Consider the following 72089-nt stretch of genomic DNA (forward strand, 5'->3'; position numbering starts at 1 on the left):
GAAGTTATATTTGACATATACAGTTTCCTTTCACATATTTTTGTTTTTATTAAAGCCGTATTCAATAAATATGAATTCTACTTTTTTTAAATTGAAATCGTATACAAGTTTTTATTTGTTCATTTTAGATTTTTCTTTTTTACACTGAAGTTGTGTTTGGAAAATAAGACATCTATTTTTTTCATGTATTGCATCAGTGAAAAAAACACGTTATGTTTACTGAACATGATTTCAATACAAAAAGATTAAACAAAAATCATGCTTCTCATACCCATTTTGATAAAAAAAAAAAAAAGTCTATATGCTAGACACGATTTCTATATACTATATTTTTTTTAACGAAGTATTATATTATAACCATAACTTCTATGTTACGAAAATTTCAAAATTGAAATCAGATTAATGGAACACTTCCTCTTTAAGATGAACTCGTCCTTCAAGAAGGACCTTCTTTTACAATTTATCCATTCTAATATATATTTTAAAGAAATTATGTCAAAATGGTAAATTTTCAAAAAATTACATTCAAACTAGGATTAAAGTCTTCTTAGAGGAAAAAGAAAGAAAATTTTATAATTTATCTTAAATTTTATTTTTAAACTTATATATAACTAATTATAATGTATAGATAAGTTTGGTTTTTTTATTCTTATTATTATCTTTCACAAACTCTTATGAAGGAGCTTGTATATCTAATATGAAAGGTAATGTGAGTGTATAGGATTCCAAAGAGATTAGATTTTAGACATTAGATCCAATAAGACTTGTTAGGAAAATACTAATACCTTCTAACGAGTCAAATATTCCAAAAGCTCTTAAGGAAACCACTTTTAGAAAAGAAATGCACTTCGATGGTGTGAAACGTAGAAGTTCTTACAATAAAAATGTCAGAATTATCTAACTATCAAATCCATTTTTCTTAAGAAATGTTTGCAACAACCCCATCTTAAATAACCTACAAGTACAAGCATCAACAAATCACATCCACATCTTAGTCATATTATTTTGTATTTTTAATCAATAAAGATAACCGAAACTTAAAATATATATATTTAAATGTGTTGAACTTATAATAAAAAAAGTTATATATATATATATATATATATATATATATATATATATATATATATATATATATATATATATATATATATAAGTCCATTAAAACAACATTAATCAGGTAAATTAATAAGTTTATAAGGTAACATCCGCTCTTGAAACACCTGTCTTTATTATAATATTGTTTTTAAATAATTTCTTAATTGGTTAAGAGATGAAAACGTATATAAATAATTTTTAATTTCAACTATTAAGCAATAAAGAACTTTGAGAGCAGTGAAATAAATTCCTAATTGAGATTGAGAGATTGAGGGATATGAGTATTCATTTTTTAATCTTTTTTTTCTTTCATTACAAAAAAGTTAATGTCAATATTTTAATGTCAAGTATCCTAAAATCATATTATATATTATTCGCTTTAAAATCTCATGTTGGCTTTGAAATTTCACTTTTATACTATTTTGGCTATAAAAGTTATTTCGGTAATTTTTATCTTCAAAGAAACGAACATGATATTGCATCACAATTGTTTGGAAATATCTATCTTAATGTGGAACTTTGTCCGTTCCAACCTAATAAAAGTTATGTATACTACTGTAATTGGTTGCGGTAAGTAAATTTTTATTTTTATTAAGTTTGAATATATTCAAACGTTGTTCTAACATTATTAATTTTTAATGTTGAAGGTATTTATATAGTGTATGCATTGAAGGAAACAAACAAGTCTATTTAGCTCTTGTCTGCAATAATTTATTTGTTGTGTTATATAATTTAATTTTACTATATAATAGACACAAATTTCAATATACAATTAATTTTTATATAGTAGTTGAGGTTTATTAGAGGTTGTAGGGAACACACATAGTTTCTAAAAAAAGTTGTAGTTCATTGCATCAACTATAAGTAATTAATCTTTTATACTATTGAAATATAATTATATAATTTATGATATTCTATGAATTTAACTTGTAGTGCTCGCGTCAATCGAAAAGCTTTGAGTGTGAATATTATGTGATGAGACACATGTAAAAAATTATATCCGCAAACGTTGCTGACTTATGGGATTTGGTACTGTGTATAATTTATAATTAGCATCTTAAGTATTTATCACTATAAGTTGACTCAAATTGTTCATTGTCTAAATTTTTGGTGACGCATTTCCAATGGGGTATGAGATTCTAAAGAAAGTTTGTGAGCAAGTAGACTTCATTCTTTTTAAGTATTTATAGAAGATGATGTTAGATATTTTGAGTTTTTATGTAAATATTATATGTATAGTTATTGTTTGATGATGTTATGATGTATAGTCATTATTAGATTATTATATGTTATCTGGATTGTTATGATATTTTAGGGAGGTTTATATGTTGTAAGCAGCACATAGAAACCTGCATTAAAAAAATGTGATGCTTTATACTGATTAATGCTTTAACTGGTACAAAATATGAATATTTTTATATTGATTAGTTCTTAAATAAATATAAATCTTTTTAAACCGATTAGTTCTTGAATAAGTATAAAAAATCAGAATCATACATATAAGACATCTTTCTTAGCAAACTTTTTATATTAATTTTAGAATCAATATAGAAAATGAATTTTCTATTTCAATTTAGAATTAATATAAAAAATTAAATACTTTTTATATTTTTTGTTATTCTTTAATCAATATAAAAAGCTTTTTTTTTAACTAGTATAAACATTTGTTTTTCTACATTAGTGATAAGTCACTAGTACAATTAATTCTAGGTAAGAAGAATACACTAAGACTATACAATGTGGTTAGATCTTTATAAAAGAGTCCAATGATGCACGATAATAAAAACTTATAACATAATGAAATATTCGTAATTAGAAGTGAACCATGAAAAAAAAGAGTTGGTTACCAATGTAAATTTCAATATATTATTATTATTATTGAGTACCATTATTATAAAGAATTTGGTCAGAGGTTAAATGTCAATAATTAAAAAAAGAACCTTTTAGAAATAAAAAGAATAAGGTGTTATTCTTATATTATCATAACTTTAACTTGCCACCACATTAATATGTATTTTTTAAAATAAAATATATACTTTTACTTTGGTTATTAATTTCTGTAACTTTATATATCCCTGAAAACGTGAAATTTATCTTATATCAAACGTACTCGAGTAGAAGATGTAGAGACTAGCATGATAAAAAAGATATTATCTGATGAATTTAATCTATGGAATAATTAGCACGATAGATAAATTGTTTATTTGGAATGACACGATTGATAACATGGCAACGATATAAAAAAATCACACGTCACAGAGGGTTCAATTAATTGTTTTGGTTATTTGTTGCGTTGGCAATGGAGAAATCATTGACGTGGCTAACCTGACCCAACAAAGCCACGGATTGAAGAACCCACAATTTGACCAACAGAGCTAGCTGTGAGAGTGCCTACTTTCAAACAGTATGAACTAACCCAAGAAAATGTGATTAACATATTCACACGGGTCTCTTCAGAAGCGGGTACCAAGCGTGTACGTGCCCCTTTATAAAACACTCTCACTTTCACCCATTTCTTCCAACGTTCCTCTCATCTTCCAACTTCCAAAACAACAAACATTTCACCGTCGCCTTCTTCTTCTTCTGCCTTTCTTTCTTCAATCAATGTAACCTTTTCTGTCTTCTTTCCCAATACGTCGCCGTCTATTGCACCCCATTTTTCCATCATCAACAAAATTTTCAGATTTTTCACACCTTCTCATGCCTCATAATTCTGGGTTTTAAAAACTAGAGCATCTTCTATGTTCTATTAATTGACATTTTCTAATTCTCAGCTTAAACTTCAGTTCATCTGGATAATGATATCTTCAAGTTTAAGATTCTACATATTTCTTCCGATCGAGGTTTTGATTGTCTCTTTGTTCTCATTTTCAGTGTACCGAGGTGAAGGATGACACAAATCTCATCGACCGTGTACTTGCCTGACTTTGTAAGCACAGTGTGTACTCATCTCAACCATCATAACCTTGGATTTGAAGGAAATTAACTAATCACATATATAATTCCTGAATTCTTAAGTCTTACCTTAGTATTTTTTTTCTCGCATCAACAGGGAATGGAGGACCCCACTCTGTTTCATCAATACCCGATGGATTCCTTTCCATTCCAGCTCGATGATTTTGACTTTGAGTCATTCTCCGCGTCCCCAAAGGGTTCTTCCTCTCACAAGCGCTTGAGCTCCGAAAGCACACAAAACTCTTCCCTCACTCAAAGTCCTGAAACTTCTGTTGCCCCACCAAGACCAACCAAGCAACCCAAGACTACAATGAGTACCTGGAGTGCTTACGGCACTGACATGATAGCTCCCAAGGCTGCTTCCTCTTCATCCTCCAAAATCATCTCCTTTGACAAATCCAGTGCATCTTCTGTTTCTTCCCAACAACCCTACAAACTCGATGATGCAAAACTACTGAAGAAGCCTAAAATTGAAACTGGGTATGGTGAGAACCTGGATTTTTCTGCTGTGGCTTCTCAAAGTTTCTATGACAACAACAGTTTTCTAGACTATGATAAGCAAGAGAAAAAGGCTGCAGTTACAATGGCAAGAAACCCAACCCAAGCTCAAGATCACGTCATAGCCGAAAGAAAACGAAGGGAAAAGCTCAGCCAAAGGTTCATTGCTCTTTCAGCCTTAGTTCCTGGACTCAAGAAGGTACCCATTTTGTAAAACTTCATGCGTGATTTTCTTTTTCATTTTTTATACAATCGCGGCAACAAGTTTTTGACTTAGGACTTCGTATAAATTACTAGGTTAATTCTGATGGATTAATCTTCATGCATGATCCCTACATGTCAAACACAAAGTTCTAAATTGAATTCCCGGACACAGTAAATGTTTTCTGAATTACTGTAATCATAGAAATTATGGCGGTAATAAGTATGGTTACTGAAACCTCCAAAGTATTGTGGCTGTGATTTGAAACCTTGAACAGGTGAAATACGTATCTTCTACTTTAACTGGGTGCAGTTAACTACTAAAACCAATTATTAGTTTTTTCCCTATAATTATGGGATAGGTAATTTTAGTGACAGATTTCAGTCACTAATCTTGATTTTAATTCTGCATGCAGAAACAATATTTGATTGCAATGTGCTATGTATAATTGGTATCATGTTTGTACGAGAATATTCTTTCTTATTAAACAATGAATTTATGCATGCAGACGGACAAGGCTACCGTCTTGGAAGATGCTATAAAGTACGTGAAACAATTACAAGAACGGGTAAAGATTCTGGAGGAACAAAGTGTAGATAAAACAGTTGAATCTGCAATCTTTGTGAAGAGATCTGTTGTCTTCTCCGGAGATGACAGCACCTACTCTGGTGAAAACTCTGATCAATCACTCCCCGAAATCGAAGCAAGAATTTCTGGTAAAGAGGTACTCGTCAGGCTCCACTGCGACAAACACAGTGGACGAACAGCTGCTATACTAAGGGAATTAGAGAAGCATAATCTCACAGTTCAGAGTAGCAGCTTTTTGCCCTTCGGAAATAACACTCTTGACGTAACTATTGTTGCTAAGGTAAATATACTAACTTCAAACTTTAAAGAATCATCTTCAATATTTCCGTTAAGTCATAGGCATTAGAAGAAATTATCTTTTAGTCTCAGGTCATCATGATCTCCGTCAATCATTACATGTTACAAAACTAATTCTTGCTAGTTTTCTAAAATTAAAAAAAAAATCAATTATGTATTATGTGAAGATTGATCAGAATCTCAGTCAGATGCATCATGTAAAATGTGATAATTTCTCGCAAACTAGGAGCACACTTGTTGATCAAACTCGTGTTTTTTTTTTTTTGCAGATGGGGAAGGACTACTGCTTGACTGCAAAAAATCTCATCAGAAGCTTAAGTCAGTGTTTGAGGCAGCTTTCTTAGGGAACAATTAACCAGTTCAAGCATCCACTCTGTAGCTCCATTAATTTGTTGCTGTGCATCCTTCACTATACAGGAAAAGAGCTTAATAAAAAGAGTTTTTATCACAGTGCTTTCTTTTTCCCTAGTCCATTATCTGGATTTGGGAGTAGCATATCAATGGCCTGTGACTGCTAGTGTCTCCTCCAGTGTAGAGTTCAAGATGATGCCATGTTTCCTTTTTTTTTCTCCACAGTTTTTGCGTAGTTGATTCATTAGCTACGTTCTTACAGTGGCATTTTCAAATCTCTACATCTGTTGTTTATGTTTTTCTATAGAGGGTTTTTTAGAGGATTTGACTATGACCTCTTTCGTTCCTCTTTCGTTCCTCTTTCGCTTTGTGAACAGGGTCCGGTTTCCTTGAAAAGCAATGTTGGCAGCATTTATTTTATGTTGTTCCATGTCGGATTGTGATGATCACTTCTGTATAAGATTATTATTGTTAATTACTAAACGTCTTACTCCCTTTATTTTGGATACTTGTGGATGCATATCTTCAACAACTAATTAAACGAGATTCTCGCCATTTGGACTTATTTTGTTCAGGTTGATAACTCATGTAATCAACTTAAGGTTTATCTTTTAAAAAATAATTGCTAACATATAGTTAACCATTTTTCTCAAGATACATGTGATTAAATAGTTACAAGAGGATCTTTTTACTATTCCTTATAAGACTCAAAGTTATGTTTTTTTTTTTTATAAGATGCAATGCTTACTATAGTTTGAATTACACTTTTCTTAGACTAAAATGCTCTTAACTAAAATTGAAAGATTGCAAAAACTAAAAAAAAATAATTAAAGATAAGGATAAATTTGGAAAAGCAATGATAACAGGATTATTGCTACCAACTAAAATTATCTACTTCTATATTCTGATAAATTAAATAATAGGATCTAATAAATATAAATGGTTAAAGTATTACAAATTGCTAAAAATAATTAAAAAAGTACATTACACGTTCAATAATAAAAAAAAAAACTTATCTTGTAAATCCTTAATCATAACATGAAAACAATATAATAGGAAACATTTTCCTAATACAGGCTCTGCAAAATCTTATAAAGGCTATAATTTACTAATAATACACCAAATGTTGTGGAAGAAGTTGATTAATTTTAATGATTGCCATTGGATCATGGGTCCACATGACATTGTCAGAACTATTAAAATTTAACATGGGAAACCACTTAAACCTACCCAAAATTTTTAGATCTGCTTGCTAATATCTAGGAATCATTTAAATAAACACACAGTCGCAAACTTCTGGGTTGTAGCGCAAAGTTTATATTATGTTCACTAATATTAAAAAGAAAAATTTTTAAGATGAACATATTAAAAATTATCTAGATCGACAATTAATTAAAATAGATAAATGTAAACATGTATTAGTCTTTGCGCGTTACAAGACGTTTAATTAATAGAAAATAATTATTCTTTTAAAATAAAATATTGCCAATTTAGTCTTAAATAAATTTGTATGTATGTGTATACAAATTCTTGAGAAAGTATTATTTATGGAAAAAATAATTATATTGCACGATATCATGTTCTATACATTATTATAGTTAAAACAAATATAACAATGTCTAATGCTCTCTGGACATAAAATAAAACTATCTTTATCATTAATAATACATTATAATTATACATCAACTTGTATGTTGCCAAGTCGATTTGATCAGAGCATGATCACTTCCATCCTTAATTAGTCTAATGGCGTGAGAATGCTTTATGATTTTATTTTAAAAAATTCAGTATAGATTGAGATTTGAAGTCTCATGACTCATTCAAGATGTGCAAAGAAAAACTCGTAGGAGACTTCAACCGAAAAAAAAAATGCAAAATTTGTTTCTTATTCATGGATATTGATTGTTAAATGAATTCTAATGTCATTTTTTTTTTGTATTTTTCTAATTTAATATTTTTTTAATTCTTCTATAAGATATATTTAAATAAAAATTGATGTTCCATACAGGTGGGTGCATAATTTTGGTACCCAAAGAAAGAAAGTAATAAGGAACAAAATTTAATTTGAACCATAATACATATACACTTTTATTTTACATAGATGTATTAAGAAAAATATTATTTGACACACCTAAATTTTTTACATTCATTTGATACTATTTTTCCTTACTTTTTCCTCTCTTCTTTCTTGAAAAAATACAAAATTTTACACTTTTATGACTATTTTATCCTTGTATATCCTATGTCAAATAAATGTAAAAGTGTGTCATAGTATCATTTCTCCTCGATTAAATATTTGTTTTTCTTTTCTTTTTATTTCTCTTTTCTTATCATGTCATATTTTGTAAATCTATTTTTTTTTCTCTCTTTAAATATATATTAGGTATTGATCGCTATTTTGAAGGTGTATTATATATTAATAATTTTCTTATAGTTTTTGAGTTCTTGTATTACATTAGGTAAAGGGGGAAAATGCTATAAAAGGATTAAGGTGAGAAACAGTAGAAGTTTTGAACCTTACACAGCAGCGGAGAGATCTCGGAGGTAGCTTTGACGAGAAGAAGATAGTTGCATTACTTTAAACTCCAAACTTAACTAAGACAATCTTCCAAAAAAAAATACTTAACTAAGACCGCATTATTAAGTTTTCATTATTAAAAATCTAATGTACTTATTATAGTGTTTATCACGATAGTGATAGTAGTTTTTTTTAATATCTTTAATTAAATAGTTAAATGACCACGAAATCATGATACACGTGGTTAGAATGACAAGTACAACACTAAAACAGTTGTCACACGTTAACATGTATTAACTGTTAAATTTCAGCTAATCTTTCCGTTTAAACTTAATTTGAGTGATTAGTATATACTATCTCACCTTCACCAGTAGCAACATTGAAAAAGATCTAAATTTAATTTTGGTATAATTTTAACGGTGATGTTTTATACTTTTATTTGTTTATAAATCGCATTAAATATAGTTTCAATTTTGAATTAATTATTAAAAATTCAATTATTTAAAAATTATGTTGAATATCGTTTAGAAAGAAAATTTGTATGGTAATGTATAGACTTTAAACATTAAACTGCATACAAAAGAATAACAAAATTTTCCGGTCGTGGTTTAAATGTGAACATTAAGGATTTGTATCTCTCTTATATTTTTCGAACAACTAATTCTATAATTTAATTGTACATTAAATTTACCTGTCTTTTTCTTTTTCTCATGACAGTCGACTCATGTCTTAGGACTTTCTTTAAACAATCTGACTTGATTTTATTATTTTCGTTAAAACATAAAAACTTGAATAATCCCAACATGATTTCACTTGTGCAATACTTCTTGGTTGCACGTGTTTTTTAAGGCAAGTGAACTAATGTATTAAATGGAAAGTCTCCCATAGTTTTAATATTGATTTGTTCCTTTCACGCATTATTTTTCCAAATTTTGCCACTTCAATTTTTTCTTTTTTATTTGGATCAAACTCAATATACTACAAAGAAAATGAATGGGAATACAACAAACCGACCAGCCCAAAACTGACCAAAACATGGACGGCATAAGAATTTACGGGCATAGGTTGTTGTGTTATTCATTTGTAGTTTTGTCTGTGGACACGATGAGACTCTTGACACATCAATCGGCTCATAAACTGTGGTCGGCGATCTTCTTATTCCAAACTTCCAGGAATAGAAAAAAAAACATCATCATATCCATATTGAAATAATCCATCTTCTCTTTTTCCACTACCTTTATACGGAAGACTCTACCACACACCAACTTTGAAAAACCCAAACACTTTCGTCAGAAAATTCCACCGCTACTCTGCGTTCCTTTCTGATGCAATGTAATTTCCAACTATAATTTTATAAATCTGATATATTTGAATAAATTCTATATATAGATATATGGAATGACAGGAATATTAGAACCAGAATTGATATTGCTTATTCTAAATTGTATAATTTGTCATATTACAATTTGGTATGATAGAAACATAACACGATAACAACCAACTCATACAAACCTAATCAACTGTGCCTCCCACTATTTTCCTTTGCTGTCTTCATTCAGCCAACGTATACGTGTGTTTAAAAATATGTTGGTGGGGTGGTGAAAGGAATTTCTTTGCATTTTTTAGTTGAAACTATTTTTAAATTTAGATTATGTCACCAACCAATCCCTAAGTTTTCTCAAATTTTATATATTTTTTCAGTGTTTTGTCCTTTTTTGAACCCATCTCAATTCTTTTGAAAAGTGAGAGAGGCACTCGAGCACATCTTGAAAAACGCATCATTATGTGTGTCTTTGAATTGGAATGATCAAATCAATTTTATATTAATATCACTTTAAAGAAAAGCAAATGCAATAATACATGCATTTGAATTTTCTAAAAAATTATTTTTATGCTAAATTTAACAAAAAAAATAGAATCTAAAGTTAATTATAGTAACTGGTTTATATTTAAATCAATCAATGATTGGATAAAAATTGATGAAAAATATATATGTAGAAATTAATTTATTAATTACTAATCACAATCTCTAAAACCTCCCTTATGGGAAAATTATTACAATAAAATATTTTAAGATTATAATATGGTATTTACTAATTTTATCATCTAACAAAAGAGATTATAAACAATTATATATAAGATATAATTTCTTTCTTAAAAAAGCAAAGGAAAAAAGAGATCATGAGTTTTCTTCTTAAACATGGATGTATATTTTGTGCAACATAATTGTATTTAAATAAAATGAAATCATTATGAATAAGAAAGTTTACTCCGCAAATATTGAATGAATTGAATATTTAAAGATTAAATTAGAAATGAATGATTAAACCAAACTGCATAAATTTTTAATAGAATAATACAAGATGATATGATAAAAATGTAGAATGACTTCACGTGGGTATATATTCCCATCTTCTTATACCTTTGGTCTTGTGATTTTGTCGTTTTTGTGGTGACGCCATCTTTCTCATCAATTACTCCAACTAAACGACAACAACGCTCAACAAACTTTCGTCCGTATATCTCTCAAATCAAAAGTGTCAATATTTTTATAAGACAACACCTGTTTCGTTGATGCCAAATTGCCATAATGAGACAAAGAAAAAAACCTTGACTTTAGATCCACTTTTTTATTTTTTTTCAGGAATAAAATCAATGTATCCTCTTTTTTTTGGGATGTATGATGTAAGGGAGATACAGATTTTTTTAAATAATAACATAATGAAAAAAATAAAGAAAATAATTTTCTGCTGAGTTTATTGACATGCATCACCCCGAGTATCAACTTTCTCCTGAATTCAACGAAATGGGTTTCAGCACCACATATTTGACATGTTGGTTCATGTCCAACAACTGTCAACTTTCTGCTACCAAAATTTCAAATTTAGATTCCATAATTGCATAATTAATCTGTATGTAGAAGGTATTTTCAAACTTTATGTGAAAGGTATTTACACCGTGACTAAAAAGTTAGCTTTTTGCAGTGCTAAAAGTTAGGAATAGACAAGTTAATATAATTGTGCCACGACTTTTACACACCCATATAAAAAACGTTAAATTTATTTAGGTAACTTTTAGACACCCGTATACCAAATTGTAAATCTTGCAAAATCATTTCTTAGAAGAAATTAAATGTCTAAAAACAAACATTAAGCACTTTAGATTTTGGACCCTTGTTTGTTATTGTTCTATTAGCCCAAGCCCAAGCCCGAGCTAGGGACGTAGTTGGGTAGGCTTAGACCAAGGGATTAGCCCATCTGTGTGAGTGAGCTCTCAACCCATACAATTCCATGATACTCGTTCCTGTGTACTGGATTAGCGGATTTCAGTTATTTGGGTTTTTTTTTTTTGGGAGAAATGAAAATAGAGAAGAATGTTTTATTGAGTTGAGAGATCTTTGATCTGAAAATATCGGTGTTGGAGGATGAGGAAGAATGTGGTGGTGGTGGTGAGCACAAGTATTGCGGTGGTGGTGGTAGGGGCATTGATCAGAAAGTGGAAGCAATGGAAAGAACAACAGTTGAGGAGAATGAAACAAATAATAAGAAGGTTTGCTAGGGAAAGTGCCACCCCATTAAAAATTCTTTGGCAAGTAGCTGATGATATGGTGACCAGCATGGAAGACTCTCTTGCTATTACCGATGATTCACCCTCTCTCAACATGGTCGTTTCCAATGCTACATCGCTCCCACTCGGGTACATATTTCTCTTTTTCATCATCGTATGTGATTTTAGTGAGGAGTATTTTCATCTTCTCTATGTAAAATTTTTTCTTAAAAAAAAAAATAACATTGATTGACACTTGGCAGAGATGAAGAAGGATTCTTTTATGGGGTTAGTTTGCATGGAAGGAATTTGTTGATGTTGTGTGCGCGACTCGGAGGAAAGAATAAGCCTATCTCTGCCTTACAAAGACAACATATTTCCATCCCTGATGCTGTCATGGCTGGCTCTTCTCTGGTAATTTTACCATAAATATTAATTGAAAAATGCTTTTTAGACACCATTATCTTAGTTTCATTTTATATGAATCTATGCATGCATTATAATGCCCCCAACACCTCAAACTTGTTTTACCAGGAGATAAATGATTACATAGCTAAAGAGATAGCTGAGTTCGTTTCGGCGCATCCTGAGATTGAGGACAGTGCACCCGCCAAAAACAAGAAACTCGGCTTCACATTGGCATATCCAGTTGATCAAGCTATGCCTTTCTCGGTGACAGCATCAGAACACAAAAACGCAAACAACCCAGTTGAGTTTAATTAGTACACATACATAAATGCTAATCCTTTTTCGTGTTGGAAGACTAAAACACTCACGTTGTGGAAGCAGGTTCGCCAAGGAATGGTGAACGACTTAAATCGAGCGTTGACGAACCATGGAATGAAAATGCACGTTGCCTCACTGGTTAGAACCCTATCAATTCATTTTGTAAATGTTACATTTTCTGGGGTATGTCTGTCTTTCCACGTCTGAAGCAATAGCAGATTCAAAACATTAATACTGAATAGGTTGATGAAACTATTGGAGGCTTGGCCGGTGGAAGATACTATAACAGGGAGAGCGTGGTTGCAGTTAACCTTGGCACCACCACAAATGCTGCTTATGTAGAACCAGCAGAGGACGTTGCCAGCGATCTCTCACAGTCTTCCAATTCAAGGGAACAGGTTAGTTAATTACTATTACAATATCCATGCTTGTACCAGAAATTATCAAATAGTCCTCAACAATAATTAAATATATGCTATGAAGAGATTAGTTGAATGTAAAGGTATATCTCAACTGTGAATTAAGCAACTTAAGTGATTAATTCGGTTGTAGTATTGCAGGTGATTAGCATGGAGTGGGGAAACTTCTATTCCGGTAATCTCCCTTCAACATTGTATGATGACATTTTAGATGCTGAAAGCTCAGATCCTGGTGGCCGGGTATAGATAGCTCCTGAAATCACTGTTGAACATTTACCATTGTTATAAATACATACCAATCATCTACAATTGGCAACTGAGTCTTCTGTTTTTTACCTCATCAGCCTTTCGAAAAGCTTATTTCAGGAGAGTTTTTGGGAGAAGTTGTAAGACAGATCTTGTTGAAGTTGGCCAAGGAAACAGCCTTGTTTGGATGCAGAGTGCCTCCGAAGTTAATGACTCCCTATTTAGTCAGGTTCCTCACCCATAAATACTCCATCTATCGGAAGCCTTTATCACTTTATTGCATAACTTTTTCTGTGTTTGGGTCAGAATTTATTTTTTTCAATGAAAACGAATTTGTAAAATTGTTCTCGATTAAATTTTAAAATTACTCTCTTAAGATCCTTCTAAACATTGTTTACAATTATAACTTTTAGAACATATAGGTGAGAGATCCTTTCTGATTCATTTAATGCGTTTAAAACACTGTTAAAAGATTCTTTTTTTATTATAGAATCTGACCACGTGCCAAATCTCATCTAGTTTAGACTTTACAGAACAGAAATGGGTGAATTTTAGAAAAGCTACCAAAGTTTTCCATATAATTTAAGAAACTAATATGATCCTACTTCACTTAGAAAATCAATGAGCTAGCATGAATGAATAAGTAGTAGAGACATTGTAATTCAAATAATGAGACTTATTTGACACCTTGTGCAGGTCCTCTGATATGGCTGCCATGCATCAAGATACGTCGGAGGATCGTGAAATAGTGGGTGAGAAACTGGGAGAAATTTTCGAGGTAAGAATGTACACTTCACCTTTCCAATGATAAGATCCATGCCAGCGAAAAAGGTACAAAATGAATTAACATGTAGAAAATGCATATTCGACAAAGCACAGATCCATAATTGTTGTCCAATGGCACGGGAAGTGGTGGCTGAGGTGTGTGACATAGTAGCAGAGAGGGGTGCACGATTAGCGGGAGCAGGAATTGTGGGAATAATTAAGAAGCTTGGAAGAATTAAGAATAGAAAGAGTGTGGTGACGGTGGAAGGTGAGCTTTATGAGCACTATCGCATTTTCAGAAACTACCTTCATAGCGGTGTGTGGGAAATGCTTGGCAAAGATTTCTCAGACAATGTCATCATTGAACATTCACATGGTGGTTCTGGAACTGGAGCTTTGTTCCTTGCTGCTGCTCAAACTCGAGCACACAGTTCAGATTCTTGACCCTTTACACTCAACACTTTTCTTTTCTTTTGAGCTTGCTGTTCTGAGAAGAAAAATACATAATGATGATGATGATGATGCTTGAGCTAAAAAGAAGAGTTTCTATTTGCCTTTGAATGAGTTAATATTTTTCATTGAGTGATTTTGGACTCATTATAAATGGACATGTGGTATGCACGGGTGGATGCACTAGCTAAATTGGGCTGCTGGTGATTGTAGACAACAGTTATTTATTGAGTTTGGACATGGACTACCTTGAAATTGTCCTTTTTGTTTTTGCTTATAAAGGTTTTTTGAGATTGGATCTCAACGATCATACTATTACCGTATCGGTTTGTCCTCATTCAACGTCGGAAATTCGCATAAAAGAAAAGCAATCTACATTAAAATATAAAAATGGTTGCTGATTTTTCTATATATATCTATCTATCTCAGAATTGTTAACCACCTGTGAACAATAATATACAAAAGAAAACAACAGGACTTGGCCCATTATATTCAAGAAACAATTTTGCCATGTTTTTTAATGATATGTGGACACCAATATAAACATCTTTTTCACCCCATTTTTACTTTCTATTCTTCTTCTCTTCTATAGTATTTATATTTCTTTCTCTTCTTTCTCATTATCTCAGAGAGTACTTGGTCTCTTTATCCTAGCATTTTATCTTAATACGTTCCATCATGATTGATTTATCCCAAATGATTATGAAAGTGAATCCAAGACGAACGTTCGATGTGTTTGTTATGGATTATGGAGGAATCCGTAGATGGTGCAAAAGGCTCTAAGGAGAATGGATATCGATGACATAACTTGATTCTATGCCTATAGAAAAACTATTTATTTTCTATAATTTATGAAAAAATCCACAAAACACTAAACCTAGACTCGATGTATACTTGAATCGACTTAGCTTGACATAGATCCTAGTCCACTTAGTCCGAACTAAGCTTTATTCGATTCAACCTCAATTGGTCTTGAGATTACTCGATCCAACTTCATCTTGGGCTAACTCGAGTAATGTAGACATAATATGACTTAACTCAACCTAGACTCAAGTCAATTAGGCTTAATCTTTCTTAGTTCCACTTATGCATTGTTAACTTGGTTTGACTTGACCTAACTTGACTTAATGTGTGTAACTTAGTTCGATATAATTTAGGTTTAATCGAATCTAATTTCACCCAAAGCTTACCAATTTGACATAACTTTAGCTTAACTTAACCTTTAATTTGACCCAAACAGACCAAAATTGACATAAGTTTAACCTAGTACAACTAGAATTACATTCTAACTTGAGCTCAAGCACTACCCAATTTGACTTGGGTTTGGCTTGGGTAAGCCCAACCTAGATCTAACCTATCTAAAGTTGACATTTGCCTGGCCCAGTCTTACTTGTCTAGAGTCTCATCCAACCTAATATTGCAAGCTTTAACCTAATCCAACTTGATAGTAGATGAGTTGGATTCAACTCAATTGATCTTTCATTACTTGAACTTGATTTGGTCTAACATTTCATAGCTTGAACTAACCTATATTATTTTGATTTTAAATTTTTAAAATTTTAATAATTATTTAATTTATCTTCAATTAAAAAGATTGTTATGATATTGACAAGTGTATCAAATCACAAGTAATAAAGTGGAACATCCATATATTGTTTTTTTCAAGAGACTCACATTTGTTCAGTGAAACTATGATTATTTAGTGATTAAGGCTTAATGACTTTGAAATATTACAAAAGGTTTAATTTTTAATAAGATAATTCTAATTCTAGAAAGCAATTAAATTTATGAAGTAAATTATACGATAGAGATCTCACCGAGATTGGGTTTCATGTACCAATTCAATGTGAAAACATTAAATAATATACTTTCAATTTTTACTCTAACATTCACAACTAACAAGTCCTAATTCTTTAGAGACAATTCTAAACTTTATTAATAAAAACCTAATCTCTTATATGTTTTTACCATAAGTTTGCATTACACTCATATATTTACAATGACTAGTTGATTAAACTTTATGTCTAAAAGCAAAATCTGTTAGTTGTTCTATCCCAATCAAGATTCTAAATTATTTTCCAATAATTAGATACCATAAAATGAAAAATCAATAATCATGAAATTAAAAACAAGAATAGAACACTGAGTGATGGAAAAAAAATATCGAATAGTTGAAATCACAAAGAGTGAAAATACACTACATATAACTTCAATTAATAAATAAGAGAGTTTGTTGCTCCTAAATATTATGAGCACTAGAAAATGGATAGATGATGAAAATAATGGTGATGATGAGTGACTTCAACCTCTATAATGCACCTCTATCGTATCTCTTTTAGATTTAGTTCCATTTTCCTCCGAAAGATTGTTTTCTAAATTTGTGACACACTCTATTTAATGTTTTTCGAAAGTACATGTTGTTGGACAAGATAGAATTGTTGAACGACTTGAGTCTTCTCACTGGACGAACTAAAACTTATTAGATTTAAAAATTATACTTGAATAATAATCCTTAATATATTCTTAAATCTTATGTAATTTTTACTGATCTACCTAATATTTCACAAATAAATCTAAATACTTGCATTTTCATAAATTATCTAATAAATCTTTAATTATTTTAGAAAATAATAATAATATAAATAAAAGATCAAAATAAACATAATAAAAAAAAACGTGATAACAATGATCAAGATTCAACTTAATATTCAAAAACATGAATTTAAATCTGAGATTGATAACTTTTTTGCAAGTATACCAAATCGTTCCAAGTAATACAGTGAATAAGTAAAAGTATGGTCTCCCAAGGGTTTGTGCAACACATGACAATTCTTCCTTTTATAACTCAATTAGACATCAAAATGCACAAAACAATACAAGAAACTCTTTTTGGTATTTTATCAAACAGTTGGGGTGCAGGGAATTTATTTTTAAAAGAAACTTCATTGGAATTGGGTTTCATGAATCATATGAAGATAAAACTTTGCACAATACATCATTATTTCATTCAAACATTCACATCAAGGCATACTAGTCTTAATCCCTTAGCAACTAGTTCTAAATTTATATATCAAAATGGTAATCCCTTAGTCAATTTAACATACAATTTGCATTAAGTCTGATGCTAAGAATGACCAAGTTATTGAGTCTATCTCTAGATCCCAAATCACTTAGGTGCTCTATCTATGTTCATGTTCAAAGTTACTTTCCAGTAATAAGAAACATTCAAATAACATTATATTTTCATACAATGATAGTAAATTCAAGAAAGAGCATATGAACGAACAATCATATATTGAACAAGAAAATTACATCAGAGTGAGTTCATTACATCCAATTCCAACGAAAGAAAAATTTAACTACTTCTAGATATCTAGAACGTACACATTTGAAGCAATCTCTTGCAACAATGGTGTCTTGATGCATTGAAGTAGTCTCCAGAAGTTCGTGAGATGTTTTCATTTCTTTCCTTTATCTGGAACTTCTGTCAGGAGTTCTTTCTGTCTATTTCCCACTTTAAAAGCCAATTGAAAAAATAACTAATTCGCTAAGCGCACAACTCTTTATGCGCTAAGCGAATATTCAAGTGCAGCATATCTTTAATTGTCATTTATTCGCTCGAGTTGTGCTGGTGCGCTGAGCGAATAAAACTCTATTTTGTTGAACGATGCTGGCTTAGCTTGAAACATCTCACAGCACTTTATGTATAAATTCCTATACACATTTATTACACATTTTCCTATTTTTAATTACAACTTTTCAAAGAGGAAAACACATTATTTCATAAATAAATAAAAATTTTGAGTTCATTAATAAGTTTGAAAACATGTATTTTCATACTTATCAGATATAACCCGTTAAAATATATCTAAAAAATATAAAAATTTACATAATTATGAATTTGAATTTTGTTATCGATTCTAAATAGCAAGCCGCCTATGTATATAAATATTAAATATTTGAGATCAATCCATTAAAATATATCTAAAATAATATAAAAATTTATATAATTATGAATTTGAATTCTGTTATCTATTCTAAACAGCAAGCTGCCTATGTATCGAAATATCAAATATTTGCATAAAAACTCGGTGGGAGTAGGATATGGCAATAGGAAATTGCAGTGGTGGGGAGTGGTGTAGATTTCGAAAATCTGCCATTATTCCAACTCTTCAATTCTTTATCTTCTCATTTCTTTTCTATACCTGTTTCAATGGATGTTAAGATCAATTTATAAGTTTTATGTCATTGGGTTCAATTCGTGTGAGGTTTCGGAATGTTAAAACAAAACACATTCTTAACTTCGTAGATACAAAGGGTAAAATATTGAATTAAGTTTATTGTTTTCGACCCGTTTTCCTTTACTCAATCCATATTTTTAAAATTGACCATATACTAAAATATGTTTTAAATTAAAAGTTACATAAATATATGTTAAAAAGTAGAAAATAAGTAGTTGAGAAATCATATCATGCTATTAATGATTAATTAATACCAATGTATAAGTTTTACTTCACATTTGGCTCACCCACTGCGTAAAGTGGAAGAAGCCAAGAATAAGATAGATGAGGAAGTTATGATGAAACAAGTAAAGAAGTGGGCGTGGTGGAGATAAGAAAGTTGAATGAGACTTTTTCTTAAATTATAATGTGAGATTCGATAAGACTCCATCATCTAATTTAATAAAGTAAACAAGTAAATGAAAATTGGATAAGACTCGGTTAAATCTTGTTTAATCAAGACTGATTTTAGAAAACGAATAAAGAAAAAGAAAACATAATGAGGTTTTCTTTGTCAAAATTAAGGGTAGGTGAGATTGATAGGGGTAGACATAGGTTTGTACTAAATAAAACACTTGCTAACCTTATAAATATTCTTTCCTAGCAACTTGTAGCGTTTTTTATACATAGTTTATGTGCTACCTTTTAAAATATCAACATCTAGTTTTCTATATTTGTTAATCTTTGCAATATTTATTAAATTTGTATCTTACCCTTCTAAATAACGTAAATTTTATCATACTTTTGAATATGACAACGACTTCATAAATAAACTTAATGAAAATATGGCATTTACTTAACATAAGCTATTTTTATTTTTTAACATTTTGTGTTTAAAATCTTTTAAGACAATGTATAAGTTAATAATACAATATACAAACTGAAAAAAGTAGAATATTAAAACTAAATAATATAACTAAAATACTTTATACATGAAAATTTTAGAATTTTTAAACTAATTAAAAATTAAATTTTAAATACCTAAAATATATTTTATAAAGTAAAGAAAATTGATTTAAAAATATGGTAATTAATTCTACCAATTATTTTAATGAAAAATTAATCAAATAATTATAATTTTATTTAAACTCAAAGTAGGCATTTTACTCCTAAATAATTTTACAAAAAAATAGTCATCTCATTTTTAACCACTTACAAATGATAAAATAAAATATTACAAGATTGATAAAAAAACAGATTATCTCAAAATATATATATTATTGAAATAATTATGTAAAAAGTATAAATAATTATAACAATAAATATAAATATAAAATAACTAAGGATAATTAGAGCTTTTGATTTGCAACCTATTTCCACCAAAAGTGTATCAATATCTACCTCTCATTTTTTTTCACATAATAAAGTAAGGTTTAATCATTTAGATAATCTCAATTTTTGGTGATCTTTCTTAAATAGGTCATTTAATTTTTTTTCTTCACTGGGTTTCTATTTTTAAAATATTTAAACAATTAGATCTTTGTAGTTAATTTCATATTAACACTGTTAAAGAGAATGTTAAGTGTCAACTCGTAATTTATTTAGATTTTTCAAAAAAAAATTAATTATTTTGATTTTTAATTTTAATTTTTCAAAAATAAAAAATTTGTCACATGCAAACTGTGTCACATAATACTAACAATTGCTATTAGTTACTGTGAAGCCACGTGCCACTTTTACTCTCAGTATTTTACAAAATTTATATCTTTTTAACAAGATATGATGGTTAAAAAACCAGGGAGAGTTTATTATTAAAGAAAAATTGTTTTCTTACTCATATTATTGTCGATCTAGTCTTTTATTATAAATTCTAGCATTTAAATAATGATGTCCTCACTCTCGTCACTGTTTTCATTAATAAAACAAAAATTTCACAAATTTTCAAAATATTGTATTTTTTTTTCATGAGTATTCTTATACTTAATTGTCTATCACTTTCAATCTACCTTCTACATTTACATGCCTAAAATAAGTAATAGCTCCTATCAAAACTTAAAATATTCATTATAAGTTCAAAATTTAATTTACATCGCAAAAGATATTAACTTAGTTTTATTTAAAAAGTTAGAAAACATTATAATCATATAAAAGAATGTTTTTATGAAATATATAAACAAAATAAACACTAATTTTAACTCGATCCCATACATATACAAATAAAAAGAGATTTTAACATTAATATGAAAAAAATGATCTTTTATATATATATATATATATATATATATATATATATATATATATATATGTGCGCGCGCGCGCGCTTGCTTATGTTTTTATTTAATAGATAGCAACAGAGTATGTATGATATTAACGGTATTTTTTATTTTCAAAGTAAAAGTAAAAATTGATAATTTTTTCTTATTTTCTTGAAGTAAAAGTTGATATTTATTTCCATTTATATTATTACTATATATAAGATTTATGTTTCATATAAGTAGTGCGTATAATTCTGCGAGTTTATGTATTGTTATAATAATTAAAAGGTATAAAAATAATGATAAACATTTTATTTTATTTTTAATACAAGATTATTTTTAATGTCTTTTTATATATCTATTTCTAACCAAACAACTTTTATTTTCATTAATTTTTCAATTTTTTAAATAAAATCATGTTACACACGACTATAATTTTTGAAATCTCAGTTATACTAATATTTTAAAATCTATCAATTATTTATTATCAGATAAAAATTTATTAAAAAAATGAAATAAAATAATATAAAACTTATTTTTTTTTCTTTTTTAACTTATTCGTTATTTTTTTTGCATTAATGGCCTAATAATACATTTCCCTTCGTCAACGTCCCTTCAATAATATTTTGACGGAGGCCACTTTGAGGGTCTCTGGAAATTTAGGTTGTGAATAGCATAATTAGTTAGAACAAATAGAAAGTCTAAGTTGAGCCAAGAACGAAGCTGGAATGGATAGATTGGACACATATTAGAAGCCAAAATGTGTTAGTAATCTGCAAATTTAATAGGTTTACGCAGGTTGGTGCGTAGCTGCAGACGTAGGTTTACGTAGGTTGGTGCGTAGTAATTTGCAGATTCTTGATGCAAATTTAACCTTAGGTATTGTTCTTTTGAGCGGATTTGAGAAAATGTGAGAAGATTTGAAAGATAAATTTTTTTGTCGTTTATTTGAGTAAATTTAGAAGTAAATAAGAGTGAATTTGGAAATAAAATTTGTGAGAATCAGTATAGAATTGTATTGACGTGACAAATTAAAAAAATTTATTTTCAAATTTACTCTCATTTACCTCCAAATTCACTCAAATAAACGACAAAAAAATTAGGTTTAATACCTATTTTGGTCCCGCTTTTCGTAGGGTCTGTTCAAAGTGGTCCTCCTTTTTTTCAAAAGTTCACTAATATCCTACTTCTCGCAAAAACGATGCACATTAGTCCTTTTTGGTTACGGCGTTAAAAAGACTAACGTCACAACTGTCCAACTGGCACAAAACTGATGAGTTGTACAGTTTTTGTTGAGGTGGCACTGTGAATTGCTGATTCATCCTGAAAGCAAAGGATTCATGGTTGTTTTTCCCATCACGTGTCTCAGTAGTCGTCTCTTCCTTCTGTCTCCACAACCGACACTTCCTGCACACAGAGAGGAGTCACTGCAAATCTACTTTACCATTCACAACATTGCATTACGTTGTTAGATTAGGGATTGGGGATTGGTGACTAGGAAGTAGGGGTTGGTATCGGAAATGAGTATGTACGGTAGGGATCCGTGGGGAGGGCCGCTGGAGATCCACGCCACGGACTCCGCCACCGGCGACGAGCGCAGCCGCAATCTTCAGGAGTTGGACCGTGCGACATTAGACGAGACTCAACAGAGCTAGCTCCTGGGCGCCGGAGAACAAAAAAAGAAGAAGAAGAAATACGTAGATCTGGGATGCATCATCGTCAGCCGCAAAATCCTTATCTGGACACTTGGCACTCTCGCCGTCTCCGCTGTCCTCGCCGGTTTAATCACTCTCATAGTCAAAACCGTCCCACGCCACCACCACAATCCCGCTCCTCCCGATAACTACATTCTTGCTCTCCATAAAGCCCTCCTCTTCTTCAACGCCCAAATAAAAATTCCATCGCCGCTCAGGTTGGTTTCGGCGACACCTCTGATGGGAGCACCACTCCTAACGACCACTACTGCTGGATGAGGCCCGAGGACATCGATTACACCTGCCCCGTCAAGGAGTGCAGTAGCTGCTCCGATCTCGTCGCGGAGATGGCAGCGGCCTTGGTTGCCGCCTCGATTGTGTTCAAGGACAACAGGACGTATTCGTAGAAGCTGGTTCACGGCGCCACCACGTTGTATGACTTTTCGAGGAAGCAGAGAGGGAGGTACAGTCAAGGTAACGAGGCTTCTGTGTTCTACAATTCGACTAGCTATTGGGATGAGTTTGTTTGGGGAGGGGCTTGGATGTACTTTGCCACTCGTCGTACCTAAAGCTGCCACCTCAACTAAAATTGTACAACTCATCAGTTTTGTGCCAGCTGGGCAGTTGTGCCGTTAGTTTTTTTAACGCCGTAAGCAAAAAGGACTAACGTGCATCATTTTTGCGAAAAGTAGGATGTTAGTGAACTTTTGAAAAAAAGAAGGACCACTTTGAACAAACCCTACGAAAAGCGGGACCAAAATAGGTATTAAACCAAAAAATTATCTTCAAATCCTCTCAAATCTCCTCAAATCCACTCCCTCAAATTCACTCAAAAGAACAAGGCGACCTAACTTACTTAGGGGCAGATTGTACTCTATATACGAATGGAGAAAGATGGAATTAAGAATGATTTCATTTCACTTGGACTGATTTGAAAATAAAAATACTGATAGATTTACGAGATTGTCATCTACTTTCATGTATGCATATTAGGAAAGATTCGGAGAAATTTAAACTCTTTTATTATATTTTCCTGTACTTTTTAAATAATTTATTCGTGATGTTTTTTCTTTTGTTTAATAAAATAATAATAATAATAAATAAGGAATAAAATATCTTCTCTAAATAATAATACTAATAATAATAATAATAATAAATAAATAAATAATAATAATAACTAATAATAATAATAAAATAATACTAAAAATGATAATAACAATAATAATAAATAATAATAATAATTATTATTATTATTATTATTATTATTATTTCAATTTATTAAATTATCATTTTTTTACATTTTAATAGTTAATATTAATTTTTTATTCTTTATAAACATTTTTACAATTAAATATAATATTAATCATTATCATTTTATATTACTTTAATAACTAGAGGTATTTTGGTAATCTTCAATTTCTACCAATTAAACAAATTTGTTTTATATGTCACATCAATCAAATCCTACACTAATTCTCATAAACTTTACTTTCAAATTTACTCTAGTTTACCTTCAAATTCACTAAAACAAATAACAATTAATTCACCTTCATATCTCCTCAAATTCATCTACTCACTCTCCTCCAATTCCTCTCCCCAAGTGAATACACCCTTAGTATAGTTCAAACTCTTCCACATCCACTTTCACCATTCTTTTCGTAAGGTTTAATTATTTTTATTCGTTTTGGTTGCATACTTCTTTATTTTATTAAATTTTATTTTGTGTTAAATTGATATAATTTATTTTTTTTCTATTAGATTTGTATAAATAATGTTAATGAGGTTTTGATAAATGTTACATCAGTTTATAGAATTTTTAGATTTTTTATTATTTTATTATTAGTTTTTTTACATATTAATATCAATATCATGTCACGTAGTGTAATTGTTAGGTGTGAATGTTAACTTCACATGACGCTATCACTTTCAAATTTCATTGTCTTATATTTATTTTAGTTATTTATTTATTCAATTAAGTTTCGAATTGATTTAAAATCATACAATGTTATCTATATCTAAATTATAATCAACTTATTAATTAAGTTTAATTATAATTTATATATCAATATTAAAATAACTTTTAAAATTTATACATTAAATCAATTTTTCTAATAAAAAACTAAAAACACTACGATCGAATTAATACATAATATTTAAAAAGAGGACATTACTATTGTTTATATAAATTTAACAAAAATAATTAAATTAAATCGATTTAATATATATAAAGGTTTATGTACTTGAATATTACTAATAATTTTGGAGAATTAAAATAATATTTTTAAAATAAATTTATGTAAAGCTACTGATATGTTATAAGATATCCTTAGTGGATTTTTCTTATTTCTGTACATATATTATATCATTCTTATTTATAATGACTTTTATCTCTATAGTGGAAAAAAATGTCATAGTTATGAATCCATAACAAAATTGAGAAGATTCTTCTTAAGATTCAATCTTAGGTTTTTCTATCATTTCACAAAATTAGTTTTGTAAGTTGTATTTCACTTTTATTTTAATATTATAATTATAAATGACAATAGAATTGGGTAAGATGAGTCCCGATGGAATGGGAATGAATTTTATTATCTCATTTTTATTTTTGAATTTAAAATGTATTCACATATTCATCTCCAAATCTGTACCATCCCAATTATATATATAAAGCATATATATAATAAAAACGTCATCATTTATTAATATAGGAAACCAGTCAAGAGTAATTTAAGGATTACAATCATCCTTAGAATAGCATGTAATATAGGAAACCAGTCAAGAGTAATTTAAGGATTACAATCATCCTTAGAATAGCATGGAATTAAAAATTTAGAGTATTAGGGTTTCTCCCTAAAAATTTCATAGAATTTAAAGCTTTAAACGTACAAAAGTTCATCAAAGCTAACTAATAAAAGCTAGCGAATCTAAGTTGCAGCATTGTCTTCCCCATCAAGTATTGTTTTCAACGTATCCTCCTTGCCATCTGCTCCCGTATAACGAATTATACGATCATCGCACATACCCAAACACAAACAAGTAGGGTAAGCTAACATGCAACCAATCATTTATAAAACATGCATGCAAACCTCATATAATAATTATGTCAGACATACTCATACCATCATACAACAATCACATCATACATACTCATCTATTACTTTGATACACATGATAAAATGACATCACAAGACTTGTTACTTTATACCCCGACTCGTCCGGACTAGAATGATTACCGAGCTATGGCGGGTCTTGCACTCGTGGTGGCTTTGTGAAACTTGGGCACTACCGCCCAGCACTACCATCTTATGAAACTTGGGCACTACCGCCCGGCCACAGTCACGAGGTTAATCCGTTATCACTCACCTTGGATCATATGGAAGCACCCAAGACTAGGAACTCCTGCTACTCCTCACCACATGGTTCAATCCTCTCTACATGAGAAGAAAGACCATTGGAGTTTCAGGATGACCCCCAAAACTGAGCTACCATGCAATCATTCTATACACTCCCAAATCACCACCATGTATCCTCTCCTTGAGGATCATGGAATTACGTATATGAATCATACTGTCACTTTGAAACTTAACCCAAGACATGAAAAACCATATACCATCATATTATCACAATGAATCTAACATATCTCATGCATACACATACTTTCCACATAAATCACATCATTATAATTCACAATCATGTTCAGATGCATAAATTCAAATCTAATAAAATCCAATTATCTTAGAAATCATACAAACTGAATATATTCCAACAAGATATATTACACAATAATTTAACAGTACATAATATGTTCAATAGGATTTAAGTTAAAAACTTGTCGAGTATACTTCCAGGAAAGAGAGGTGCGTCACAATGGACAACTTAAGTACCAAGTCTTTCCTTAGCCAAAGTGTTCCTCAACTAGTTTTTAACAAATTTCTTATTTACAGATTCAAAACAACAGCATATAATATTTACACCGAATTTCAACATAGATAGATATACAGTAAGCATTAACAGTATTCACACAGAATTTCAAGATATGAATAGTAATAAAACAATACTAAATCATAATATAAAAGCATAGAAAGGTTAGCTCCCCTACCTCTATTCCAGACTTAATCTCCTGCTCCGAATTTGTTTCCCCGAAAACTCTTCAGAACTTCTACTCTTCTTGCAACTAAAAATTTCTCCCTAACTCTTTCTTCTCTATTTCTCAAGCTCTCACTTGATTCCTATTTTCTTGGTGTAGAATACCCTTTCGTCCCATAGCTATTTATAAGTAAAAAAAATTTACTATTCATTAATTTTTTTAATATTATTTATTATTTTAATATTATTTAAAAATAATATTTTAATAATCCATTTGGTTAAATCTGATCCTAATTTCATCCATGCTAAGGAATCCTAATTTCTTCCATGCTAAGGAGTCCTAATTTCTTTCATGCTAAGAATTTATTTTTACTATTCACTATTCACTTTTTACTATTTACTATTCACTTTTTACTATTCAATTAAAAAATAATAATAAATAAGTTACCAAAAATTTGAACCTCTCATTCTAAAATTACTATAATTTTATATCCAAAATTTACATTTTTCTATCCATTAAAATTATTATTACTAATAAAATACTAAAATTTACTACTATAAATATTTTCTTTTTCATGGGTCTTACAAAATCAATAGATATAAATTTTTTGTTTCATCTACATTTCCATTAGAGAACACGTATACGCATAACACCCTGTATTAGTATAATAAAACCACTAATTAGAGTATTACAATTAAGATATTAAGGATAGATATTAACTTGATATATATACATTATATTTACAATCCTCTAAAATTTTCAAAATATGATTAAGACTTTTTTTAAATAAAAACACTTACATTAAGAGGAGCGCATCATAAAAAATACAAGTATATATAGAAAGAGTAAAACTCCATACATATCATTAAAATTCTAAACTAATGAATACCACTCACACATGCACCATGTATAGTATATGATTAAAACAAATGGACATACTATATAAACCAAACCAAAAATAGGATAAATTAGTTTAATTATAATCATTCATATTAATTAAAATCTATTATATTATGATAAATTCAATTTTCATCAATTTAACAATCAAATACTTTCAACAATAACTAGATATCAATAAAAACATGTCCATTTTGATACAAAGAAAATAATTATAACTATCAAGACCGACGAAACCTACATTTATTTATGAAAATTTATTAAGATTACATTCATTATCTTAACTAGAGCTGTCAAAACGGATAATCCGACTTAACCTGTCCCGATCCATCACAGGTTGGTCACTTAGTGAGTCAACCCAACCCGATTCACTTATGAGTGTTGCTCCCTCCACCACCACCAATTGCTCCCTGCACCACCCCAGAGGCAGTGTTCCTTTTAGGTTTCGTTTTTATTTTACTACGTTTTGCGGCTCATGCAAGGATTATAGGCTTGGATATTCAAAGGATTATTGGAAGTATGGGAAGGGTTTAGGGTTTAGAATTATAGGAAGGATTATGACTACGTACCTGGAGAGGAACCACGACAAGGACACTACACCATAAACGCACTGCACCATGTATTGCACCGAGAACAAGAGGAAGATTGCTTGATAATTCTTTTCACGATCACCAAGCTTTGCAGAAAAATATTTTACTCATACAAGGAACTACGTAGGTTATCAGTGAAATATGTTATAAATGAATAAAATTAAAAAACAATAATTTTAAAAATAAAATTTTATTGAGGGGCAAAATAGTAAAGGAAAGGTGGAGGAAGGGGCAAAAAAGTAAAGGGGAGGTGGAGAAAGAGATGTGTGGGGGTGGAGGGAGCAACTCCCTTCAAAATTTAGTTAACCTTTCACTTCTTTTCTTTAAAGATATCCAATGAAATAACAGAAATGTACTATGAAAAAAAAAACTTTTTATCTCAGAAATTGGTTATTCAACAGTTTTATTATTCAAGACTCTTTCTTAAACCTAATATATAATGCAATCATTGAGCCTGAAAAAAAATTATACTGATTTATGACTTTCTTTTTAAATGGATTTATAATGATAAAACTTTTCTTTTATGGACGTGATTTATCTATATTTTGGTTTTACAAGTAATCTGGAATTTAACTTAATCCATCCTTAACTCTCATCTCTTCTCAAAACTTAATACTACTCTCTTTCTTCTTCTTTTTTGTGTTTGATATAAATGTTTCGTCCTTGATAAAGTTTTTGGGGGCAATTACTAATAAACATACCCTGTGATAAAATTGGTTTTAGAAATTAAATTATTAGTCTTAATTTAATTTCTGACTGGAAACAAATTTAATTGACATTATATAAAAACAAATTTAGTAATTAATTATATTAAATTAATTCAGCAATTCAATATATAAAAACTACATCAATAACAATGTTATGTTGGAATCTTATTACTAAAAAAAAGGTTCTAAAAATAATTAAATAATTAAATTATTAGTAAAAAAACACAAAATTTTGAAGTTATAATATTATGAACACATAACAATAAAATATAAAAATATATGCTAAAAATGTTTAAAAATAGTGAATAATTAATGAAATTATTAAGAAGAAAAAATTGAAACTACAAAATTTTCAACAAGTGAAATTAAATATAATTTTGTACCCAAATGTTTTGTAAATAGTTTGTACCTATTTTAATGTAGGTTAAAATTTTTAAATTAGTAAAAGTATCTACATTATATTATTAAAGATAAAATAAGAAAAATAAATATATACATCAAATAGGTGTATCCTCCTCTTTACATATAAGTTTAGATATACAAAATATTATCATCATCAGAAACTAAAATAAGAATAAAATGTGTATTACAAAATAAAATTTAAAAGGAGATAAATCCATAAAATTAATTATTTTAATTTATAGAATATTATATATTCTCATTAAAAAAAATTCTTCATATATACCATGCATTTTGAATAAGTTTCATTCCTAAGAACCTGCTTTCATCCTACAAAATCTTAATACGATAATCACTAAAATATTTTATAGAAAAAAATTAACCGCATTTGAAATATGATGAATTGTCCAGAAACCTAACAGCACTTATAATCCAAAACTTAAAAAAATGTATATATACTATTCAATTATTTATTTATTTATTTAATATGTAACTTCCAACCCGATCTTAAAATATTAACACTAGATTATCCTCCTTACAAATCTTACTCATCTCTGACCAATATTAACCTTCTAACTCATCTTAAATTTATACCACATATTCTACGACAGTATCACAAGAAAAAAGAGTAACATATCCTACATTTTCACCTTAACTTTTTAAATACTAAAGAAATTTCATTCCATTCCAAGTATTACGCAAAAAATTAACATATGTAGGAAGGATGTATTACAACTTTGATACTCTCCAAATTATTTTAAAATACCAAAGCATCACCCCCTCAAATACATATATCCAAAACCACGTATTTAAAGTAAGTTGATGATATATACTTGATCCAATTATAAAAACAAAGTAATACATTATATCATTAGAATTGAATCTTAAAAGTAGTTTATTGGATGATCTCTTCCATGTTTTACCATACTTCATGATTCATTTCCTTCTTTGTCATACCAAGTAGTGAATCCTTTCCAATTATATATAACTTTTCCAGATGCTATAGACAGAATCGGTTCCTCCTTGATCCTCACACCTATCAAAATATATGTTTCCTTAATACATTATCCTTGTCAACCTCACCAGTTTCATTTTATATAAGTAAACAACGACCAAGTTAAATAAACAGACACAAAAATTGCAAAAAAGTGTTTCAGTACCATTCCTATCTTTATTTCATCCTAGAACTCTTTCTTTTGTTCTTACTTAAAATTCTTCAGTTTTAATTACTGTATCGTTGTCATCATGTTCATATTCTTCTGTGACCAGGAAAGAGACAAATACAAGGATAGCATATTATACGCCTAGCTTCTCTCTAAAGTCCAATTCAAAACAGTATTCTGCAGAAGCTCCAGAGTTTGATGGAGAAATACTCCCTGAAAACCAATAGTACCAATATACAAGATACATTTGTAAACAAACCATAGAATGAATATAAATCAGATAAATATTAATCAACATATCTGAATCTACTGAGAAAAACCCCGGATTTCTGCCCATGAACAGCAGTTAATGTTTTGACAGTGATAGAAAGAAGCAGCAGGCCTATTGCACAAGACATGTGTGCTCTGGACTATGTAAAAGCATCCGTTCAAACCAAAAACTCGTTGCCCATCACTGATTGATCATGACATCATTCCAGTCTTGGTGAGATGTGTTGCAACTCCATTCATTGAAGTCCATAGGCAATACCAATACGTTCATGAAATATAGTTTAAATACCACTAGTAAAATACCGTTCACATTATTGAAGGTATGAGTATTGTTTAGTTAATTCTTAAAGGAATTTTAGTGACATGTGTTGAGGATACAGTGTGTTAAAAGTCTAATAATCACTAGATCTCTCTCTCTCTCTCTCTCTCTCTCTCTCTCTCTCTCTCTCTCTCTCTCTCTCTCTCTCTCTCTCTCTCTCTCTCTCTCTCTCTCTATATATATATATATATATATATATATATTAGTTAAATTTAAAATCTATTATTTAGCATAATATTAATTAAAATCAATTTATAGTTTATAAATAAATACAAACTTTATTTTATAAATTAATTTTATAAAATTAAGTTAAAGTTAAAATTTATTACTTAATACATACAATAACAAAATTAATTTATATACTGATTTTTTCCTATAAAAAAATTTATATTATTAAACATGATTCAATTGATCTATTATCTTGTAATTAAATTAATTTCCATATAAAATTATATTTGAATTGATTTTATATAATATGATTAATAATGAAGTAGTTTCTATGTAATAGTCATTAAATTGGCTTATAATCATTTTATAATTCACGATGGTCACAAAAAAGTGGTCTATAACTTAATAAAATTTAGATACTAAAAATTAATAATTTAAATTACATGTCAACGATTAAAAAATTAAGTTTGTATTTATAAAGTAATTAGAAAAAAAATCACGAGTCTTTATCTATTTAGTTTTTTTATCGGCTTCTTTATCTATTTAGTAACTAGAAACAAAATAAAAATAATTTCTAATCATTTTGGTGTCTATGGTGAAAAAATTATATTTTGGGTTGAATAATTTTAATTTATTTAATTAAGCTTGTATTTAGTTTACTCATTTCTGAGTTGGATTTCTATTGTTGATAATATATTTCTAATTAGCTTAATACTGGAAAATTTATGTAGGCAGATAAATGTTTGCTTATTATATTGGATGTTTTAATTGGATAGAATATGCTGAAAGAAAAATAATACAAATATTAGAAAACTATATTTTTGAATTAATCAATCTGCATAGCCATTGTTAAGGTTTGACAATATAAAGAGTAGAAATAAAAATTAAATATTATATATGTTTTTCATCTTTAGGGTTGTGTTCACTTGTGAAGAATATACTGTTCAGCATGATTTGTACAGACGGATTGAGAAGCAAAGTCATGTTCGTTTGCAAGGAGGGTGTTGCTCCCTCCACCACCCCAAGTTTATTTCAAAAATACCTTACACCTCCCCACTATCCTCAACAATCTTTCTCTTTCTCTCTCTGCATTAATGAAGCATTATCTTTCTTTTTCTCTCCCTACATTAATGGAACATTCATATGACTTAGATTTAACTTGTGATATATTACAAAATATAAAATTGAGAGGAAACTTCAATATTAGTGTTTCTACCACTTCCATTTTATAAACTTAAAGGTTAGATGCAAATACAAAATAATAAACATAATAATATTAATAGTAAATAATATATTATTATATTATTATATACTAACTTTATAATGACGAAAAAACTAAATAAATATCAAATCTTTAACAAATAACTTTTCTTTTATATTTTAAGTATTTGATAATATTTTTATATTATTTATCTAATAAATTAAATACTTTATTCAAGTTATTTGAGTCAAACATGTCGGTAAGTTAAAACATAATATAATGTTAAAAATTATAGATATTAAATGTAAAAAAAACACACACATATATAAACATTTTTCTAAAAATTTAGAACAAAATTTTACCATTTATTAAGTGATTTGAAGAAAAAAAAATATATTGAACAGTGAAAATAAGATTGAATCAAGCTTATTTAAGGGAAAGTGTAAATAAAATTTTGCAATATATCACAAGTTTAAATCTGAACCATGTGAATGCTCCATTAATGTGGAGAGAGAAAGAGAAAGAGAAAGATTATTGAATATAGTGGGGAGGTGTAGGGTAATTTTGGAATAAAAAAAATAGTGAGGAGGTGTAGAGTATTTTTAGAATAAAAGAAAATAGTGAGAAGGTGCAGGAACACTTGGGGTGATGGAGGGAGCAACACCCTTGCAAGGATTTGGAAGAAGGGAAAAATGTGGATTTGCAGGATATATCACTTTTTGAATCATCGCAGATGTGCAAGGATTTATGGTGATTTATGAGTAATTTACATGTTTGTCCTCCTTTCATTTGATAACGGAGTAATTCAGTATAAGTAATCAAATTTTGAAGAGAAAGACCAAAATCCACATCTTGTATTCGAATCGCACATATTCAAATCCAGACCAGTATATTCAAGTTCTGCAACATTATTTAAATAATAATAATAATAATAATAATAATAATATTAATATTAATAATGATAATAATAATATTAATAATAATTCATAATAATAATAATTATTATTATTATTTCAATTTACTAAATTAATATTTTTTTACATTTTAATAATTAATTTTAATTTTTCTCTTCTTATAAATATTTTTACAATTAAATATAACATTAACAAATAACATTTTATATTACTTTAATAACTAGGGGTATTTTGGTAATATTTAATTTCTACCAATTAAACTAATTTTTTAAATCTGTCACATCAATTAAATCATACATTAATTCTCAGAAATTTTACTTCCAAATCCACTCCCAATTACTCACAAATCCACTCAAAAAAAAAATAACAAAAAAATTATCCTCAAATTCATTTAAATCATCTCTCAAATCATCTCCTCCAAATCACTACAAAAGAACAAAGCCTAGATCATGTTCAGAATTTTCATTCTAAACTAAATATATACTTATTTTACCTTTAAACTTACGAAGGACATTTAAAATATTTTTTCTAATAAATAATACATAAAGATTATATTATAATTTAGAATAATGATACTTTGACAACATTTTAACACCATCTACGTGTCATTCAGTGATTGGTCCAAAATTAGTCCACAATCAATAATAATAATTATAAACACAAATATGGATCAATAACAAAATTATACATAGATGATGTTAAAATGTAGTCAAAAAAATATTGTCAAATATCATTATCTATAATTTATTATAAAACTTTATTTGTCATATGAAAAATGTTTTATGAGTTTGTAAGGAATCATGCTTTACATTTTTCTCGTTTAATGTGAAAGGATAAAATAAATATATAATTTAGTTTAAAAATAAAATGCAATTTTTTATAATAGTTTGATAAAAAAACATATTTAATTAAATAAAAATATAAGAGCAAATGGTAGACTATGAAGTACTTCGCGTTAGAGATGTTATCATAACATTATTGAAATAGCTTTTGTACTATGAATATTTTCAAATTTATGTTTCAATGGTGATGTGGAAACATGTCTTTCCTACCAATTAATACAATAATGTTAACAATCAATAGCCACATTTAAATTTAAAAGAATAAGTAATTGGTTTAACATAAGTTATTATGACATAACTTTTAGATAATAAGGACAAAAAAAATATAATTTTAGTATAAAAACTTTAGTTGTTTATTTGACTTAAACTTTTTTAACGGTCAAGATCATCGAATATATTAGTATTTAGGAATTGCTGCATAGGTTTATTGATGGAGGAAAATTAACGTTAATATGAATTTTGTTTTATAAATTTAAAATTGCCAGTACTTACTTTAAGGTTAATTATATACTAATATTAATTTTTCCTTTAATTCATACATGAGAATTATAAGAAAACATGCTCAATTATATTAATTATTAACGAAATTCAAACAAAAATTAATAAAATTAATGTTATTATACAAAGACTAATTTTTTTATTGTATTAAAAATTAAATATATCAATATTTATTATACTAAACCATTTATTTATTCAATTTAGTATTGTGACAACGATATATAAAAAAACAAATCTGATTTTTTTAGAGAATAGTTGTTCCTAGCACAGTAACATATCAAAAGTTTTGATTATTTTGAATCCAAATTTGATTCAAGCTAAAAACGATAAATGAAAATATAAAAATTTACATAATATAATATGGTTAAGAGAACACAGAGATTGAATTTTATGTATCAATATTAAACAAATATTCTATATTTCTTTTTTCAATATCTTTCTTCATAAATAAAGGAAAAATATTAAGTTTATATATATATATATATATATATATATATATATATATATATATATATATTTATTTAGAATTGTAAATTTAACCTGGTCTAAAAGATTTAGCATTAAACTCATATTATTCAAGATTAACAAAACCCACAAAATCAAAATAAAAAAGTCCATAAAAAAATTCCTAATCAGAAAAATTTTATAGAACCGAGTGAACCAATAAACTACACTTTTAAAGTTAAAAATTTAATAGAACTAAGTGAATCCATAATCTATTTTTTAAGGTAAAAACCTTATTTAAAAGTGAAAATGAAAAGAAAAAAATACTTCAAAAAAATCTTTATGCACGTTAAAAACATGTACTCAATTCAAATTCAAACTTATGTCAAGTTAGGTTAAGTTGCTACTATCTCAAGTTGGTCGACTTGGGCTCAAGTCAAGTTGAGACAAAATTAAGTCCATGTTTGGCTAAGTTAAGCCTAACCCAAGTTGTGTTGAGATAGACCAAGCACAACTTAAGAGAAGTTAGATCATGTGAGTCTAAGTTGGATTGAGTTTAGTTTTCGACAAGTCAGAGTAGGTTGAGATTACTCATGTTAAGCCAAGTTAGGTTGAACACATGCTAGCTTAATCATGTCACAATTTGGTTAAATTGAGTTAAGTAAGGACTGGGTATCTTTGATAGGGTCTACATTGTACTTAGTTGAATGGAGTTCAGTCAAGGTCCACATTAGGTTAGTTCGAGTTTACTCAGACCAATTGAATTGAACACACCTTGGGCAAGTTAAATTGACCATGCATTTAGCTAATTCAAATTGGTCACACCTTGGGTTGAGTCAAATATGATGTACTTCAAATTGAATTAAGCAAAGTCAAGTTAAGTCCATATCTAGTCAAACTATTTTGAACTAAACACATGTTGGATCGAGTTGTGTGAGTCAATTTCAAGTCAAGTAAAGTCAAATCTATGTCGAATCAAATAGAATTATGTCTACAATAAGTTAAATAAAGTCAAACTCATGTCAAATGAAATTAAATAACACCTACATTAAATATAGATGAGTGAAACGTACCTCAAGTCATTTATTTATTCAATCTCATATCAATTGTATTTTACTATTTTAATTGAGAACTACGTTTTATATAAAATAAATTCCTTTATTATAACAACCTCGTGGCAAAGTTTTAAAAACATATTTTAATAGTTAAATTTTGGTTTAATAGTTATTTTTGTTCCCAGTTATGTTGATAAATCTCAATTTAGTCTCTCGTTTTAAAAGTGTTTGAAATAGGTCCTTACTTTCAAAATTTTGATTCAAATTAATCCCTTTCGTTAAATATAACCAAACGACATTAATAGATTGATGATCTAGCACAATGCTGTGGTGACGTGTTACGAAGTTAGAGTTGAGCTGGATATTAAAGATTGGGTATTTGAAATTGGGGAAAAATTGATTTTAGGGCATTTTCATTTCTGCGAGATTAGGGCATAGTTCTTCACCTACATTGCATAGAGTTGTTCACCTCCACTGTGAACACATTACAATTGTTCTTCTTGTTTATCTTCTTTTCGTTTGTGTTGTTGTTGTTTTGGGTTTCGATTTGAGTGTTTTCTGTTGGTAGTAGTGTGGTGGTTCGTGGTTGGCGAAGAGGTGTTCCCTCTTTCGGAGTTGCTTGAGGAAGTGTTTAACGACCCGAGACGAAACCAGCAAACACACCACCACTGATTGTGCCTCTACCATCACGAGAGCGAGGACCACCATGATGTAACGCCGTTGTGACGCAACGTGACTCTTATTGTCTCGAGAAACCCAACAGGTGCGAAGCACCAGATCTCCAGACGCATCTGAGCCGCTGTCATTCATGAGCGAAGTTGTTTCTATGTTGGCAACGAAAGACGTTGCCAATCGAATGGAGAAGAAGAAAATCATCGAACTAGAAATCAGAATGCAAAGGCCATAAGCGTGGTGAAGAACACCGAAGGAGATGAAGTGAGTTTCGCAAAATAGAGGTGCGGCGTACCAGAAGGCCAAAAATCATTCCCAATTTTATGGTTCATAAGCTTAGGGTTTCAAATTGGGAATTTTCCCTTTCTGATTTTAATTAGGGTTCTTAATTTAAGGTTTTCTGAATAATTAAAATTGCATAAACATAAATGGATTCTTAATAAAAAAAAAGTTCAGATTTTCTTAATTAAAATCACTGAAAGAACATTTATGAAACATTTATGAAATTGATTACATAAGCAATTCATAAAAGGTAATCAGCGGTATCAGAAAAAAGGTAACATTTATTAGGATTAAAAATAACCTACAATTCATAACCTAATATCCCACAAATCAAAATGTCCTAACTAAAAAACGACATGTCCCCATTGCATTGTGCCATCATTGCTTCATTAACGTCGTTTGGTTATATTTAACAGAGGAGACTAATTTGAATCAAAATTTTGAAAGTAAGGACTTATTTCAAACACTTTTAAAACGAGAGACTAAATTGAAATTTGTCAACAAAACTGGGAACAAAATTAGCTATTAAACCTTAAATTTATTAATTTTTTATTTATATATTTATAATCATGATTCAATATATTTTCTCTGTCTACTTTTTAGAAATGACATCTTAATAAGTTTTAAGATTATTTGAAGGATGATGACCTAATATATAATAATTCAATTATTATTATTTTTATGTGTTTATTATCCCATATTATCCAAGAAAAGAGAAATGACATTAATATTGATATAATAAAAAATATAACACTGAGTTTTTTTAAAAATCATATAAAGATCACATTAACTAAAAATTAAATAAAAAAAAAGAATGAATCATTATTATAAATATAATAATAATAAATGTTACTAACCTTTGGCATATCTCTTAAGGAATCTTCTCATGTTCAATTTTTTTAATCTTTTTTTAATATGTGATTATTAATGGTGGACTTTTTTCATTCAATTTGATGAGAATTTCCTCCATCAATTACGTATACAATACATTAGTTAATAAAATAATAAAAACAATTTACATATTTGTAAAATTATATCATATTATGTATTATGTAAAATAAGAAGTTGTCGATGATGATAATAATAATAGCAATACTAATTAAACAATAAGTATTTATCGACGAGTCTTTTAAATATCAATCCCTACTAGTATTGATAGCATTGGAGGATTTGGATAGTTTTAGAGAAATATCATATTAAAGTTTGACTGTTGTTTATTATACCAAAAAGATGTTATATTTAATCTTCATTTCATTAAAAATATTTTTTATTTTAAAGTTAAAATTGAAAATTGAAAACTATTCTTCTCAAATTGATCGCTCACCACCTTCTATCTAGCATATTTGGATTCGCGCTTCTAGGCGAAAAGTTGCATGTATTTATTAAAGCTAAAAAGAAAGAAAAGTATGCATCAAACAGAAAAACAGCATGATTTTGAGACTGGCTAAGTAGATCGATAATGTGTTTGTTAATACTCCTATAAGTTTGATTTTAAGCTAATAAAATACCAACTAAATGTAAACTTTGAACGCATTAATTTCACAGTATGAAAACTAACTCAGGTATCACTTATTTAATTTTGGCTAATTTTAGTTTTAAAACTGGCTAGACAAAATGAAGTGATAGCATGATGGGTAGTAAGTTAGGTAAAATGTACGAGATCGAAAAGAACAAAAGCATACATTTATTTGTTCAACGTATCTTCTTTGTCGTCAATTTTCAGCGGTAGTTGTTGATACCTCTCATTCAAAGTTTTGTCGTTAATATCTATATATACAAAATTGTTTGTAGAAAGAGTGAGAGAGGCTTTGTTTGTTTTGTTGAGTGGGGACTTGGGGAGGGTGAGTGCAGTAGTCTTACACTAAAGTTGAATAATGGGCATCAACCACTTCCTTTCGATCTTCCAATTTAGAGAGTGGTATAGTAGCATAGCAGGGTGCAGAATCTGTTTCAGGATTCATCACACAACTCCAAGATGTTACTTGTACGTTAGCAAAAAAAAAAAGGAAGGCAAAGGGACCAGACCGGTTAAGATTTTCGAGAGAATTAGAGGGACAGAGCCATGAATAGTTTGGGGTTCCAATGGTGAAAAGAAGACAAAAGGAACAGCATCCGAGACAATTTTAAAATTATAACAATTCAATACAACGTGTTTTATGGGATGCAAGAGCTTCGGGCTTCCAAATTTTGTTCAACTCAACACCAAGTCTTTCTTGTTCCAAGTGAAAAAAATAAAGCAATTACAGCTAGCGAATCTTGCCTGCCCCGCACTAGAATTACACAATAAACTAAGAACTTTCAACATAGATCATTATTACTTGTGAAACAGTACAGGTACATTAAAATTTAATATACAATATCCCAGTTTTAGCCACTATTTCTTCTAATAAAATAAACAAGGCTAGTTAAGATCAGTATGGAGATCTAATCCCTCTTTCAGTACTTTGCTAATCTATATGTAGATAAGGAAACATAAAATGGTTTTAAAATTATTCCGAAAATTCCTTCCATAGCTAGCTAACCCCAAAAACATTTGTCTGGGCCATGCGATCACGTGCAGAGTGATTAGGATTTAACATCAAGAAGATTAATATGACTTTGCATCATGATTAATCTGATCTAGTCAAGTAAGACACGTAGAAACGAGGCTCTATTCTTTAATGATTAATGAAAAGGTTATAAAGACAAGCTTGACCTCTCGAAATAAAGTGTAACACCTATGCATGTATTTCTTGGATGCTAGAATCATGCACTGCATTATTCTCATCGCTCTGTCTAATTCCAATGAAAAAAAAAATCAAATCAAAAGCACCGAAATGACTGTGATTGAGATTGATTAGGAGGTGCAAATTTGTTGCGAATTTATTATCTTTCTTGAATTGGAGAAATTGGCAGTGCCCGTGTTGAAAATTGAGACCAATTGAAATGGCTTTTGTTGTGCATGATCTGCTTCTTAATTGCCGCGACATCAGTGGCTTTAGGAATCTGAATCAAAAGGCTGCCTGTGTATGCATTATAAAGGATCATGGAGAAAAAGTGAATGAAAAACGTTTTTTCTCACAGGTCCACAACAAAGTTATGGTAAAGGACTGGACCGCAAAAGTTATATTGCTCCATGCCTTTATATATTTACTCCTTTTTCAATTTCAAAATAAATTATAGTTTACATCTAAGATAAATTTCTTTTCAGCTCCCCGATTCTAAAAGCAAATGCTTTTAATTTAAGAAAGTTTGTTTTAGTTTCTGTGTCAATCGTTGATAGAGATTTCACTAACATGGTTGGTAGTATAATTTACGAAACCATTTATTCTAATTTTACATTTATTTACATTATTAAAAACATCTTACTTTTAGTGTTTTCGGTTTTTTTTATTATTCAGTCTAATTAATTTTGGACAATTTGGGTTAAAGTAGAGGAATTAAAATAATTACTGGTTTAAAAGTTCTTTTTTTTTTCTAGATCTAGTTATTCATGTGGTTTTCATAGTTGCAAAAATGTTGTCTTGTAATTCTTAGATTTAAAACTTTTCGTTTTGTTCCATGTAAATTTAAGGAATGTAATGAGTAGTTTTACTACAGGATGCATATTAATGTCACATCAAACTATGTCCTCCACCGCTAATCACAATGAGTTTTCTCAACAAGGGGTTTTTAGGGTAGGAAAAATCGGTGCACTATAAAGAGTATAAAGTTACAAACATAATACCTAAGACCGTCAATAACTTTTCTTTTTTTTTAATAATTTTTTAACAATAAATTATATATCATTATTTTATTAGTATGTATATTTAAAATAAATTAATATAAGTTACCACGTTGTCAAAATATTATAAAAAAATATTATTAAAAAAACCTTTTCCAAGACCTAACACATAAAGTGCAACACATTAATATTCATACTGCATCAGTACACATCAACGTCGTGTTTGTGTTCCTTAACGCCGGTAAGTTATTTTTAACAAAGATACTAGACAAAATTTGAAGTATTAGGATAACGAAATACTTTTACAGGTGTGGATTGAAGAATAACCTTAATTTTAAATTGAACCACAAAAATATACTCAGTAGCCGTTAAAAACATATTTAAGTTTTTTAATTTGTAAAAGTTATTTATTAAAAATATAGTTTTAATTAATAATGAAGTTTAATAAGTTATGTTTACCGTTTTGTTATACTTAATTTCATCAATTCTATTACTCGAGTTATGTATTTTACCGTTAAAACTTTCAATTTTCGTAAATTTTACATATTTTTTAAATTTATAAGAGAGAGGCACCATGTGATAAAGGAAAGTCCTTTAAGAAACAAAACAAAGTCAAAAGGACATCCACAAAATGATATTGTTTTAGTTATTTAAAGAAATTGTGACACGTCGAATAAAAGATTCGAAATCAAGAACTTCAATAGTAAAAACTGTGAAAAGAGTATTGAAGATAAAAATTATGAAATAATGTTAGTTAAGTAAAAAAAAATATTATATTAAATTTAGTAGCTATCACGGTTAAGATAAAAAAAAATTGCAATATATATAGTACTGGTAGAATATTATAGAGGAAGTTTTGATTTTAAAATTGTATTCATTAAACACTTGTTAATCTTAGGAGAGAATCCTTGTACAAAAACTTGTGGAATGAATGTTGCTTTAGTAAAAATAAAACTAAGAAGCGAAAAAGCTTGAAAACAAAATGAGGAAAATGAAATGTTGGCTGAAATTGACCTTATAGCACATTAAGCACTTGATACCTGGAGAATAGGCTTGCAAAGAATGGCAAGAAGTAGCGAAATGGTTAAGTGATTAATGACATATTGGTGTTGTTAGCATAAACACATGGGAAGGTATGAAAACGTATGTGGTTACTTGTCACTTTCTTGAGGGCTGAAACAATGCATTGTTTGGTTATTCGATTGCTGCTGCTACAATTATTATTTATTATTGGATGTATAGGTTTGGTCATTCTCTTGGAGAAAAGGCATGTTGTTTCCTGTTGGATGGTAATGGCAGGGGACCATTGTGTTAGATAGGATAATAATGCTTTCTCTTGCTGCCACCGTTTCATAGCTTCACTCTTCACTCTCCATTATAGATACAGATAGTGGATCACAAACGTTAGGCAAACATCATCAAAAAGTAAAACAAAACAAATGTTGTGGAGATTAATACAGAATACATCAATTCTTAACTAATATCCTTAAGATCCTCACTGATAAGAAACGAGATATAATTATGTTAGGTTTAATGTCTCCATAGGTCCCTATTTTGGTCATGAATTTCAAATAGGTCCTCTTCATTTTCGGCGTATCAATTGAGTCCTTGTTTTTGTAAAATTAAATCAATTACAGGTCTGCCGTTAATTTGGACAAACGGCCGTTATGGTATTGGTTACGTGGCATTTAAAACGATTTTTTATTAAATAATTGGTATGCAGAAATGTATATTCAGTTTTGGGTAAGGACAAAGTAGGAAATTCAGTTATCTCACTCTACACTCAATGCTGCCTCCCTCCATCGAGACCCAGGTCTCTTTCTCTCTGACAAGGAAAACCTAGGGCTGGGAGGCACGCCGCCGCCACCTCGGCTGGAACCGGCCACCGCCACCTCCGCCAAGACCACGCCTTGGCCTCGCCGGCGACAACCCGAGCCACCGGAACCACCGTTGGCCGCAACGCCTTTGCCCTCCCTCTTGCTTCTCCGCTTCTTCGAAGAAGGTGACCTAGGGAGGTTTGCCTCCCCTGCGCGCACGCACCATCGCCACCACCGAGTCGGAAGATGGCTGCATGCTTCCTAGATTGGGCGAGAATGAATGAAGAGTGAAGTATGGGTTTTGTTTTGATTTCTGTTTCTGAGTTTGGTTGATTGCAGGTTGAAGATGGTGTTGTGTTTGAATTGGGGGAATGGGGTTCGGAAGGAGACGTGGAGTGCGTGGATGAGGGAGTGGAAATCAGGGGGAGGTAGTGCGTGTCATGGCGGAGGATGTTGGTTTAAGATTGGGAACTCAGACAAATGAAGGTTGCAAGGGTGGAGGATGGTTGAAGAGGATGAAGACACTGTTGTTCTTCTTTCTGTTGTTTTTCAAATTTCCTACTTTGTCCTTACCCAAAACTGAATATACATCTGTGCATACCAATTATTTAATACAAAAATCGTTTTAAATGTCACGTCTGATTAGTAACTGCACTTAACCATGCCACGTAACCAATACCGTAACGGCCGTTTGTCCAAATTAACGGCAGGCCTATAATTGATTCAATTTTACAAAAATAAGGACTCAATTGATACGCCGAAAATGAAGAAGACCTATTTAAAATTCATGACCAAAATAGGAACTTACGGAGACATTAAACCATTATGTTATTATCATTGTTTGTATAGATTAATTAACAGGAAGTGGTGTGGTTGAGAGTAAATTTGGGTGGAAGAAAAGGGTAAAAATGAGATGGAAAGTAATAATTGTAGTAGCGCAGGCAGAAGAAGACAAGGAAGAAAACATAGGGTTTTGTTTTGCTACCTTCTCCTTCGTCTTCTCTCTTGCTGTGTCAGTCAGCGATGTTTGACCACCTTTATACAATCCAACAAAATTATTACTGTTTAATAATTACCTACTACTGTTCCACAGTTTTATTTCCTTTTTGAAATTTTGTGTTGTTGCATTAACATTGCATGTCTAATTGTAAGGTGTGTGTTTGGTAAACTCATTTCGGGTAATGATGTCTGGTTTTATTATCTTGATGCTCACACTCTGTCTCTGCCGGTGGGTCCTCTACTCCAATTCATGCATCACATCAATACCCCAAATTTCTTGCAAACCAATACACCCTATCGTTTTCTCAACTTTTTCCCTCATTATATCTTTTTTGAAAAATATTCTCGAATTAGAGAGTACCAATTTTACTCTTCCAAAACAAATCTATCTACTGTAGCTGCCATAAGAGTTTGATATTTGGAGCCCGTTATTTTTAACTGGTATTTTGATACTCCATTCTAGAAACTTCATCCTAATTTAGGTCCGCGATACCGAATTCCCAAAACACTTTTTTAGTTTTTCTTGGAAAGAAGACAAAATTTTAAAATATATGAAATAAGAAATTAAAACCAAAACTAAAGTAAATCATTTTAAATAATTAATTAAAAATATTTAGATTCAATTTTAATTAGTACGGGAGAGAAAAAAACAAATTTAAGGATGAATAATGTTTTGTTTTGTAATATGATTTGAAATTAATTTTTCACTATATATATATATATATTGAGTTTTTGAATTAAAAAATAAATATAGTGATTTAAATACTAACAAGTTTGAAACAAAAGTTTATTAATTTAACAATTTTTGTTGTTATGTATGATACTTAATTTCTTTTTCGGATGTTGTAATAAAAATTAGGAGTTTATTTTTATAAAATGTTTGATAATATATTAAAAAGGTAAGATTGTTTGAAGTAATTATTAAATAAAACATTTGGAGTTACAAATTTGATGATAAAAAAATAAAATAATAATAATAATAATATCTCTAAAGTTAAAATTAAAATTTTAAAATATTAAATTCACAAATAATTCATAATTTGAATGGGCTAGTTTTCTCAATATAAAATGTGTTTTATATATTTATTAAGCAAAATTGTGTATTAATATTTTAAAAAATAATATAAAGAAAACATAAATACTTATGAGGATTTTAAAAGGAAAATTTAAATATTGAGCGATAATTAATTGAGATTTAATTTATTTGATAAGTGAGGCGGAATAAGAAAAGAGATTGACAAAACCTAATCTATTATACTATAAAACAATTTAATAAATTTATCTTATTATTCATTTTAATTTATTAATGTTTTAAAAAATTAATTTATTAGTCATTTGATATTTTTACTTTTTTATTCATATTTGTTTTGATGTCACATGACTTAAATTTATTTTACTTTTTTATATATTTATTTTATTTTTTAATATATTTTTTATTTGTATTTATTTTTCTATTAGCATAAAATTTATTTTATCTATTTATTTTATTTTTAAATTAATTTGTCTATACTTTTTTTTGTTTTTTATTTTATCCTTTTATACCTTTTAATTAATTGGCCATATAATAAATTATTAAAGAATAATTTATATTTAAAGTATAATTTTTTTATACTATTTTTTTCATTGTATCCTTTTATTATTTAATTATTTGGTTATTAATAAAATCAAATTTAGAAACATATATTTTCATTCTAAAAATTATAATTAATAATTAACCGGTCATTAATAAAATTAAATTTAGAAACATGTATTTTATTTTTATTTCTTAAAAAATATTACTTTATAAAATAGTGTATATATATATTTAAAGTATATATATATAATATGTATATTTATATATTTAAAGTATAACATAGTTTGCTAACTTAAAAGTATTCCAAATTTTAGTTGACAAAAATACCCTATTAATAAAAAAATACATATTTTAAATAGAGGGACATTTTAATAATTTTTATTTTTAATTTAAAATAAAAAAATAAAAATTATTCAAATATTCTTAACCTTAAAATTTAGAATCCATAATATATGAGAGTATTTTTATCAAGTAAAATGTGATATATTTTAAAAGGTTACGTAAGTTAGCAAACCCATATATATATATATATATATATATATATATATATATATATATATAGGGTTTGCTAACTTATGTAACCTAAAGTATCAAATTTTAGTTGACAAAAAAATTTCTATTTATAAAAAAAGACATACTTTAAACACATGGGTATTTTAATAATTTTCATTTTTAATTTAAAAAAAATTGAAATTATTCAAATACCTTTAACCTTAAAACTTAGAATCCATAATATATGAGGATATTTTTGTCAACTAAAATTTGGTACATTTTAAGAGGATACATAAATTAGAAAAGTATATATATATATATATATATATATATATATATATATATATATATATATATATATATATATATATATATATAAAGTTATTTTGCCATTTTATTCATTTAATTTGCATTTAAATTGATTTATCGTAAAAATAAAAATATATTTTAACTATAACATCTCAAAAATATAGTATTCAACTATATAGGAGCTATCACATGTTTAATAAAATAGAACAGTTAACAAAACAAAAATTAAAAGTTTAATTCTTAGTTATATAAAACATAACTATAAAATATAACTTTATGCGTGCCAAAAGTAACAAAACTATATACATATAGCTAATCTATAGAAAACTAGGCATATGACGTCCCTCCATCCAATGTTTGCTCTATAGTCACATCATCACCTTTTGCTCACACCCACCACATAATTATAGCCAAGTCAAAAACAAAGAAACATACCAACAAAACACAAACAAAAGGGTAAACTAATGATACAAAATTATTCACAATATACTTAAACATTCCATAGATGCATCATATAACATATAGCACAAACAAAACATCTTAACATGATAAGACCTAGACTAGACTATCTAGATTTAGTATGAATGTCGAACTATGGTAGTTTATGCACTTGTAGTATAATACAACTAAGTCAATCCAAGCTACCACACAAGGTTAGTCATTTATATTGTCTTTGACCAAGATAAAACTCCTAAACAAGAACTTCTTACTACTCTCACCACATGTCTCATCCCTCTCTACTTGAGAATGAATGATAATTAGAGTATTAGGATAAACTATAATACTTAATTTCATACATTCATACACTCAACACTTGATAACCAACATTAAGAAATTCCTCCTTGAAACTTTTTTCCACAACATTTCATTCACATAAGTAAACTCATATAAACATAATAAACAATCACATGAAAATTGTTTCAAAGTATAAAAAAACATTGCAACAAAACTCATGAACCAACATAAAACTTCCTACAACAAAGACCAGAAAAGGACATTCAACGCTAGGAAGGGGTGCTCAGGCACCAAAGTCCACTGGAAAGAGGCGCCTAGGGGGCACTCAATGCCATTCTTCTCGGTAGAAGGGTGCTTAGGGGGTGCTTAGCGCCAAACCTTACGCAAAAAAGGTGCCTAGAGGACGCTCAGATGGCGCCCAACACAACACTAGAAACTCATATGCTTCAAAATTGACCTTGGACACTATCTATCCAAGTTTAAATCATTCATAGGACCTTTTAGACATTGTGAAACATCTCAAAACGTATTTGTAGCTCATCATAGCTACCCTAACTCATTTTTACCACTCTAAAATGCCCAAACTTCACTTTTACCTCCTCCAATACCAAATTATGCCAACTAACAACATGAACAAGTCATCATACACTAGATGATACAACCCAAAACTTTAGTTTCCTCACAGCCTTTCTCCTTCAAGTTTTCACTCTTCAAAACTCCTTAAATGAACAAAAAATAATGCAAAAACAACATTAATACTTGACCATTGTCTTCAATGCCAAAATTCTCCAATCTCAAGGTCTCAACTAGTCTAAAATGACCTTGAACAACATCAGAAACTCAGTTTTACTTGTACAACATTTACTTTAAATTTTCACCTATCAACATTCCCTTTTATGTTTAGAAATGACTTATAAACTAGCCCAACCACTTCTCCTCAATACTATAATAGATTTGACATCATTTCACATCTCAGCAACAACATTCAAAACCAAATTCAATTCTAAATCAAATCAACAATGCATACATACATCATTCAATCAATAATAAACATTTTAAAACACTTCAAAATTAATAACAACCATTTTAACAAAGTATAACAACATGCATTAATTTCACAAACTATTAAGCATCCTTTCATACTCAAACACTAAATTATCAAATTATAACATTAGCTTCCATTACCTCACAAGGGACTATCAAGCTTTAGGACCACACACTCGTTGCTTCACTCGCAAGACACTCTAGAAATGCCTACGAAACACCAAATTGGAAACGGAATAAGTCCTTAGAACCTCAAATTATCAAAGAGTCAAGAAAGGAACACAATTGATACATGCAAAAGAGTTTCCCTAAGCATGATCACAAACGGAGAATTAAAGAAAAAATAATAAAAACTTACTTGCTCTAGAACAAAATCTGATCGGTAGAGAATGAAGATAACTCAGTTGTCATCTCCTAGGAACTTTCTGATCATCAAATAGAAGATCGAGGAATAAGATAACTTACAGAGAAGTGACAGGAAGCTAGGAGTAAATGAGTCAAGTTAAGAGAGATGATTTGTGTTTTAAGTAATGACTCAAGTTAAGAAATTCTATTTATATTATTGAATTATTTTAAAATAAAATATTCGGTCTCATTATTTTAAAACACCTTATTGGGGATGACAACGGGTCGGGTCGAGCACGAATAATGGCTATCTGTTACCCAACCCACAAAAAAAAAGCAATCTGATACTCGCGTAAATATTCTTTTAAAAAATATTTGCGAATATTTTAAAACTTGTGGATACCCTCAAATATTTTAAAATATATATTTTATAAATTTTTAAAATAAAATTACAAAAAAATTATAAACTATAATATAAATTAAATTAAATATAAATTAAAATTTAATTTTAATAAAATTTAACCTAATAAAATATAAACTAATTTTAATTTTAATTAAATTTAACTTAATAAAATATTAAAAAAATGCTTATTTTTATTTTTTTAGAGTAGTGGATATTCGTGGGTACGGATAGTATAATACCTGCCCTTGACCCGTTTATAAACAAGTATTAAAATACTTGCTACCCGCAACTCGCGGGTAATAAATATTTGCGGATACCAACTATTCATTGCGAATTTTATCCCCGAATACCCAGGTGAATTATTTTACCATCTCTAGTTCTTACATTAATTATATCATTTAATATCTAATAAATTATTATTTTAGTTCTTAAATAAAATTATTAATTTCTCAAATTTAACATTTTTATATCAATATATAAAATTTAAATTATGTATAAAATGTAAATTATATTATTAATCGATTTAATCTATGATATACATTCCTAAAAAATATTTTAAAATTTTTAAAATTTTTAAAATAAATAAATAAAAACTTCTTCAATGTGTCCATAAATACATTTTAGTCATCATTAGATACTTTTATTATATTTATTATTAAAGAATAAATTATATTTAAAATAATTAACTCCTTTGTTCTATATTTTTTTATTATTAATTTTATTTATTTATAATTCCTAATTATCTGATAATTTAAATATTATTAAATAATAATTTATAATAAAATATTAATTATTTTCTATTTTTTTTTTCATTTTTCATTTTATCTTTTATGATTTTTAATTACTTTTATGATTTCTAATTACTTGATTGACCATTTAATAAAGGTAAATTTAAAAAAAAAATTAATTTTATTTTTTAAAACAACATTGTTTAAAAAATAATATTTATTTATTTATAAATAAGAAAACAACATACTAGCAAATTTACCATATTACTCATCTTATTTTGTTGACAAGTATTTCAAACGTTAGTTTTTTAGTCATTTGACATTTTTAATTTCTTTTTTATTTATGTTTATTTTGCTGAAACATGTCCAGGGAAGCTATTTTACTTTTTTTTATCTATTCATTTTATTTTTAAATTTTTTTTTTATTTATATTTATTTTGTTATTATATCTGCATAAAATGTATAAAGATAAAAAGTATAAGGAAAGAGAGAATTATAGAAATAGTAGTTTAATATTGATTTGGATAAAAAGATCCTATGTCTAGTTGTTAATATTTCTAAATAAGATTAACTAATCACTTATAAATTACCACAACTTATAATCACAAAATAAAATTTAGGCTAGAAAACACCTCTCTTTAATACACAAGATGAACAACAACTCTTTTGAAACAAAAAGAATGAACAATACCTCATTTGACACACAAATGATGAACATTTTTTATTACAAAATTAGCGTAACTCAATCACTTAAGACATGAGACTTTTCCCACATTGGGTTTTTCAAAGTCCTATTTTTGCTAACATAGAGAGTTTTTTTAGCAGTCCATCTTTAAACTTCTAAGTGAAAAATTATTTCGTAATTATAAATATATATATATATATATATATACTCTTATTTTGGAAATTATATCAAAAAACTGAAGAGTTTATTCACAACTACCAATGATAATCAATTATCATAAGTGGTAATCGATTATTCCATAAACTATTTCAAAAATTATTTTTTCACTGTCAGAATCGATTATTCTATAAGCTTTTAGGAAAATCTAAATTTAACTGGGATAATTGGTTATCATTAGTAATAATTAATTAGGTTTAAACCCTTTAGTTGTCCCTATTTATGTGGGTTTTTTTTCAGTTTGATCCCCTTCTTATTAGAATCCCAATTGAGTCCTTATGAGTGCTAATTTGAATCAATTGAGCCACTGCCGTTAAATTTAGTTTACGGGGTTAAGTTTTTGCACAGGTGGAAGATTGATGTGTCAAATTTTTAAAACGTGGCATATTGAGAGTTGAATACGTGGAATTTAGCAACTTTTTAAATTTTAATAATATGAATTTCTGAAATGGGATTTAGAGTTCATAGAAGAGGAAGAAGAAGCTACAGGTGGCAAAGAAGATAAAAGTAAATCTGTCATTAAATGGACATGGATGACCAAAAGAACCTCATGGATCTGGGAAATTTAAAGCTGAAAAGGAACACGCGGTTGGAGAATCTTCTTGCCAGAGGAAGAAAGGAGATTGATATCTGAGAAGAATCTAATAGACTTAGACTTTGCTGATATTCCCAGTAAAAACCCAACCCAGAAAAACCCAAACAGCATCCAGAGCACCACCGTGAATCTCCTCGCGCGATCTCCTTCTTTCACCTGTAATTCCCAAAATCCAGAAAACGCAAAAAAAAAAAAAAAATCGCCACTCTCCCTAAAATCGCGAGTCTTCTCCTCCATCACCGCCGCACAACCCAGAATCGCATCAGCCTACATCGCACCACCTTCACTTGCAAATCCAGAAAAGCCAGAAGCGTCGTAACCACCAAGAACTTCTTCTCCATAGATCGTGACGCAAACCCTGCAAGAAACCACTTCTCAGAATCGCGCCACCGCTTCCTTGTTCTTCCTCCTCCAGAGATTTCGAAACCTACAACGAAAGCAAAGAACCAGAAATAGATTCCTTAGTGCGACCCAGTAGCAATGTCGCGCCATCAGCAAGAACAATTTTCCCCAATTTGCTGAAATGCAATTGGGGTGGATTTGATCAACAACCACTTCTCAAATCTACAACCACTTAATCTCCATCCCTTCGTCTGATCTACAACCACTTCTCAAATTTTTAATCTCATTCAATTTGATTGAACCCTAAATCCCATTTCAGAAATCCTAATATTATATTATTACATTTTACCAAAATTCCACGCAGGCCTAAACCATGCCACGTTTCAACTCTCACCATGCCACGTCTTAAAAATTTGACACATCAATCTTCCACTTGTGCAAAAACTTAACCCCGTTAACTAAATTTAACAACAGTGACTTAATTGATTCAAATTAGCACTTATAAGGACTCAAATGGGGATTCTAATAAGAAGAGGATCAATTTGGGAAAAACCCACATAAATAGGGAGAACTAAAAGGTTTAAACCTAATTAATTATTATAGAGGTTTTTATAAAAAAACAAAACTTTCCTTTGAGTGCTATGTTGTTTGAGTTCTACCTATTAACTCTTAATCTACTAATTTAAATAAAATACACAAATTACAAGACTTCATCAACTATATTCTTAAGACTTCAATGTTGAATCTAAACATTTTTTAAGTCTTGAACAATTCTCCATGAGTAATCATCATCAAAACTCTTTATTGAAGCAAGATGTCCATCTTCTTCTTTTATCAACATTTAAAGATCTTGAAAACAACATCTTATAAATAATAGTAATTTAAAAACAGTGAGACTTAATTATTATAATATGGAAAAAAGTTTAATAGAAATAGTTTGTTTTATTAACTAATTTGATTATTTTAAAACACCTCATCTTTTTCCAAACCAATTTTATATAATTTTGTGATTTTTCTTTAAGAGTTCTTTCTCTCTACTCTACTCTACTCGTTTAATTGAAGAACTAAAATCATAAGATTGATCATTGTAACAAACTCTTCAATTTAAATTAATAAGTTTTTTTTTTGTAAGTTGAGTTTTAACTCTTTTTTTTTTATATTTTTCTATTATTTGTTATATGCTAATCTTCTTCTACTTTGCATCTTTTTGAATTCTTTTATAGTCCCTACAATGTTAGCTTAATTTTGTTACCTTAATATGACTCTGTCAAAGTCTAAAGTGGCATAAAATCCTTAAATCCAATGTGACAATTTTTGAAGTGGTGTGGAAGATATGAAAGGTTTTCGAATATATTAAAATCTATTTAATGCCCCACACAATGAAAATTTTGTTACAGGAAATCCTAAATTTATAAGTATTAGAATGAAAAACATTAAACACATGTATGATATAGGTACAGGAGTTTAATTAAAATTGGGAATAAGAACATTAACGTACATTCATTTACTATGTACTATTATTAATTAGATATGTCTTTCCTTGAACTATTTCTAGTGTGTTATTAAAAAAAATTATACTACCTTAATAAAAATATCTTGACGGAATGTATATGAATTTCATTTTAATAATAATTATGTTTTATTAACATATTAACTTATTCAACCTTTAATTATCAAATAAATTAAATCTCAATTAATTATCACTAAACATTTAAGTTTTCCTTTTAAAATCTTTATAAGAATTTAAAAATCAACAATTTTTTAAGTTTTTTTATAAATATATATCATAGGATAAATTGATTAAGTTTATCAACTTTTTGTTTCATTAATGTTTATAAAATTAATAGATGTCTTTAGTTTCTATGACATTGTAATTGTGAAATATTTTATATAATTATTTTACTTTTATCTAATTGTAATTTGATATTTTTATTTGAAATTTACATAATTATAATTTTTTAAAATATTTGACATTTGAAATAATGAGAATATTTGATATTGAATATATGATAATATTATATATTTTTTATCATAATTTTTACTTTTTTAATAAAAATTAATTAATTGATATGTTTATACCCATAAGACAAAAATCTTATACTCTTTAAGTATGAAAATGAAGATGAATTTTTACTTTAAGATAAGTGTGAAATAATGAAACTTTTCTCTTCCATATTTTCATCCTTACTTTTTAGACTTTTTTTCTTCTTCTTCTTTCTTCTTCTCTCTTCATAACAATTTTTTTAGGCTTAATTAGTTGTTTGGTACCTACTTTCGAGATAATGTATCTACTCGATATCCACTTTTAAAAAAGTTTCGATCTCGTCCCCAAATGGTTTAATATGCATCATTTAAGTTATCTCTGTTAGTTTTTTATATACAACGTTAACTATGTGGTGATGTGGCAAAACAAAGATCTACGTGTAACAATCTATAAATGCACAATGCAAATTGGGTTATTGAGGTGTGGTTTTAATGGTGAATTTTGAAGTTTGAGGTTTGTCCTAGTTCTTCTCTACGCACTACCTTCTTCTCATACCACAAATACACCCATACATCGATTTCAAATGGGAGACTACAGTGAAAACACCATCAAACATAATGAGGAACCACAATTGTTAAATTATTTCATAAATAAATATGCATTCCACCACATTACATGCAAAATTACAAAGATGCACAACATAGAAACACGAAAAACATATAAAATACTAACCTAAATTATGCAATTGGCACAACACCACCACAATGTCAAAAACCCTAAAACGACACACACAATCACATACATTCAACACAAGCATACCTTCGATCTTCAATCCAACCTACTTCATTGCCAATAATACTCTAATTCTTCACTTTCATTCGGAATTGAATCCCATTTTTTCTTCTTCTTTTTGCTTTCGAATCCCCAAATTCCTTTCCACTTAAAGCTTTGTAAATCCCTAATTTAGCACTATATCATTTTTTTTTTCATAGCACTCTTAATTTCCACATTACAGTGCCCTCCATATTACATGTCCAAAAAAAATGTTATCACATCACAAAATTTCTAAGTCAACATACACAATAAGTCAATGTTATTGATTTAAATGATGTGAATAAAAATGACTTGATTGATGCATATAAACCATTTGGAAACGAAATTGAAGTTTTTTTTTTAAAAAATGATATAAAGTAAACACATTGCCCTGAAAAGTGGATAGCAAAAGACCAATTAAATCATTTTTTTACTACAATCATTGATGACCTACAAATTTGTATTGAATTTAACTTATTTATTATTTTCTTAAATTAATAATTTAATTCTATTAATTATTTTTTAATTTATTTTACTCATTTATTTTTTATCTATATATATTATGTGGAAATAATATATTGTATTGAAAAAAATATATTTTTTTATAAATTTTGAGATGTTACAAGCTCACTCACATAGTATCTCTTAAGTAAACTATTCATTGTTTGAAATGAACACTTGAATGAGTTATAACTTATGGTGGAGCTAAATAGTCTGTGACAGATGCTCTTATGAAAGAATTTGTTGACTCTTTATTGGGTGTTTGGACATCACAAGGTCTCTCTCATCGGTTATATGCTCAATGCATATGGTACCAGTCTAACAAGAAAGTCGACGTACCGAAGATAATAAAGTAATCAAACATAATACATTGTCATGAAGTTGTGAAGAAAGTCTTTTGAATGAGGAGTATAACCATGAAGCTAAAGATACAAGACCAAATTACCAGTGTCTAATGTAATAATAATAATACCACACAATTGTCCAATAATCAAATATTCTATGAAAAAACTAATGCCCTCAAAAATGAGTTGTAAATTGAGAGTAAATCCCACTTATCATGAGTTTGAGTCGAATTGAGTTTGAAAAAAATATAATTTTTTATACAAACTAGTTTTCAACTCGGCTCACTTAGAACCCGACTCATCTGGTTGAACCGTGACCAACCTACCTAATTTAATTTAATTATTTATTATTTTATGTTTCAATATTATTAATTAATATTTTTTTATTATATTGTAGAAGGTGATAAAGAAGAAGATGTTTTAAGAGAGAAAAATATTATAGATTTATTTATTCAAGATTCTAATATTATAAATGCACCAGTGATACAAAAATTATCAATATTAAAAACGAATTTGTTCGTCTTTTGTACATGTTTTTTGGATTGTGCTCGGATTATATGATACTTCGTTTATTTAGATTTGAATTAAAAAAAATTGTAACTTTTTTTTAACTTATAATTAAACGAGTCGGTAAGTCAATCCATTTAACCCACCAAGCCGTCATGGATCAGGCTGGGTTCAAATTTTTTCAGCTCGCTAATAAATGAATCGAATTAGATTGACTCACTAAGGCCTTGTTCACTTGAGTGGATTTGAGGGAGAGTAATTGAGGGGATTTGAGAGGATTTGAAAATAAATTTTTTTGTTATTTATTTGAGTCAATTTGGAGGTAAGTGAGAATGAATTTGGAAGTAAAGTGTGTGAGAATTAGTGTAGGATTTGATTGACGTGACAAATTAAAAAAATTTACTTCCAAATCCAATTTTATTTACCTCCAAATTCACTCAAATAATCAACAAAAAAATTTATTTTCAAATCCTCTCAAATCCCCTCAATTACTCTCCGTCAAATCCACTCAAGTGAATAAGACATAAATGATTAACTTATAGTGAATCGGACAAGATCGGATTACCCATTTTGACCGCTTTAGAAAAAATAAAACAGACAACATTACTCACGTATATAAGAAGTTCTTTTACCATTTGAAATTTGATCTAGTAGCATTCATGATTAGGTCTATAATAGACTCGATGACAAGTAGTAATTCTTGTTTAAGAAATCTGAGTTGAATCAAGGGAGAAAATTGTGAAGACTATCTCATTATGGACAATTGAAGTAAATTATCTAATCTCTTTTAATTTTAATCCATCTGCGCAAATTTATGTCAACAAGACCCTTAGCAACTAGTGATTTGCAAGGGTGAAAAAAGAAAAAAGAAAAGGGAAAGAGGAAGATGGTTAAGATTGTAAGTATGTGTGAGTGTTGGAAGGGGATAAAGATGGGAGGGTCTGCTGGACATGGCTGAACATTGGCTCAGTCCTCATCCACTCACTCTGCTAAGGGGTCAGTGATCAGTAGCAGTCACACAAACAAACACACAATACAACATGTACACTCACTCACTCACCCTTTAACTCACTTCCCTCCTCATTTTCATTTTCGTTTTCCTTTCCATTTCTCCATTTCTCCATTCCAACACAAAATGCGACTCTTCCTTTGTTCTCTCTTCTTCTTCCTCTTCCATTCTCACACACTCCATGCTGCGCGCATCTCAGAATATCGCGCGCTTATCTCTTTTAAAGCGTCTTCCATAACCGACGACCCTACCAATGCTCTCTCCTCCTGGAACACCACCACTCCCTACTGTTCCTGGTTCGCTGTCACGTGCGACTCCCGCCGCCACGTCACCATCCTTAACCTCACCTCCTTGTCCCTCTCCGGCACACTCTACGATGACCTCTCCCACCTCCCTTTCCTCTCCTACCTCTCCCTCGCCGACAACCAGTTCTCCGGTCCAATCCCCTCCTCCTTCTCCGCACTCTCCGCCCTCCGCCATCTCAACCTCTCAAACAACGCCTTCAACGCCACCTTCCCCTCCAACCTCGCCCGCCTCGCCAATCTCCAAGTCCTTGACCTCTACAACAACAATATGACCGGTCCCCTCCCCCTCGCCGTCGCCGCCATGCCCCTCCTCCGCCACCTCCACCTCGGCGGCAACTTTTTCGCCGGCCAGATCCCTCCCGAGTATGGCACCTGGCAGCACCTCCAGTACCTCGCCGTCTCCGGCAACGAGCTCACGGGAAACATCCCTCCGGAGCTTGGAAACCTCACCGCGCTTCGCGAGCTCTACATTGGCTACTACAACGCTTACTCCGGCGGCATCCCGCCGGAAATTGGAAACCTGTCCCAGCTTGTCCGTTTCGATGCCGCGTATTGCGGACTCTCCGGCGATATTCCGGCTGACCTCGGAAGGCTTCAGAATATGGACACGCTCTTTCTTCAGGTGAATGCGCTCTCCGGCTCGCTCACTCCTGAGCTGGGGAACCTGAAGAGTCTCAAGTCGATGGATCTGTCCAACAACGTTCTCTCCGGCGAGGTTCCGGCCAGCTTTGCGGAGCTCAAGAATCTCACTTTGCTTAACCTCTTCCGGAACAAGCTCCACGGTGCGATTCCAGAATTTGTCGGAGAGCTACCGGCGCTGGAGGTTTTGCAGCTATGGGAAAACAACTTCACGGGAAGCATTCCTCAGAGTCTGGGAAGAAATGGAAAACTCACTCTCGTTGATCTTTCTTCGAACAAGTTGACGGGAATGCTTCCTCCTGATATGTGTTACGGGAATCGTCTTCAGACTCTGATAACTCTCGGGAACTATCTGCTCGGTCCCATTCCCGATTCGCTTGGGAAGTGCGAGTCTCTGAATAGGATTCGAATGGGTGAGAACTTTCTTAATGGTTCTATTCCTGTTGGTCTATTTGGGCTTCCCAAACTCACCCAAGTAGAGCTTCAGAACAATCTTCTCACTGGACAGTTTCCTGAGGGTGGTTCCGTTGCTGTTAATCTCGGTCAGATCAGTCTCTCTAATAACAAGCTCTCTGGGCCGTTGCCACCCACCATTGGAAACTTCACAAGCATGCAGAAGCTTCTTCTCGACGGTAACAAGTTTTCGGGTCAAATCCCTTCGCAGATAGGCAGGCTGCAGCAGCTCTCCAAGATTGATTTTAGCCATAATCAGTTTTCGGGCCCTATTGCTCCCGAGTTAAGCAGGTGCAAGCTTTTGACTTTCATTGACCTCAGCCGCAATGAGCTCTCTGGTGAGATTCCAAATCAGATAACTGCAATGCGGATATTGAATTATCTGAACCTTTCAAGAAACCATTTAGTTGGCTCAATTCCAGGCTCCATAGCTTCTATGCAAAGTTTAACATCTGTTGATTTTTCCTACAACAATCTCTCTGGTTTGGTTCCTGGAACCGGGCAGTTCGGCTACTTTAACTACACCTCTTTCCTAGGGAACACTGAACTCTGTGGTCCTTATTTGGGTCCTTGTAAAGACGGGGTTGCCAATGGCCCTCGTCAACCTCATGTTAAAGGTCCTCTCTCTTCTTCGTTGAAGCTTCTGTTAGTTATAGGGTTGCTTGTGTGCTCCATCGCATTTGCTGTTGCGGCAATAATCAAAGCTCGGGCTTTGAAAAAGGCTAGTGAAGCTCGTGCGTGGAAATTAACTGCGTTCCAGCGTTTGGACTTCACTGCTGATGATGTTCTGGACTGCTTGAAGGAGGACAACATAATAGGAAAAGGAGGTGCAGGCATTGTGTACAAAGGTGCAATGCCGAATGGGGATCAGGTTGCTGTGAAAAGGTTACCTGCCATGAGCAGGGGATCTTCGCATGATCATGGTTTCAATGCTGAGATTCAGACTTTGGGGAGGATTCGACACAGACACATTGTTAGACTGTTGGGTTTCTGTTCAAACCACGAGACAAATCTCTTGGTGTATGAGTATATGCCTAATGGAAGTTTGGGTGAGGTTCTTCATGGCAAGAAAGGTGGTCATTTGCATTGGGACACAAGGTATAAGATTGCTGTGGAGGCCGCGAAGGGCCTGTGCTATCTACATCATGACTGCTCGCCACTCATTGTCCATCGAGATGTTAAATCCAACAATATCCTTCTTGATTCTAACTTTGAAGCTCATGTTGCGGACTTTGGTTTAGCTAAGTTCCTGCAAGATTCTGGAACATCTGAATGCATGTCTGCAATTGCCGGTTCGTATGGATACATAGCTCCAGGTAATATTCTGAAATTCAACATAATTGATGATTTATACGTTGAACTAGCGTGACTAACAGCCTTTATTTATATTTGGAGTCATTAACGGTCGGAGCTTGTCTCATGTCCCTCAACATCATTGACTTAGGGGCAGAACCGAACTGTATCAACACTGTTGTTTGGTTTAGACGTTTTATGTGCCTAATTAATTAATAAACGCAAAATGTTGCCATCCTTGACTTGTTTTCGTTTTCGTTTTCGTCGCACACTAACAACGACCGCTTTCATTTGTCATCTGTTTTATGTTGTATCAAAATACTGTTACTGTTTAAAGCAAACATTAGCCGAGTTGTCATTTGAGTCTTCGTCGTAGCCCCCATCCTATAATTAGGAAGTCCTGCAGTCATAGATTAGAGATGTTCACAATTGAAAACAGATGGTGATTAACTGGCAACATGTACATCAAAGTAAATAGATAACAAATTCGCATGGTCTTAGGTTTCACTTTACGTTAATTGTTTTCAATTAATGTGGCTGCTTATTTTGTTCATGGTCACTGATTTAGGTTTGTGATTTTGACTGCAGAGTATGCCTACACGTTAAAAGTTGATGAGAAAAGCGATGTGTACAGCTTTGGAGTTGTTCTTTTGGAGCTTGTAACAGGCAGGAAACCAGTTGGGGAGTTTGGTGATGGTGTGGACATTGTGCAATGGGTGAGGAAAATGACGGATTCAAACAAGGAAGGAGTTCTAAAGGTTCTTGATCCTAGACTTCCATCAGTTCCTCTCCATGAGGTGATGCATGTTTTCTATGTAGCCATGCTATGTGTTGAAGAACAGGCAGTGGAGCGACCTACTATGCGAGAAGTTGTTCAAATTCTCACCGAGCTTCCAAAGCCACCGAGCTCTAAACAGGGGGACTTGACGGAGTCCTCTCTGTCTTCATCAAACAGTTTAGAGTCTCCAACCACGGCATCTAAGGAATCTAAAGATAATCAACGTCCTCCTCAGTCTTCACCACCCGATCTTCTTAGCATTTGAAGGGATATATGTTTGGAATGGAATGTGTTTCATATTTTTCTCTTTTGGGTTGTGATAGCTTATCTAGTTGCTTTCTTCAGTTTTTCTCTTCTTTTTGGGGTTGGGTTTCTGCTAAGGTGTTAAATGTTTGAATATTTCTTTACAGTAATGGCTTGCAATTTGTACATTAGGATTGGTGGGAGTATTGTTATATAAATTCTGTCTTCATCATGTAGAACTGGAACAGTTGTTCTTCTCGTTTTTTTTTTCAGACGAGACGGCCAAATGGTAGAACATTACATATCTAGGCATTGTCAGTTGCACCGGTTTAGCCCTTTATAATCTATCAAATGACCACCTAAACAAAAGAAACCTCTTGTGAGCCTTTGTTTCTTCACATCTGCAGACTGCAGTTATTATTATTGTCACTGTATTTTGTTGTCTATCTTTTCGCTATCTCCAGTGCATGATCGAGTATATTCTGTTTGTATTATTAAAACAAACTTTAAATTTTTACTTTTCTGCGCAGGCATGCCCATATTTGCAAATCCGCAATAAGGAATTCGTATAGGGTATGTCTTCCAATTTCATGTTTTGTTATCCCTAGGAGTAGTACCTATTCCTCAATTATTTGTATTGTTTCAATTTTCCCTCCCTTTATTGATGGGAGATCTTGTTAGCAATAGTATTTGTTTCGTCTCAGTAATTGTTTACATGGCTATTTTTCATTTTCATGTAGTGAATGGAAGACATCGTTGTTAATGTGACTGGATTTGGTTCTAATAAATGGGTAGGATGGGGTGTGGTTATTTAGGGTGGCATCTTCCAGTCACAACATTTATGCATATATTGGTTCCTATTATCAAAATTTATGGTACATGTAAAGCCATTTTTTGGTAGGAGATCCTGTGTGAAGGAGTTTTTTTTTTACTTTTAGTTTTTAGATGTTTGTTCACTTTTCACTTACCGTTCTCTTCATACAGATAGAACTTTTGCCAAAATATCAGTTGTATTTATTTCTTGTATTGAGTTAAAAATAGCATTTTTATTGACTGGAATATATCACCAAAACGTAAGAAACTCAAATCCTCATTACAAAACCAAACAATTTAATAATTTCAATTCTTATAATTTTCACCGTAAAAAGGGGGGAAAACAATTGACCTGGTATAGTGTTTGTAGTGGGTGCATGCTTTATGAAATAAAAAACTACTGTAATTTTATTGTTTTCAATAAATTTATTTTTCCAAAATGTTATTCAAAAGATGTATCTGGGTAGGCAACATATTTTGTGGTGCCCGCTATCTCACAGAAGCGACATTGTAGTGAGACTGCAACTTCATTGTGTCGCGTTTTAAGGTCACGGTTGTTTGCAGCTGTTAACCATGTTTTTTTAAATGAATTTGAGGATAAAATTTTTGTCTTTTTTAAGGAATCTGGAAATGAAAGTAAGTGAATTTAGGATAAACTTTGTGAAAGATTTGATGAATGTAATTAAATAAAAAATATTTTAATAGATTCAAATATAATTTTTCTTTTACTCTTTATAATTATTATTATTTACTTTTTATTATTAATATTATTATCATTATTATTATTATTATTTAATGATATTATTATTATTATTATTTATTATATATATACACACACAAAACTCAATGGAAATAGGTTTTTTCATAATTAAAACCGATTCTCACTCAAGCTCAATACATAATAAAAAAAATATATATTTTATCCACTTAAATGACACTGTGAATTTGTTGAATCAAAATTCTGTATGCAGAACTACTCATGGCATGCTAACGCAGAGGAAGTTTTGTGAATTAAAAGTAGAAGGAAAATTAGAAAATGTCCTCAGTTTTGGGTTTTTACCTATTTTTGGATTTTACTATATCTTCTAAAGTAAAGACACCGTAGACTACCAACTTTCAACGGACAGCCTTATCTGTGCAACCTATCTAACCCGCACTGACACAATTACCTTCTTTGTCTCTTCTCATGCAAAAGGGGGAAAAATAAAATTTGAAAAAACAACACAAAGGTGCAATAATTGAATTATTTTTCAAATTTATAGATTCAATATAAATTAATAAAGAAAGAAAGAGAAAAATAAAACCTAATACAGGATACCTATTAGCTATGATTTCTGAATGGATTTGGAATTATTTATCTGAAATTTTATAGCTATTACATTTTTAATTATTTAATCTATAACTATATATATAAATGATTGTTTTATCACTTATTTTTCTTTCCACATTTTGTTAACCATTTTTATCCTTATAAATACAATTATTTATAAGAAAACTAAGAAATCTTTATAGAAAAATTATAATTCCGCTTGTTATATGTCACGCCCCATTAATTACTCTGTTGAGTCACCACTGTGCTTCCATTAATGCACCTTGACACGCACACCCTTCCATTTAAAACGCACTCACACTGCATGCATGCTGACAAGTGTCACTTTGGAGCGTTCTAAAACATTAGTGGGATCCAAGTGGCAGCCGGCGAGTGGACGTTCGTCCTGCCTGGGAAGAGAAACTTGAATTTCTGGAAAACTCTTCCCCTTCTCTGCACACTTCATCTCCTTCCTCAAACTCTCTGACCTCTCAAATTCTCTACCTTCTCTCTAGAACCTCCATTCTTCTCTCTACCATAACTCACGTTCTCCTTCTCCGATCCAATTTCAGAAATCGTAGAGGAGATCCAGACGTCCTGAGCTTTCCATCAAACCGAACCATTTCCAGTTCTGGTAAGTTCACTTGGACATTCGTTTCTGGAATCTCTGCAAACTTTGATCCAACTGCATGCATGAGCGTGAACTCAGTTCTTTCGTCTTCTTTTTGTAACTTTTTAGTGGAAGAGTTAAGAGGAACGTTGAGAATAGAAAGTCACCTTGGACAAGTAGAAACCACTCATCTTAGAACGCGCACTACAATCCGGGTAAGGGAAGCTTATTGTGATTTAATTTATACTGTATGTTGTATGCATGTTCGGTATGGATTGTATGCATGAATTTTATGCTGATGTATTAGTTATGAACGATCGCTGTTACACTGAATGAATGTGGTATGCATTGATGGATTCGTATGCTGATGATTGCTTGGTAGGAATGATTAATGAGAATCTTATAAAGTAGGTAATTTGATATTTTGATACGATGTATAAAGTATGAACTGAAATAGGATAATATGAATTCTGTAATGTATGAGATTTATGGTGGAAATAGATTGTAAGATATGAATCATATGAAAATCTGGGCAAAATAATAGTTTTTACTTTGATAATGCGCACTCGTCATCGAACGGTCTTTTACCGTTCTGTTTTCCCTGAAAATGATTTAGAGTAGGATTTCTTTCATTTGGAAAGGATTCGACTTAAGAACGAGCGTCCCCTTTTGAAATGCTATTCGAGCGTTCGTCTTAAGTAGCGCTCGGTCTTACACTGAGCGTTCGTCTTAAGTAGCGCTCGGTCTTACACTGAGCGTTCGTCCTTAATAGCGCTCGGTCTTGAAACCAGCGTTCGTTCTTAATAGCGCTCGGTATTGAAATGAGTGTTCGACCTAAGTGGCGCTCGGTCTCAGACCGAACGCTCGTACATTTTCCGTAAATTATAATGAGCGAGGATAGCGTTCGTCCTGAATTCACATAAGCGTTCGTCCTAAATTTAAATAGCGTTCGTCCAATTTATTTAGTGACGTTCGTCCAAGTCTTCGGTGACGTTCGTCCAAAAATTTATTAAACGCCTACTTTCGAGTTCGGTCATTGACTGGCGGTCGTCCCCTGAATTAAATTGTGTTCGTTTATTTTATTCAACCAAGTTATGAGGTATCTATCCATTGGATTCTTTCTAGAGTCATTTGAACTTAAATTATTCTAAGTATTTTCCCGGTCGTACTAGAGTTAGTTCATTTAACTAATTCAAAGAAGTCTTTCTCGGTCTTGCCCTCGACGTTCGTCCTCGTTATGAAGAGGAGTGAACGTTCGTCTTTTTAAGAGAGTGGAACATAGAATGAAAATGTATTTAAGAGGATGAATTAAGATGTGCGAACACCACGAGAACTAAAATTGTGATTGAGGATTTTGAACGAGCGTTCCATGGTGGAACGACTCTTGTTTGGATATTGAGAATTGTAAGTATGAACGTGGTAAGCTTAGATGGTGATCCATCCTGATATTCCGTGAGTGCTCGTTCTCAAGTAGAGAGGAGTATGTCATGCGTGGGAATGGCAGGGGGTCTAGTCCATAACTGTAACTTGGACAGAATAGACTAACCTTAGGTGGCTACTGATGAGCATTCCAGTTAGTCCACCTGAGTGCACGGACGCCTTAGCTACACAGGTTTCATACAGTCCGGACGGTCGGTCTAGTATCAGGATTTTGGTTGAGTTAATGTATGATTTGAATGCATGTATTATGAATAAATTGATATGTTTGATATGTATGAACTGTATGTTTGACTTGAATTAAATTCAATAAGCTTACCCTTGCAATTCCATTGTGTTGTCTTGTCTATGTATATCCGTCTTGTCAAATGCAATGATCATCCGTGTGGATGTGAGCAGAGGGAGATGCTTCTCTGGAGCAAACGCTTGAAGAAGGATTCCTTGCTGAAGAAAATCTGGTAGAAGTTGAAGTGAAGGCCGAACAGTGAGCGTTCGGTTCTAGTTAGTGTATTTAGAGTAGCGAGCGGCTGTGAGCGAGCGCTCTTTTGATTGTAAATAGTTGGACGTGCGGTCATTATTTTGTACACCGTTCGTCCTTGCCATTTTGTAAACGCTCGTTAATTTATTTATGAAAGGCCGTTCGGCCTTTTGTTTAATCTGTTTCCTTTACTTTTAAAACTGTTTTGGGTTATTGATACGTGTAATTATTCTAAGTATATAGTTGATGACTGTATAATTTTGGGATGTTACATTATTGGTATCAGAGCAGTTTTGTTCTCTTAAGGACGCTGTAGGTTATGAGTGCATTGCGTTTTTGTTGTGTGCTTGCTGTGTGTTTGACGAGTTATTGTTTAACTCTTAGGCTTGACTAACGTTCGTTTTCTCTGGTCCAGAGAACAATGGCGCCTAGACTTCCTCCTCCCCCGCAGCCTAACGAGCCTGATGCGTCCAACAACGCTAGGTTGTTGGAGACAGTGATCGACAGGCTTCAACAGCAAAATACCACCCTTATGGAACAGAATGCTACACTGATGCAGCAAAATCAGGCAGCTATGAAGAGTCTGGAAGCCTCTCGATCCAACTCTGAGGCGACGCAGCGGCAGTTAATGGAGATATTGGCTGCAACCAGGGGCGCTGCAGGAGCGTCCTCTTCTAATGCTGCCCCGCCTACTGCTGAGTGGAGTTTAGAAAGCTTTCTACAACACCATCCTGCCAAATTCAGTGGAAAATGCCTTCCTGATGAGGCGGACCAGTGGCTGAGAGACATGGAACGTATCTACAATGCTAAGAGGTGTCCGGATGAAAGCCGCCTGGCTTTTACAGAATATTTGTTGACTGGTGAAGCTAGCCATTGGTGGACGAGTATGAAAGCCATCTTAACGGACGCCCAGAATCCCATCACCTGGGCTGTTTTCAGAGGCAAATTCTACGAAGAGTACTTCCCGGACAGCGTTCGTTACGCTAAGGAAGTTGAGTTTCTTCAGCTGGCGCAAGGGGCGAAGTCTGTGTCGGAGTATACCAATACTTTCAAACATCTTCTGAGGTTCAACACGATGGCCACCAGTGAGGAGTGGCAGTGTAGGAAATTTGAGAACGGACTGCGGAGTGATTTGAAGGTGTTAATTTCCAGTTTGTGCATCCGGTCGTTTCCAGCCATGGTTGAGAGGGCTAAAGTGTTAGAGAAAAATATGGCTGATGCGGAACAACAGAAGAAACAACAGGCGTCAAGAGGACCAATTATGTCGAGACCTACTATGAATCGGAACAGGACCCCATACGCTCGTCCAGCTCAGTCGAGTGGTTCACAAGCTATGGTAGTTGCTGGACAAGCAAATCAACAAGGGCCGGTCAGATGTTTTCAGTGCGGAGGACCTCACTTTAGATCATCATGCCCTCAGTTGGTTGGAGGGAAGTATTGCACTCGTTGTAAGAGAAACGGTCACCTGGAGAATGAGTGTAATATGGGCGGAAGTGCAGTGATGAGACCGCCGAACGCTGGAAGGACTCAGCAAGGAAGAGGTGGTCGAGCCCAAGCTGTGGGGCGTGTGTATGCGATCACTGGTGCAGAAGCAGCGAGCTCAGGTACGCTCGTCACTAGTACCTGCTTAGTTCATGGAATTCATTGTTGTGTGATGTTTGATTCGGGGGCAACACACTCCTTCATCTCGAAGGCGTGCGTTGAGAAACTGGGATTAACCGAGAGAGAGATGCAGTTCGATTTGGTGGTGTCTACCCCAGCGGCTGGAGAGGTTAGAACGTCTACCATGTGTGTTAGATGTCCTATTGAGGTAGAGGGGCGTAGATACAAGGTGAACTTAATATGTTTGCCTCTCAAGGACTTAGAAGTGATTCTGGGAATTGATTGGCTGAATACCAATCGCATTCTCATAGATTGTGGGGCTAAGGAATTAATTTTTCCTGAGGAATGTGAAGAAGAGTTGGGTGTGACGCTCAGGCAAATTAAGGAAGATATAATGGAAGGCGCCAATTGCTTCTTGATCATGACGCATGAAGACAGAGAGGTTATGGATGATAGTTTTGAACGTTCGTTCAACAAGCACACTGAAGGACGAACGGTTGTGGACGAATTCCCGGACGTTTTTCCGGATGAGGTGCCCGGATTGCCTCCCGTTCGTGAAGTTGAATTTACCATAGATTTGGTAACTACTACGGCTCCTATATCCGTTCAACCATATAGAATGGCACCCGCTGAATTGGTTGAGCTTAAAAAGCAAATTGAAGAATTGATGGACAAGAGGTTCATCCGTCCAAGCGTGTCACCGTGGGGAGCGCCTGTGTTATTGGTGAAGAAGAAGGATGGCAGCTCTCGGCTTTGTATTGATTATCGTCAATTGAATAAGCTGACCATCAAGAACAAATACCCACTGCCTCGCATTGACGATCTGCTGGACCAATTGCATGGAGCGAGCGTCTTTTCCAAGATAGATTTGAGATCGGGCTACCACCAAATTCGTGTTAAGGAAGGAGATATTCAGAAGACGGCCTTTAGATCTAGGTATGGACATTATGAGTACGTAGTCATGCCGTTCGGTGTGACGAACGCTCCAGCAATCTTCATGGACTATATGAACAGAATCTTCAGGCCGTACTTGGACAAGTTTGTGGTGGTGTTCATTGACGATATTCTCATCTACTCCAAGAGCTGCGAAGAACATGAAGAGCACTTAAGGTTGGTACTTGGAGTGTTGAGAGAAAGAGAGCTGTACGCTAAGTTATCCAAATGTGAATTCTGGATGAAGGAAGTGCAGTTCTTAGGTCACGTTGTGTCCGCTGAAGGGATTTCAGTTGATCCGGCCAAGGTGCGAGCGGTATTGGAATGGGAAAGCCCTCGTTCGGTAACAGAAGTTAGAAGCTTTGTGGGACTCGCGGGCTACTATAGGCGTTTCATAGAAGGTTTTGCTAAGATAGTAGCACCACTAACACAACTCACACGCAAGGATCACCCGTTCGCTTGGACCGATCGGTGTGAAGAGAGTTTCCAGGAGCTTAAGCGGAAGTTGACGAGCGCTCCGGTTTTAGTGATTCCAGACACTGCCAAACCATTCGAAGTCTACTGCGATGCCTCTCAACAAGGTTTGGGTTGTGTGCTGATGCAAGAGAGACGAGCAGTGGCTTATGCCTCTCGACAACTGAAAATTCACGAGAGGAATTATCCAACGCACGACCTAGAGCTGGCAGCGGTCGTTTTTGCTTTGAAAATCTGGAGACATCATCTGTACGGAGCGACCTTTCAGGTTTTCAGTGATCACAAGAGTCTCAAGTACTTCTTCGATCAAAAGGAATTAAACATGAGGCAAAGGAGGTGGCTTGAGTTTCTAAAAGATTATGAGTTTAAGTTGCTCTACCATCCAAGGAAGGCTAACGTAGTAGCGGACGCACTAAGCAGGAAGTCGGTTCATGTTTCAGCTATGATGGTGAAAGAACTCAATCTAGTGGAGAGCTTTAGAGACCTAAGGTTGCAGTTCGAGTTGGAGCCGAACAGTATTAAATGCTGCACCTTGAGGATAACGAGTGATGTGTTCGACCGAATCTGGATGAAACAACGAGAGGATGAAGAGCTAGTGAAGATTTTAAGCACGCTCGGTGCGGATCAGGCCAAACATTTCAACGCTGGAACGGACGGCATGTTACGTTACATGGGTCGGACGTGCATTCCTAATGATGGCGAGCTGAAGAGGATTATCTTGGAGGAAGGACATCATAGTCGTCTTAGCATACACCCTGGGATGACTAAGATGTATCAAGACCTTCGACGTTCGTTCTGGTGGCCAGGAATGAAGAGTGATGTCGCTCGTTTTGTGGCATCCTGTTTAACTTGTCAACGTGCCAAAGCCGAATACCAAAGACCGGGTGGCTTATTGCAACCTTTGGAGATTCCAGAATGGAAGTGGGACAGCATTTCAATGGACTTCGTGACTCATTTGCCTCGCACGGTCAAGAATCACGATTCTATTTGGGTGATAGTGGATCGTCTAACAAAGAGTGCCCACTTCCTAGCTGTCAACTTGAGGATGTCCATGACCAACTTGGCCAAGCTCTACATCAAAGAGATCGTTCGTCTGCATGGAGTGCCGTCCAGCATCATCTCTGACCGAGACACAAGATTCACCTCTCGGTTTTGGCAGTCGTTGCAAAGCGAACTGGGCAGCAAACTCCAAATGAGTTCAGCGTACCATCCTCAGACGGACGGTCAATCCGAGAGAACGATTCAGACGCTCGAGGATTTATTGCGGACGTGCGTACTTGATCACATGGGTGTTTGGGACGAAATACTGCCGTTAGTAGAGTTCACCTACAACAACAGCTTCCAGTCCAGCATTGGAATGACTCCTTTTGAAGCACTTTACGGACGCAGATGTCGCACGCCACTTTGCTGGTTTCAAGAAGGAGAAAACATATTGACGGGACCGGAGCTTGTGCAACAAACGACTGACAAGGTGAAATTAATTCAAGAGAGACTTAAGGCATCCAGAAGCAGGCAAAAGTCATACGCAGATAAGAGGAGACGACCCTTGGAGTTCAAAGCTGGCGATCACGTTTTCCTAAGGATGAATCCAACGACTGGAGTAGGAAGAGCGTTGAGATCAAAGAAGTTGTCTCCCAAGTTCGTGGGGCCTTATCAGATTTTGAGAAGGATTGGACCTGTTGCTTACGAACTAGCCTTGCCTCCACAATTATCCAACCTTCATCCGGTGTTTCACGTCTCCCAGCTCAGAAAGTACGTGTCTGACCCCTCGCACATATTAGAGCTGGAGGACGTTCGTCTTCGACAAGACCGAACGCTGGAGATGAAGCCGGTTCGCGTTGAAGACGTTCGCACTAAGTTATACAAAGGGAAGGACGTTCGACTGGTAAAAGTGATATGGGACGACAAGACTGGAGACTCTACGTGGGAAGTTGAGGATGCCATGAAGGACTTACACCCTCATCTATTCCCTGGTAAGTCTTCAATTTTCGAGGACGAAAATTTTTGTAGATAGGGGGATTGTCACGCCCCATTAATTACTCTGCTGAGTCACCACTGTGCTTCCATTAATGCACCTTGACACGCACACCCTTCCATTTAAAACGCACTCACACTCACACTGCATGCATGCTGACAAGTGTCACTTTGGAGCGTTCTAAAACATTAGTGGGATCCAAGTGGCAGCCGGTGAGTGGACGTTCGTCCTGCCTGGGAAGAGAAACTTGAATTTCTGGAAAACTCTTCCCCTTCTCTGCACACTTCATCTCCTTCCTCAAACTCTCTGACCTCTCAAATTCTCTACCTTCTCTCTAGAACCTCCATTCTTCTCTCTACCATAACTCACGTTCTCCTTCTCCGATCCAATTTCAGAAATCGTAGAGGAGATCCAGACGTCCTGAGCTTTCCATCAAACCGAACCATTTCCAGTTCTGGTAAGTTCACTTGGACGTTCGTTTCTGGAATCTCTGCAAACTTTGATCCAACTGCATGCATGAGCGTGAACTCAGTTCTTTCGTCTTCTTTTTGTAACTTTTTAGTGGAAGAGTTAAGAGGAACGTTGAGAATAGAAAGTCACCTTGGACAAGTAGAAACCACTCATCTTAGAACGCGCACTACAATCCGGGTAAGGGAAGCTTATTGTGATTTAATTTATACTGTATGTTGTATGCATGTTCGGTATGGATTGTATGCATGAATTTTATGCTGATGTATTAGTTATGAACGATCGCTGTTACACTGAATGAATGTGGTATGCATTGATGGATTCGTATGCTGATGGTTGCTTGGTAGGAATGATTAATGAGAATCTTATAAAGTAGATAATTTGATATTTTGATACGATGTATAAAGTATGAACTGAAATAGGATAATATGAATTCTGTAATGTATGAGATTTATGGTGGAAATAGATTGTAAGATATGAATCATATGAAAATCTGGGCAAAATAATAGTTTTTACTTTGATAATGCGCGCTCGTCATCGAACGGTCTTCTACCGTTCTGTTTTCCCTGAAAATGATTTAGAGTAGGATTTCTTTCATTTGGAAAGGATTCGACTTAAGAACGAGCGTCCCCTTTTGAAATGCTATTCGAGCGTTCGTCTTAAGTAGCGCTCGGTCTTACACTGAGCGTTCGTCCTTAATAGCGCTCGGTCTTGAAACGAGCGTTCGTTCTTAATAGCGCTCGGTATTGAAATGAGCGTTCGACCTAAGTGGCGCTCGGTCTCAGACCGAACGCTCGTACATTTTCCGTAAATTATAATGAGCGAGGATAGCGTTCGTCCTGAATTCACATAAGCGTTCGTCCTAAATTTAAATAGCGTTCGTCCAATTTATTTAGTGACGTTCGTCCAAGTCTTCGGTGACGTTCGTCCAAAAATTTATTAAACGCCTACTTTCGAGTTCGGTCATTGACTGGCGGTCGTCCCCTGAATTAAATTGTGTTCGTTTATTTTATTCAACCAAGTTATGAGGTATCTATCCATTGGATTCTTTCTAGAGTCATTTGAACTTAAATTATTCTAAGTATTTTCCCGGTCGTACTAGAGTTAGTTCATTTAACTAATTCAAAGAAGTCTTTCTCGGTCTTGCCCTCGACGTTCGTCCTCGTTATGAAGAGGAGTGAACGTTCGTCTTTTTAAGAGAGTGGAACATAGAATGAAAATGTATTTAAGAGGATGAATTAAGATGTGCGAACACCACGAGAACTAAAATTGTGATTGAGGATTTTGAACGAGCGTTCCATGGTGGAACGACTCTTGTTTGGATATTGAGAATTGTAAGTATGAACGTGGTAAGCTTAGATGGTGATCCATCCTGATATTCCGTGAGTGCTCGTTCTCAAGTAGAGAGGAGTATGTCATGCGTGGGAATGGCAGGGGGTCTAGTCCATAACTGTAACTTGGACAGAACAGACTAACCTTAGGTGGCTACTGATGAGCATTCCAGTTAGTCCACCTGAGTGCACGGACGCCTTAGCTACACAGGTTTCATACAGTCCGGACGGTCGGTCTAGTATCAGGATTTTAGTTGAGTTAATGTATGATTTGAATGCATGTATTATGAATAAATTGATATGTTTGATATGTATGAACTGTATGTTTGACTTGAATTAAATTCAATAAGCTTACCCTTGCAATTCCATTGTGTTGTCTTGTCTATGTATATCCGTCTTGTCAAATGCAATGATCATCCGTGTGGATGTGAGCAGAGGGAGATGCTTCTCTGGAGCAAACGCTTGAAG

The 72089-nt window shown here is 31.8% G+C and overlaps 3 protein-coding genes across 4 annotated transcripts; all 3 read left to right on the forward strand.

Moving 5' to 3' along the window:
- The first annotated feature begins 3598 nt into the window (after positions 1-3598).
- Positions 3599-6464, forward strand: LOC108336867 (transcription factor bHLH18). 2 transcript variants are annotated; one of them, XM_017573315.2, is made up of 5 exons: positions 3599-3704; positions 3973-4036; positions 4151-4750; positions 5262-5621; positions 5908-6464. In XM_017573315.2, exons 2-5 carry the CDS (start codon positions 3989-3991, stop codon positions 5980-5982), a joined length of 1083 nt encoding a protein of 360 aa, XP_017428804.1. In that variant the 5' UTR covers positions 3599-3704; positions 3973-3988; the 3' UTR covers positions 5983-6464. The 2 variants fall into 2 exon arrangements, with proteins under 2 accessions (XP_017428804.1, XP_017428810.1); XM_017573321.2 differs by having other exon boundaries at positions 3973-4027.
- A 5284-nt stretch (positions 6465-11748) lies between these two features.
- On the forward strand, positions 11749-14898 carry LOC108339182 (probable hexokinase-like 2 protein). Its single transcript, XM_052872091.1, has 9 exons — positions 11749-12203; positions 12317-12467; positions 12588-12761; positions 12843-12917; positions 13022-13177; positions 13340-13438; positions 13543-13673; positions 14141-14222; positions 14324-14898. Exons 1-9 carry the CDS (start codon positions 11932-11934, stop codon positions 14651-14653), a joined length of 1470 nt encoding a protein of 489 aa, XP_052728051.1. The 5' UTR covers positions 11749-11931; the 3' UTR covers positions 14654-14898.
- A 41442-nt stretch (positions 14899-56340) lies between these two features.
- LOC108323616 (leucine-rich repeat receptor-like serine/threonine-protein kinase BAM1) lies at positions 56341-60576 on the forward strand. The gene is made up of 2 exons (XM_017556093.2): positions 56341-59193; positions 59759-60576. Exons 1-2 carry the CDS (start codon positions 56607-56609, stop codon positions 60211-60213), a joined length of 3042 nt encoding a protein of 1013 aa, XP_017411582.2. The 5' UTR covers positions 56341-56606; the 3' UTR covers positions 60214-60576.
- Positions 60577-72089: the final 11513 nt, after the last annotated feature.

The sequence above is a fragment of the Vigna angularis genome, chromosome 1 (genome assembly GCF_016808095.1).
Source record: "Vigna angularis cultivar LongXiaoDou No.4 chromosome 1, ASM1680809v1, whole genome shotgun sequence".
NCBI lineage: Eukaryota > Viridiplantae > Streptophyta > Magnoliopsida > Fabales > Fabaceae > Vigna > Vigna angularis.

What these genes read in the sequence shown, in the direction of transcription:
- LOC108336867 (XM_017573315.2), top strand. Translation starts at nt 3,989, where the DNA reads ATGACACAAATCTCATCGACCGTGTACTTGCCTGACTTTGTAAGCACA. An exon ending in TAGTTCCTGGACTCAAGAAG is followed by an intron (nt 4,751 to 5,261) that starts GTACCCATTTTG and finishes TTATGCATGCAG; the next exon opens with ACGGACAAGGCTACCGTCTT. An exon ending in ACGTAACTATTGTTGCTAAG is followed by an intron (nt 5,622 to 5,907) that starts GTAAATATACTA and finishes TTTTTTTTGCAG; the next exon opens with ATGGGGAAGGACTACTGCTT.
- LOC108339182 (XM_052872091.1), top strand. Translation starts at nt 11,932, where the DNA reads ATGAGGAAGAATGTGGTGGTGGTGGTGAGCACAAGTATTGCGGTGGTG. An exon ending in GCTCAGATCCTGGTGGCCGG is followed by an intron (nt 13,439 to 13,542) that starts GTATAGATAGCT and finishes TTACCTCATCAG; the next exon opens with CCTTTCGAAAAGCTTATTTC. An exon ending in ATGACTCCCTATTTAGTCAG is followed by an intron (nt 13,674 to 14,140) that starts GTTCCTCACCCA and finishes CACCTTGTGCAG; the next exon opens with GTCCTCTGATATGGCTGCCA.
- LOC108323616 (XM_017556093.2), top strand. Translation starts at nt 56,607, where the DNA reads ATGCGACTCTTCCTTTGTTCTCTCTTCTTCTTCCTCTTCCATTCTCAC. An exon ending in GTATGGATACATAGCTCCAG is followed by an intron (nt 59,194 to 59,758) that starts GTAATATTCTGA and finishes TTTTGACTGCAG; the next exon opens with AGTATGCCTACACGTTAAAA.